The sequence below is a fragment of the Pollicipes pollicipes genome, unplaced genomic scaffold (genome assembly GCF_011947565.3).
Source record: "Pollicipes pollicipes isolate AB1234 unplaced genomic scaffold, Ppol_2.1 Scaffold_3087;HRSCAF=3621_pilon_pilon_pilon, whole genome shotgun sequence".
In the NCBI taxonomy this organism is placed as follows: Eukaryota; Metazoa; Arthropoda; class Thecostraca; order Pollicipedomorpha; family Pollicipedidae; genus Pollicipes; species Pollicipes pollicipes.
In genome coordinates, this window is record NW_023596225.1 from 7045645 (window position 1) to 7111791 (window position 66147).

At 56.2% G+C, this 66147-nt stretch overlaps 6 protein-coding genes and 1 long non-coding RNA gene across 7 annotated transcripts in view; 3 read left to right on the forward strand and 4 right to left on the reverse strand.

Annotated features, from left to right (window-relative positions):
• The window catches only part of LOC119090517 (microtubule-associated protein RP/EB family member 1), a 7156-nt gene extending 707 nt beyond the window's left edge, over positions 1–6449 (forward strand). Inside the window, exons 2-6 of the mRNA XM_037213331.1 lie at positions 1118–1282; positions 2158–2264; positions 2423–2683; positions 3689–3961; positions 5728–6449. Coding sequence (XP_037069226.1) covers positions 1118–1282; positions 2158–2264; positions 2423–2683; positions 3689–3961; positions 5728–5796 — 875 coding nt within the window. The 3' untranslated portion in view covers positions 5797–6449. The remainder of the gene's footprint in view (positions 1–1117; positions 1283–2157; positions 2265–2422; positions 2684–3688; positions 3962–5727) is intronic.
• A 20585-nt stretch (positions 6450–27034) lies between these two features.
• LOC119089305 (splicing factor 1) lies at positions 27035–34679 on the forward strand. The gene is made up of 4 exons (XM_037211970.1): positions 27035–27057; positions 30568–30836; positions 33813–33976; positions 34673–34679. The coding sequence occupies exons 2-4, from the start codon at positions 30591–30593 to the stop codon at positions 34677–34679; spliced, it is 417 nt and encodes a 138-aa protein (XP_037067865.1). The 5' UTR covers positions 27035–27057; positions 30568–30590.
• On the forward strand, positions 34096–37714 carry LOC119089636 (phosphatase and actin regulator 2). Its single transcript, XM_037212423.1, has 5 exons — positions 34096–34111; positions 34705–34740; positions 35655–36028; positions 36563–36666; positions 37080–37714. The coding sequence occupies exons 2-5, from the start codon at positions 34712–34714 to the stop codon at positions 37266–37268; spliced, it is 696 nt and encodes a 231-aa protein (XP_037068318.1). The 5' UTR covers positions 34096–34111; positions 34705–34711; the 3' UTR covers positions 37269–37714.
• Positions 37715–38394: 680 nt separating this feature from the next.
• Positions 38395–41579, reverse strand: LOC119090540 (uncharacterized). The gene is made up of 5 exons (XM_037213357.1): positions 41549–41579; positions 40983–41197; positions 39988–40134; positions 39316–39445; positions 38395–39011 (listed from the first exon to the last, which is right to left on the reverse strand). The coding sequence occupies exons 3-5, from the start codon at positions 40042–40044 to the stop codon at positions 38740–38742; spliced, it is 459 nt and encodes a 152-aa protein (XP_037069252.1). The 5' UTR covers positions 40045–40134; positions 40983–41197; positions 41549–41579; the 3' UTR covers positions 38395–38739.
• Positions 41580–42608: 1029 nt separating this feature from the next.
• LOC119089306 (uncharacterized) lies at positions 42609–45303 on the reverse strand. The gene is made up of 5 exons (XM_037211971.1): positions 45274–45303; positions 44304–44420; positions 43466–43578; positions 42926–43037; positions 42609–42614 (listed from the first exon to the last, which is right to left on the reverse strand). Exons 1-5 carry the CDS (start codon positions 45301–45303, stop codon positions 42609–42611), a joined length of 378 nt encoding a protein of 125 aa, XP_037067866.1.
• A 1761-nt stretch (positions 45304–47064) lies between these two features.
• LOC119089307 (uncharacterized) lies at positions 47065–52573 on the reverse strand. Its single transcript, XM_037211973.1, has 7 exons — positions 52463–52573; positions 52065–52200; positions 50823–50999; positions 50071–50132; positions 49871–49959; positions 47941–48041; positions 47065–47069 (listed from the first exon to the last, which is right to left on the reverse strand). The coding sequence occupies exons 1-7, from the start codon at positions 52463–52465 to the stop codon at positions 47065–47067; spliced, it is 573 nt and encodes a 190-aa protein (XP_037067868.1). The 5' UTR covers positions 52466–52573.
• A 3099-nt stretch (positions 52574–55672) lies between these two features.
• On the reverse strand, positions 55673–57296 carry LOC119114795 (uncharacterized). The gene is made up of 3 exons (XR_005096074.1): positions 57178–57296; positions 56527–56673; positions 55673–55744 (listed from the first exon to the last, which is right to left on the reverse strand). It is a non-coding gene; the product is annotated as an uncharacterized LOC119114795 (long non-coding RNA).
• Between the last annotated feature and the right edge of the window lie 8851 nt (positions 57297–66147).

The window sequence follows — 66147 nt, forward strand, 5'->3', positions numbered from 1 at the left end:
GTCTTCTTTGGTACTTAAAACAGTGAAAAAGCATGGAATTTGACTACAATAAAGTGTTGACTACAATGCCTCAGCCATATGATGCAGTTTTATCTCAAAATATATGCCTACCACTGTGCTCAATATGACAGGATAAACTTCTGAGGTATGTAAGGAAAATGACAAAGCTGCAGGGGAATGCCAGCATAAGTGTTTAAGCTGGGAAGCTGCAAATGACAGTCACAGCCATGGGATTTTGAAAGCCAATTGTTAGATTTAGTTCTGAGTCCAGTTGTTGGATGTGGTGATGTAGCCATGCCTGATTGAAGGAAATGACATGATTCATTTTCTGCTCTGGGGATCCATGCATCATGTGTGCATCAGCCAGTGGAGCCAGCCATGAGGAGTGGGCATGGGGAACAGTGTACCCATGGGTGAAAAGGCACTGACCTTGATTGGCTGGCAGGTGTGAGAGTTGCTTCAGTGAAGTTCTTCAATATTTTATGCATTTGTATGCAGCCTTCTTCCAAAAGTATTATTGACTGCACTGAGCTCTGTTAATTAGCACAATTAAGGGTGATATGTGGTGTTGAAAAAATTCAACTAGCATGTCCTTTCTTCACTCTGCTCACAATTTTAGTCATAAGGCACTCTCCAACACATGTCAAGTTTTGGTTCTTGTGAAGTGGTATGTGGGTTTATGTTATGTATTCCTTGTGAGTCCTTAGTCCTTATCCTCATGTAAACCACCTTCTTGACATACCAGTGGACCTTCTAAATTGTTATGTAAGACTTTGTGGTATCAACATTGGCTTAAAGTGTTCCTCCTTCAGTGTGTATCCAATTGTATTCAATCAAAATGTACTCTCCCACTCACAGAAAGTTTTGGTTGCTAAAAAATGGTATGTAGGCTTGGCTTAGGCAGTTCTTATTAATCCTTAGTCCTTATTCTTGTGCAGATCATCCCACCAGGAAATCAGTTGATATTCTGATCATTTTATAGCTGAGTGTTTCTCTAGTTTCTTCCATTCCAGCTTTTGCTGCATTGTTGACTGCATATATGACATAGGCAGTGATTTGTGAGCCATGGTGCAGCATGATGGTCACCATCACACCAGCCATCTTCATATGCTGGCAGGTAACATGGCAGTGAATGTATACTCGACTGGCGGTAGCGCAGACAACCTGAGCAGGCATGATATGCTGGCCTGGCTAAATGACTGCCTGCAGGCCTCCTTTGGCAAGATCGAGGAGCTCTGCACTGGCGCCGCCTACTGCCAGTTCATGGACATGCTGTTCCCGGGTAAGCTCCGGTGTCACCATAGCCGGCTCCATAGTGTGCCGACAGCACGGGACGTCCGCGGATTGCCGGCTGGCCTGTGGCATGCGTGTTGTGGCGCTGGAGACGAGAGGAGGGATGAGAGATGCTCTCTTTATGCTCTCCTGCCTCCTGAAGTGCTTTGCCGTGCCCCCCCCCCCCCCTCCCCCCATTTGCCTCTGGTGCTGTGTTGATCTGAGGCCTGCCTTTTCCAGAAATTAAGCAGAAGGGAATATAACTAAATGGACATGGTTCATTCTCGGACTGAACATGGGAACGGGCATGGAGGGGGTGGGGGTGCCAGGTTCCCTTGCCTTTGTAATCCAGTGCTATGCTACTGGGCATTGCATTGGGAGAAACTTTGAAATTCTTGTTGTCTTCTCCACATTTTTGTCCTTTGCCCCTGTTTTAGCTTCTTTTGTAATTTAGCAGCCCCAAAATATGTTTGAGGGGAGACAGTGTTTTTGTTTTGCACCTGCAATAGGAGGGAGCTACGCATCCCATTCAGCTCCAAATTCAGAGATGTGTGTGCATTCTGTGTACATGATGATAGCCATCATGTAGTGTGATGTGGTTTCACGGATTCAAAAAGGATATAGTTATTATGTAGACATTTTGTAGTCTTATGTAAAGTGGCATTTAGCGCACAAACTTACTGCAGGCAAACATTTATAGCTGTTTGAAGCATGCGATTTAGATCTAGGATTGATTTTAGCAGTTCTATCATGTAGCGCCCTGTCAGCGGAAGAGCCGAGAGCCTTTTATGCTGGAAAAGTGTTCGCATGGACATCAGACTGTGTTGTTCCTACGTCTTTTGGGGCGTGGTGGGTTGTTGAGGTCTGGTGACCGTTTTCTTCTAGGTTCTGTCGCCTTGAAAAAGGTGAAATTCCAGACGAATTTGGAGCACGAATATATACAGAACTTCAAGACGCTCCAGGCATCTTTCAAGAAAATGAGCGTTGACAAGGTACACGACTGATTCTTATATGATCGCATATTGCATTGCTATACATTTCGCGACATTTAGAGTTTCTCATAGTAAGAAATGCATATTACCGTCACAGTATGCCCGAAATCAGCACGCCAACCAGGCGCGCTATAATACAGCCGTGCATTTCTCTCCAGATAATCCCCGTCGACAAGCTGGTCAAGGGCAAATTCCAGGACAACTTTGAGTTTCTGCAGTGGTTCAAGCGCTTCTTCGACTCCAACTACGACGGCTCGGAGTATGATGCGGCGGCGGCACGGGGCGGCGAGCCGCTAGGGGGCGCCGCGGCGGCGGGCCGCCACGGCGGCGGCGTTCGGCGCAGCCAGATGGCTCGGCCGGCGCCTCGCGCCGCCCCGCACAAGCCCGGTAATCGCGCGACGGGGCCGGCCACGCGGCAGGTCTCGGCCCGGGAAACGGCGGACAGCATGTACATGGGAATTGCGGCTGGGGCACACTAGGAAAGCAGGGTCTGTCAGGTAGCGGCCATCTTTCGGGAAAGACGGTGCGAGATATACCAGAAGGGTGCGGCGGGGATATATCCGGCGACGAGGAGGCTCATACCTACAGGAGAGACGGTAACGGAGACCCACTGGCGAACGAGGGTGGCTGCCACAAGGACGGGTAGCGGGACCCTTTAAACAATGGTAACCTGGGGGGAAACGTTGGCAAAGCGTGTTGGTCCAGAAGAAGCGCGCGGAAATCGTTTAAAGACCATTCCCACGGACGATATAAAGGTCAGCTGGGCGGCGCTCAGTCTGGTCTGCGGTGTGGGTAATCGAGACTGCGCGACCGACCACATCGTACTCGGGCTTCACACGGCCCCCGTTCTCGCGGACATTGTTCGTTGTTGGTCCATTGGAATGCGCGATGTTGACGCACCACCTGTGCTGCGGCTGACCCCCGTGCCGGGTCCCGTGCAGCGGCCCCGCGGGCGACTCCCGCGGCGAGACCAGCGCCCCGAGCGGCGGCCACCGGAAGGGCAGCTGCCGGCGACGGCCGCCAGGCGGAGGTGCGTGGCTCGCTGAGTCTGAAAAACCAGACGCTGACAAAGTCGTCGGCCTTGTGTGGTGTGCACGGTGACATGTTCAGATGACCTGCCGGGCGCAGGTCACGGCAGGTCACAGGTCGCGTTCTCGGTACTGGCTCTCGGGGATACGCTCCACTAGAAGGGTTTGGACGTGAAGTCTGTGGCGCCGATGGCGTTCTCGTAGACCTGCCTCCTTATCGCCTCGGGATGCGTATGAGGAGGTCATCATCACGTGATGTTACCGCGTCCAGGGAACCACCGAGTCTTCGGGACAAGACCTATAATGTACTGATTACCCTCAAAAACCAGGTGGCCTCATCACACCAGCTATCGTTCGTCGCCTTGTCCCAGCGGCAGATGGCCGCCGTCATGGCAGACCCCTGATGTCCGGCGTCTGGTGATGCTGTGGCCGAACGCCTGGCGGGGCCGGCGTGCGCATCCCAATCCACTGATCACGCTCCGCCACCACTCCCAGGTAGAGGAGCTGTCGCTGCAGCTGCAGGATATGCGACTTAACGTGGAGGGGCTGGAGAAAGAGCGCGACTTCTACTTCGGCAAGCTGCGTGACATCGAGGTCATTTGTCAGGAGGAGGAGGGAGTCGACAGTGACCTCATCCAACGCATACTCAGCATCCTGTACGCCACCGAGGTGCGCATAGCGGCGGTCGGAGGTGGAGGGGGGGGGGGGGGGGGGGGAGGAGGGAGGGAGGGGGAGCGGCGCCTCTCCAGAGACGTCCCACTCGGGTCCACCTCTCTGGAGACGACCCACTCGGGCCCGCCTCGACGTCCAAATCGGGTCCGCCTCAATTTACCACTCGGGCCCGCCCCTCCGGAGACGTCCCACTCGGGCCCGCCTCGACGTCCCACTCGCGGCCCACCTCTCCGGAGACGTCCCACTCGGGCCCGCCCCTCCGGAGACGTCTCAGTAAGCAGCACACGAAAATCCACACCACAGCTTTCGTACCGGCTATCCGTCCGTCGTACCCAGGTACAGTCTTGACTCTGAAAGGACGCCATCTGGCCGCGTCAACATTGGCGTGCGGCTGCATCAGCAGCGTTGCCTCACTGTCAGACTTGGTGCCGGATCCGATCAGCCGCTGCCGTCGGCGCGTCCAGGCGTAACCCCGTCGTGAACAGACGAGGCTCGCACTTTGTTAAAAGTCTCCGAAACGCGCTTTTAAAAACGGACTCGTGGCGCAGCAGCAGGGGCTCGGCGGAACGGGATGAGCATGCGTCGACTCGGGAAAAAACAACAATCGCATAGGCAAGTATAAGCTTGCATCGCTTCTCCTGGCCACGCACGTATCACGGTGCCGCACTTACAACAGATTCGACAGTTTTAGAGCGTTTTTCTCAGGATGAGTGTCAGATCCCGGTGACCCGAGCAGGCAGCAGCGTGAAGCCGACTACGCCACGTTGGTCATATGATGTAGGTGAATGTAACGCTCATAAATCATCCAGTCAGCCCAACACCTAGGCGCATGCCAGCAATCGACTGGGATGTGACCAGTGCTGCATTTTTCAACAATCTCGAATACAACACCTTGTCGCCTAAATCAAGCAAGCTGTGACCATGAAAGTGACTCATATGTAAAGCTCTGCTCACGGTGATCAAAGTCCTCTCTAAAATTGTACATTTCAAAAGAATTTGGGTTCCAACATCCCAAAATTTCTGTCGCTGCCCCTTTTGTCGGCGCAAAACGCATCACTTCTTTGTCGACCTGCCGCCGACTACGCATTGGCATTGAAGTTACGAGTTTGCTTTGTTGGTCCGCCGTACGGTCGCTGTCAGCGTGCCACCGGGCATCTGGCACCCGAGGGTCGTAGCTAAACGGGTTAGGCATCCAGTTCGGCTGGCGCTGATGCCTGTCCGGTGTGTGACTGACCGCCCGCGCAGAAGCAGTACATGGTGAGTAGCACAAGGGCCGGTGGAGCTAGCTCGGGTCGTAGTGACTTCCAGAACTTCGAAGACGGAAGATGACATATAGCTCGGTCGGCTAGACGTTAAATGAGTATAGATATACTGTATGAAGTTCCCAACAAAATTTACCTCAACTGATCCGAGCTCAGAGCTCTTAGGAGTTCAGGCCATGTAATCATATCAAGTGGTAGCTGATACCCTCAAACAACGTGCGCATCGTGCAATGCCGACCCTCTATTGTGCATGCGTTTCGCCCATGTTGCATGCAGACGCTAGGCCGAAACGCACTGAGTGATTGAGCGCCCGGTCCACACGCCCCGACAACGCCTAGGGGACGGTGGCATAAGTTGGTGCAAGAGGCGGCCGGATTGCTACGCCTTGCTCTGCCAGTGGAGTGTGTGAGCACCTCCGCGAGCTGTGGGAAGCAGGGGCCTGTATCGCTAACCCCCGCCCCTCCTCCCTGTCCCGCCGTTGACCGCTGCCACCGCCCGCAGGACGGGTTCGCCGTGCCAGACGACGAGGACGGGGTGCCGCCGCCGCCTGGCGAGCAGGACGAGTACTAGAACCGCCCATTCCAGCCGCCAGGTGGCCGGAGCGCGCCGGTCGCCGACGGAGCGCACCTCACCCAGATCCAGGCCCGGCCCGGTGGCGGGAGCGCACTAACCAGTGCCGGGCGAGAGTCCGGCGCGGCTTTAACCTGCGCGAGCGGCCGGGGCCAGTCAGCGCGCGCGTGTCACTGTTTTACCTACCGTCTCGAGCCGCGACGGTGGGATGTTGTTTGCGTCTGCTGCTGCTCTGCTGAGCTCACGCTTTGAGCCTTCTAATGCAGGTGCGGAACGGGTTGATGTGTCGACCGACAGTCCAAGCGGGAATATCGGGTCGTTAGGACTGTAACTATGTTTTGCACGTGGTTTGACGTTTGAATTGAACTCTCATGACGTTGAATGGTGACAATAAGGATGCACATCACCTCTCTGTTCAAAGCACTTGTTGTGCGGGATATTAACTGATCATGACGTAGCGTTGTGTGAGATATGCGCGCAGCTTTTGCGAAATTTGCTTGCAGCATTGCTACATTTTTAGAAGTGCCTTCCCGGTTTGTCGTAATCGTGCAAGAGCGTTATTGGCCATCTATTGACATTCCGGCGGCCCATGTGCAATGTTGCAAACAATGTGCAATGTGTACATAATACATGATGCTTCTGCCGCAACCGCTTCCATCCGTAATTGGACGCCGGCGCTCTGGACCCGTGAGCTTGCGATTAGTCAGGGTCCACGGATCCATCGTGTAGGGTCCAGTTCGATTAGTCAGGGTCCACGGGTCCGTCGTGTAGGGTCCAGTGCGTCTGGACCCGTGAGCTTGCGATTAGTCAGGGTCCGCGGGTCCATCGTGTAGGGTCCAGTGTGATTAGTCAGGGTCCACGGGTTCATCGTGTAGGGTCCAGTGCGATTAGTCACGGGTCCACGGGTCCATCGTGTAGGGTCCAGTGCGTCGGGACCCGTGAGCTTGCGATTAGTCAGGGTCCACGAGTCCATCGTGTAGGGTCCAGTGCGATTAGTCAGAGTCCGCGGGTCCATCGTGTAGGGTCCAGTGCGATTAGTCAAAGTCCACGGGTCCGTCGTGTGGGGTCCAGTGCGATCAGTCAGGGCCCACGGGTCCGTCGTGTAGGGTCCACGGGTCCATCGTGTAGGGTCCAGTGCGATTAGTCAGGGTCCACGGGTCCGTCGTGTAGGGTCCAGTGCGATTAGTCGGGGTCCGTCGTGTAGGGTCCAGTGCGATTAGTCGGGGTCCGTCGTGTAGGGTCCAGTGCGATTAGTCGGGGTCCGTCGTGTAGGGTCCAGTGCGATTAGTCAGGGTCCAAGGGTCCGTCGTGGGTCCAGTGTGCGTCGGGGTCTAGGGTCCAGTGCGCGTCCACCGTCCCTTCAAAGCTGCGTGTGATTATATTGTAGTGTAGTGTAGTGTATTGATTGGGTGTAGAGACACCCTCAAGCCTCCGCTTGCGACGAAGCACGCGCCGATTAAAAGGTTCATTTGAGTATCGACGGAGCTCTGGAATAAGCCACTGGATTACCTTGTCTCATTCTATTCCCGTTTATGTCACCATCAGTCGTCACAAGGAGTGGACTTTTAAAAACAGATAATGCTAGAATGACTGTGGCTCGATGTCCCCTCCCTCAGGATTTCTCAAACTAATAAAGATAGAGCTCGCAAGAAAATGCCAGTGAACTGGTCTCCATGAGATCTTGCGATCGGTACTAGTTTGTATGTTGTTGGGTCAATAATTGACGCCAGTCTGCCGAGTCAGAGGCCATGAAAATTCCACCTTCAGCTTTATATCATGCATACGAGACTACGACTCGTGGCTACACGAAACATAAACAGACTTGTTTATTGTTCATTTCTGAGTTCAATGGTGTTTTTTGTGCTTTGAGCGTGCATTTAGAACATTGGACATAGCTTTGTCAATACAACAGCGCCGGCCCGCCGCGTGCGTTCCGCGGCACCGTCGGTTGTGTGGCCCGCCGCGTGCGTTCCGTGGCACCGTCGGTTGTGGCCCGCCGCGTGCGTTCCGTGGCACCGTCGGTTGTCGCCCGCCGCGTGCGTTCCGCGGCACCGTCGGTTGTGGCCCGCCGCGTGCGTTCCGCGGCACCGTCGGTTGTCGCCCGCCGCGTGCGTTCCGCGGCACCGTCGGTTGTCGCCCGCCGCGTGCGTTCCGCGGCACCGTCGGTTGTCGCCCGCCGCGTGCGTTCCGTGGCACCGTCGGTTGTCGCCCGCCGCGTGCGTTCCGCGGCACCGTCGGTTGTGGCCCGCCGCGTGCGTTCCGTGGCACCGTCGGTTGTCGCCCGCCGCGTGCGTTCCGTGGCACCGTCGGTTGTCGCCCGCCGCGTGCGTTCCGTGGCACCGTCGGTTGTCGCCCGCCGCCTGTGGCGGCCGTAGATTTCCGCGCAGTACTCTTCAAAAACCTCCAACCTCCTGAACCAGACAAGCTAGGGCGCCGAAACGTGCGCAGTGAATGTCGCATACTACTAAGCCGCTGAAAATTTGGGCGCAGTTGCACAATAAGCCGGACGGGTACCTACAAAAACCGTGAGTCGCATCGAGCTTCCCTGATCAGAGCGGAGGTTAAACCTCGGTTCTTCTGTATAGCTTGAACGACGTCGTGGTGCTCAAGGCCATGTAACTTTAAACAACGCTGAAGTTATCAACTTATTAGCGTACAGCATCGCGCGGGAATTATGTATGCAGCAGTTCTTACCCCTTGTCATAGATGAAGATATGGTAGTTGCCCAGTTTATTGCCGTTTCTTCATGGCTTCATGCTGTAGAAATGTTACGACTTCTAGCTGATTTTTAAGTCGTGTCAGGCCAGGTAATCATCAAATTCAGTTACAATATAAGCGAGTCGTACGCTGAGGTTAACTGTAAAAGCTGAGTTGAAGTTACCAAGTAACTATGTTGAAACATGCAAGGGTTCTTTTCTTTACCTTTACCTTTACCTAAGGCTTTACCACAAAATGAATAATCACCTTACTGCCTTCACATACCACTTTTCTCACGATGGTCGCAGCATTACTCCACAACTGACATCCATTTAAGTTCCTAAAGCGGTGAAATGGTCATTGCTGGCTTATATGACTGTAACACAACACGAAACTATGATATGTAATCGAATTTGTCCCATTTACGCATTGATTTATAGGGAGTAAAGGCATGCTGCAGAGCATCAATCCAGTCATGTGCCTAATCACGGGCTGAAAGCAAACACCCGGTGAACATGTGGCAATGCACATCCGCGGAATACACCGGGGCGGTCGTCGGACCCACGTCCGACAACAGCGACCTGAAGGCTTGCGAGGTTCGAGAATCCGGACATGCCGCCAGAGTTGATGCCATGGCATGGCTACTGCCGCGGTGAGGCCACCTTTGACCAGACGGCCTCCGACGGCCCTCCTAGCATCCGGCTTGTGAGCAGATCATGACTGCAAATATTCGCTGATGGCAGACGTCATGCAGCGCGCTCAATTCAAGACAGACTGAGAGAAAGCCAACCGTGAACAACATTGCAGTTAAGGAATGAGATGGCCAACGTCTAGTTAAGGAGTGCTGACGCGCAGTGGTGTGATGACTTGCCCCAAGCTCCAGCCGATGTGCACCTCCGGCATGAGTACTGGCATGAGGCTGTTGAATCTCCGCACGCAGGTCTTCAGCACAACTCTCACCGGCAGCATGGCAGGCGAGGTGCGCTGGCAACTGTGCTTGTCGCCCTGATATCCGGCCCCGAGAGCTGCTGTGCTCCGCTGGCGCGTGTCCGGCGTATACACATCATGCGGATTATCGTCTATATTATTTAACTATGCCAATTTCAATTTACTTGGCATACTACAGTCAACGTCTACTGCACCGATTGTCGTGGATAGTCGGCAGCACTCTGGCGTACTGTATACCCTGATGCAGTGCACGGTGCAGTGGCATGGTGCAGCACACGGGGCAGTGACATGGTGCAGTACACGGGACAATGCCTGGTATAGTGCACGGTGTGCGTGTGCGTGTCAGTGACGGTGGGAATAAAGTATTCAGCTTTACCGCATAAATTGCAAGCGGTAATGCGTAAGATCTTGTGAGTAAGTGACCCAGCTGTCTCCGCCACCGTGGCCTCTGGAGCCTGGGCGGACACGTCCGCAGCTAGACGGCGCTCCGACATATGTGCCCGGCGAGTTCGTTTGGGAACAACTTCCGCCGCTGAAGATTTAGCATCATGGTGATGTCTGTCATGTAATTGGCTGCTGCTGGAATTTAAGAGACCGGTTCTATGGAAGCGGCTGTAACATACCACGAGTTTGAAAGACACGGATCATGTGGGAATGTCGAGTCTGTCTAAATCAAAAGTGACGAGCCGGCAACGTGCGCCTAATTGGTCTTCATCGTATTTGTGCTTTTGGCTGTGTTGTTGACCGCTTATTGTTTATCCTTCCCTCTTCACACCCGCTATCCACATCTGTCGAGCGGTCGGGGCAATGGCCGCCTGTTGGCTGACGGACTCCTGATTGTCAGCCCTTCCTTACGTTACCTGTGACTCCAGCCTAGACTCTGCATTATTTCATCCCATCCTGCATCCTCACAAGCTATCCTTGTGTCAACGTTACCATAAAAGCCAGCATAGGCTTTTGTATGTAATTTTAGCCTTTCCATAACATGTCCTGCGGCTGTCATATGAAACAACCGACCAGAAGGCTGGCCACATATGGATAGGTTCGAACGTTGGGTATTGCTTGATCATATTCAGGGGTGTCAATCTTTAAAAATTAATGGGGCGCCGAACCGAAGGCCCGATAACCTACTCCCCCCCCCCCCCCTCCTTTTCTCACAGGACTTATCCCACTTTAGTCTCATTAAGCGCAGCATACGTTTTTAATCTTTGTATAATTTACAGAAGTCTTTAATCTAAGCAGTATGGAAGTCATGCAGTGTTGGATACAGGAAGTGCGCACGCGTTTCCTCTGACGAGCACGTGAAGGCGCCCCTTCAGAGGCCACCTTGGGTTGCCGATGGCGCTCTGCTATGGCGGTCATGGGAGGCTGCAAGCATTTTGGTTGCGAGAGACAGGACGGGGTTGGCCACGAAGGACTTAAGTCATCCCCATTTTCCAGGGCTTTTCGCTTTAACCTCACAAACCACTGCATGTCTTATGGCGCTAGGCATGTGAAGTTTCTTGCATCGTTTATCCGCTCAGCTGTTGCGATTTTTATCTTGTGGCGAGGGCAGCCATGACTTTTTGTTGTGAGGGTGGTAATAGACGCCACTACGCAGGAAGATCAAAGAAGATAATATTGGAGTTTTGATCATCTTTTACCCACGCTTTTTTGTAGTATTCAAACCAAAAACATGGGGGGCCAAGCCCACTTGGGGGAGGGGGCCCAACTCAACATTGGGGAAGGGGCAGGGGCTTCACAAAAGAATGCAAATCGACACTCGTAATAATACTCCTTTAGAGCTATGAAATGCGCGAGGTCTGGCTCCCGTACTCGGTCATAAATTATTTTGAGATCAAACCATGATTTAGCCAAACTGATTTTAAGGTGTTATTGACGCCACCAGTGGCCTTAACAGCCTTATAAAATTTCAAAATAATGTATAACTACCCTAGATAAATGCCTCTCAGCATGTCCAGAGAAACGAGGTTCGATTCCAAACGGTGCCCGCTTCTCCCGCTAGGGTGAGACGTAAGTGGCGCCACACATCCTCAGCAATAGTGTGCGTCATTAAGCCTGAATGACTCACTCACACCGCGGATGCCTTGGCGGGTGACAAATGCAGGTGCAGGCGCAATATACCGGGACGCATTATCATTCAATTGTCTTTAAGAAGAGAGCGCCCTCCTGCTCCTCAGTAAGATGCCCTTTGAGGGTCGTATCTGTCAAATGACCGACAAAAAGGCCACCGGCCGACGTCTGTGGTGTTGGAGTTTCGTTCGATGGCCAACGGCCGACGGCTCTGGTGTTAGAGTTTCGTTCGATGGCCTTACGCTAAGTGCCAACAAACGTGTGAGGTCTGCTCCTCTACCTATATCGACCATACAACATGTTAAGACGGTCATGCAGTTTCGCCCATTATTTTTCCAGTTAGAGGAAGTGTCCCACCTTTCGGGCATATTTTGGAGACACACTTTAGTGACTAGTTTTGTGTCATGAAAGTACTGGGTAGGTGCCACTGCAGCATCTTCAAGGCATAGTAAGGGGATCCATTTAAACTATTTTCGAGTCCAAATTGCGCTGTCAACGCATTGTAACATAACTATGCTTCTTCCCTGTGGTCGTGACCACCGTTGTCATAACAACCGCCGCGCGCACCTTCGCTGATGCGAATAAAAGAATGCTTGTGGTTGGCCAGAGGACAAGGGTCTGTTACCGAGCAGCACATCGGTTGAGGTCCGAGCCAGTGCGTCACACGGATCACGTGATATTCCATTCCCAAAGCTGAAGTGCGCCTTGAAAGAACCACTGTGGAAATATCCCAGGGGGAGAAATAAATGCCATAGTATAACGTTTCGTTTAATTCGCTTTTATGTCTAAACAAAGTGTTGCAAGTTCTTGCGGTATTTATCACACAAACATATTGACACATTGATGTGATGCAGATATTACAGAACACAAATGTTAAAAAAGCAAGGCAAATGAAAGGTGTTAATTTCACAGTGGTGAGCCGGGGGTCAGTCGAGATTTCTTCCGCAGAGTCGGCCACTCCAAATCAAAATTCCGAGCTCTTCAAAAGGATTTCGAGAAAAGTGTTTTGTGGATCAGATCGTACGCGTCTGATAGCAATCAGCGAAAAGAAAAAAGGTCAGATGCTCCCTTTAAACTACATCATTTTTGACTTCCACAGATTGTCTAAAAAATATAGCTCACCCCGGCAGGTGCCTTAGCAGGTGTCGAATACGGATGCAACATGTCGACACGCTGTCAACAGTGGTTCTTTTCGGCACGAGTAAGGCGCCTTTCCACCTTTCAGTGACGTATCTTGTGTACGTTATATAAAAATAGGCTAGAAAGCTATCGCAAACGGGTCCCATGCTTGCCTGCTTAATCAAGTTACATAGTGCTGTGTTACTGTTGTGAAACACACACAGCCTCACTTGCCTCGCTCGATTTTATTTTAAAACGGAGCTTAATTTTCGCCAGCAGGCAGTCCGCGTGATGCGTAGCGTCATCTCTTCATGCCTACACACATTTTCAAAAATATGTCCCTTTTACAACGGGGTTCTTGGTGCTCGCAGTCTCTTTTGCGATGTGTGGACTCGTTAGCGTAGCATAGCGCCTTGACTACTGCGAACACACCAAACAGCACCCAAAGGAAGCGGCTGACTAATGATCGCCGTACACGGCGGCACCGGCGCCCTTTGAGCTCCCGCCTCACGTGCCCGGCGGGTCACCGATCCAACGAAGCGGCTATGTGGCTCCAGCAGCGCTCGCCCACCGCCGGCCGACTGGGTCAGCTGATCGGTGGCGGCCGAGAGGGCGGGGGCAGGGGGAGGGGAGGGGCGTCTCCCGTCGGCGGGCGATCAATGGCCGTCGGTGCCGACACCGAGCCCGCACCGCCGCCGCTCCGCCGCCGCTGTCGGCTCACGTGTCGCCCATCTGTTTGCCGGAGCAGATACCGCGGCCGTCGGGTGGGCGTGCTTGCCCTGCGGCCGGCCGCCGCGGGTGCGCGGCCGCCGCGGAGGGCGCCACTCCAGGCCGCGCCGCTGGCTCGGGCAGCGGCCGGCGCGGGGGCGCCTGCGTGCCGCGTCGCGTCGCGTCGCCCGGCCGCCGGCGCCCAGTGGCGAGCGGGCGGCGTCAGGGTGCGGGCCGCGGAGCACGCGGCGCCCCGGGCCAGTGTCATCGGGTCGTGGCCAGCCGTCGGTCGGGCCGTCGGGCCGCCTGGCCGCCACCGGCCACGCCCGTGCCATTGATTTTGCGGCGGCGGGGCGGACGGCGCGTGCGGACCGGACCCGCCGCAGCGGCTGTGACCGGCGCGTGACGTCATGTGCGACCGGGTGAGCAAAGCGGGCCTGATTTCGGCCGTCAAGACGCTGACCCGCCGGCCGGGCTCGAGGAAGCGAGACGCGGGATCCCCCGACGGCGGCGCCGAGAAACAGCCGGAGCTGGAGCAGCGGCCAGGTGTGTGGGCGAGACCCGCGCGTGGCCCGAGTCTTGGCCAGAGGTCAGCGGTCCACACCTCCGCCGCTGTCTGGTCCTGGTCTGCGGCCTGTCCCGGTCTGTCAGCGGTCCACACCTCCGCCGCTGCCTGGTCCTGGTCTGTGACCTAGTCCCCGGTCTGTCAGCGGTCCACACCCCCGCCGCTGCCTGGTCCTGGTCTGCGGCCTGTCCCGGTCTGTCAGCGGTCCACACCTCCGCCGCTGCCTGGTCCTGGTCTGTGACCTAGTCCCGGTCTGTCAGCGGTCCACACCTCCGCCGCTGCCTGGTCCAGGTCTGTGACCTAGTCCCGGTCTTGCAGCGGCCCAAGCCTCTGCCGCTGCCTGGTTCTGGTCTGTGACCTAGTCCCGGTCTTGCAGCGGCCCAAGCCTCTGCCGCTGCCTGGTTCTGGTCTGTGACCTAGTCCCGGTCTTGCAGCGGCCCAAGCCTCTGCCGCTGCCTGGTCCTGATCTTTGACCTGTCCCGGTCTTGCAGCGGCCCAAGCCTCTCCCGCTGCCTGGTCCTGATCTTGCAGCGGTCCATGCTTTCGCCGCTGCGTGGCATGACTGCCGGCGGTGTCTCGAGCCGCTCTCTTCAGTGATGTTTCGTCAGATCGGGGCGTGCCGCCATTTCTTGCCGCGATTTGTCTGTGCGAGACACCCTTCACTATCCCTTGCTTGGAAAAGTGACTGGCAGATGAGTGGGTAGGTCATGTCAGCATTCCGTGTCTCTTGTTTTAGCATTTGAGCCCCCAGGTTACCGCATTTTGACGACCTCCGTGAATTTTTGCAGTTTGTTTTCTGGTCTGTCTTATTTCCATGGTCAATGTCTGAGACTCAGGCTTCTGTGCTGAGCCGGTCAAGCCTCAGATTACGCTCATGAAACGGGATTATTCGGCAAGAACGGGACCGGACCAAGTGGAAGCATCTGGGCATCATGCAGCGCAACTCACGGGTCGCTGGTGGTGGGTGCAGGCGGCCAGGTGAATCTAATTGAAGGAAGCCTCTCAGCAAACTTGGAAGATGCCTGTGGAAAGACGGCTATTTGTCTTGTTACGCGGTCCCTTGCAGTTCCAACAGCAGGGGTTAGCCAGTGGTGCCCGGGCTTTACAGCCAACTGAAGCGTCCAGAATGTAAACAATTTATGAACAACCGATCCCAGAAGAAGTACTTTACTTGGTTTACCTTCTTACTTTATTTAGATTATTTAGGTCAAAGAGATAAATGAGCTTCTGGACAACTCCAGAGCCAGGGGTTGCATGCTATCCCAAGAATCCTATAAAAATTTAAGCTCAAACGCAGGGAATCCCAATGCGCATTTGAGTGCGCGTGCGGATGTCTAGTGGGCAACTGAACCATGCCGTTCAGTCATTCGTTTTTGTCAAATGTCAAATCACGTTTACCATATACCTTTCAACCCTGGTATTTAAAAAAACATTCATCGCTCGCACGGCTATTTAAAACGTGCGCATATTTTAACGTGGCACCTCCTGGAATATTCCACCCCCCCCCCCCCCCCACGCCGCCCCCGCAATCGCCGAAGAGAGGAAGTTAACGTGACACCCAAGGCATCTCATGAGCTAATGGTCGATCGGAAAGAGATCCAACCGCAATCGATGGCCCCAGACAGCTTCACCCAGAATCCGTTGCTGTGACAGCTGTCATGTTATTGATTGCATCACAGATACCGAAAATTTCCCAAAAGATCGCAAAAATATGTGGACGACCTCAGGACAATTCAGTTTCTGCAATCGACAGTTTGTCGTGCACTTTCTCATCCAGCCCCAAACGAATGTACTCGAGTGTAGATTGTAATCAAGGGTGCGTAATCTTGGTACGAACCTCTATCGCGCCTCTGGGTCCTGTATGGCATGTCACGACATGTCAACAAAGATGAAAGGTCAAACTTAGATCAAAGTCATGCGAAGGCGAAATCAAGAGTACGTCAATTAATTCATTTTTCCTGATGCTCTGGTTCACCATGTCATATAAATCACTGTTGTGGATATGTATCCGTTACACCTCATTATTCGTTACAAAGGGCCATAGCTAACCACTTTGGTTCATGGCTACAAGTTGACCTTACACCACCTCTGAGCATGAGCGGGTGTGGCTTCGTATGGTATAACTCACGCTGAATGGCAGACAGTCAAACCAAGTGGACAAGGCATTGTAAATTAGTGCACACATAGACAACACCACCTCACAGGCCCTCACTGATGACGTTATGGCGCCATGACCTGACCTCACATGGAACACTTCGGTCAGCTCTGAATGTGCCACACTGATCACTAGTCAAGCACGGGAAATGTGGTGAACCTACGTGGCGCGATTCGTGAATCATTTCGAAAGCTCAGATGAGGTGCATTTAATTCTTATACGGTCCTTGGACAAAGCGTGATGGCAGCTCGGGACTTGTTTTGCGCTCGGATCTATAACTGCGTGGCCTTTCATCTACGCATTGCGGTGCCTTAAAAGGCTTTTGAACTTAGTCACGTCACGCACACAGCTCACTCACGCCCAGAACAAGTGCGCATGCATTTAGTCCGTTTGCGCTGATCGTTAACTTTTCACACGTGACTTGACGATGCACGGTCACCGGCACATTTGCTGAAGTCGTGATAGTTTGAAACAATTAAACAAGGGAGCTGTTCCCTGCTGCCTCGGTTCGTATACACGGAAGTCTCAGCTGACCTGCACGACTGACGTCACGGTCATGACCAGCCCCGCTCGCCCGCTCCGATAGACATGTGGTGGCTCTTGTGCCAGTCAAAATGCGCCGCAAAGACGTACCTTGTGATATATAGCCAAGTTGTAGGTGGTCAGCCACTTTTAAGGTGTACAGAGATAACGCTTCAGCTATTTTATTTGTATTGAGCGGGAGTTTCCGGGATGATCACTATCTCTTTTTCAGCACTGGTCGGACAATGCGTGAAAACAGATTACGGCACGCATCAATAAGGACCTAAAAGGCTTAAAAGTCAAATTCAAGAAACGTAAACGTCCCCCTAAGTGAACGAAAGTAGAATAACTAACCGGCTTTAAAAAATCATTCAATGCATTTGCGGTTCAACGCGATTTTAATGCACTTCTTCCCAATTTTGACATGGCACAAGGTAACTACCTGTCATTGTGCATATCTGTTGTTATTTTATGTTTTTTATTCGGTTTTGACGGTTTTTTTTAAATAATCTAGCTTGGAATTCAATTACCACTTATCACAAAGTGTTAGTGGCTAGATCATTCGTGCAAAGAGCGCATATATTTTCATCCAGCCCTAACAAAAATAAGAGAGGGGATAGGCCCCTGATCAAGTATTGGAATTTGATAACTACTCAAAGCGTTTTTTTTAAGTACGCCAAAAACCTTATCATCAAAAACACAAAACGCATCAGAGGGCAATCGACCCTTCGTGACTGAAGCTTATGTAATAGAAGAATCTGAGGGGATCAGGCGGCTTTTAAAACCACATGCTCGTGCAGCCACCAGACCGTGCGCACATGTTAGAAGTTACCTAGCTTGGCCGGTTCAGCCCAAAGACAAATTACAAACGGACCAAGAGAAACATGATAATTTACCGATGCACGTGTGGGTACGGAAAGGTTTATGTGCAGAGTGCGTGTCGAGCAGAACAGAAGGGGTGATCACCAGGAAGCAATAGAAACGTGGATATCCACCATTCGGGCCTGTCGAAGCACATTCTGGGCACAGAAACTTGCATCATGTGGGAGGAGGGGAAAATCTTAGATTATAAAACAAACTGGAAAAAACAGATTAAGGGGGGTATTGTCATTTCTAGAACGACTAGTGACAAACTTTTCAATACATAAACCGATAGCCAATTTACAGCAAATTTGAAAATGATTGGACTAGGACAAAAAAGGATAGTCGGCTTGGGGCAATATGTAATACAGGGCGCGATAGTGTGCTACAGCTCCGGTCAATTTCTACACGTGTTTGTTATCTTGTTCAAGTGTAACAATAAGTCGCAGGCGTCGATATAGCATGGATGCTGAAACGTGGAATGATTATGTAAATGTTGGAGAGGTGTGTGTGCGGTGGCAGTTAGTTGTCATGTAGCACAGTGAAATTAAAAAGAAGTGCAAGAATGATGAATGCAATGAAAAACGGAAAAATGCAATAAAGCAAAGAAATGCAAAGTAGCGCCGCAAAGATTACCGTAATCGTAATCGTAATCGTGGACGATGCCTGACACCAAGCAAAACTCGAAGCGCAGGAAGGGGTGATGGCAGCGGTGCTGCGGCCAACAGTGAATCCGGAAAATTGTTGAGGAGTTGCCATTCAAAGTCATCTGGGATCTGTTCCGATAAGGACCATATTGCCTGCCCCGGAATATACTTAACTCTAGCTGGGCTACAAAATCAGTAAAGCTTGTGAGTTAGCCCGCTTCGTTTTGAGAACGCTCCTTATTGCGATTTTCTGCGACATATAATGTTTCTGAATAGCTGGAAGCGTCACGTAATTTATATCCAAATGATGCGATAAAAACCAGGCGATATCACCGCGGGCTGCCTGATATTTTGTCTGAAAACTACTTAAAAGCCGACGAGTGCTTGCGATAAGCAGCGTTCCCTTCCATACTTGTGCAGTTGAAACTGAATGTTTATTCAAGCTTTGAGAACACGGTAAAATAGGAACGAAGTGGAATGTACCCCGGACTATTTGTTAATCAGACAGTCTGTGAAATTTCGGTTCAGTCTGTGGGACAACACCTTGCAAACAGAAACATCAGGAGTTTACGGAATTCCCGTCCGTAAGGCCTGTGTGTTTTATCAGTACATTACTGTCGGCTGACGCGGCCGGCTTGATGCCTGCTGAACAGTATCCTTAGCACTCCCACCGGCTCCCACTAGCCGTCACCGTCTTGGCGGCGCTATACAAAAATGAAATGAAATTAGTGCCGTTGGCTGAAGACCATGCTAGTTGATAGCCGTTGCACCGTGTAGGTAACGCTGCATGCAACGTCATATCAACCAGGGAGCTAGAATTGCTTTTGAACCAGCGTGGGAGTGAAAAATTCCATCGCAAAAAGGTCGTGCAGGAGTGAAAAAATCAATTAAAAAAAATCAAAATCAAGAGTTCGTGACTGATGCTTCAGCAAACAAAGACATCTATTTCAAGTAGGCATGGACGTAATATCATATAGCTGACAGAACTTTTTGGTTTTTAACATCTTAAGCCGTTAAAGTGAAACAGAACACATAAAAGCATAGTAATTTCATGACAGTGCAATAAACATAAACAATTATTAACACCAATGATTTCATGCCGGACTTTGTACTTCCCTTCCACAGCGCTTTAACACAAAACAAAGCAAAGGAATTTGAAAACAAAGTAGCAGAAAATTCAACAAGCATAAAACACTCAAAGAAAAAAATTGGACTCGTACACATCAGCCCATCACCAAGTCAAACACAATAGACATACCTCTGGCTTTTCTTAAGATGGGGTCAGGGAAAACAAACATTTTGTCACTGTTTCTTACAAAATACCAATGCTTATTTCCATGAAAGTAGCGTATGCCTAACCTAAAGAGGCCTTACATCATCTCATCCTGTATAACCTGCTTGTATCACAGCAGCAGTTGTGAGCTACTGATTCTTGCACAATTCCTATTGCCACTTTCCATGCACTCGACCAACTTAACCTAACTTAGAGTAGCCCTTGTGATGAACAACAGCTCAACTCACCTATCTGTTGACAGCAGAACTTTGATAAAAACAGGATACCTAAGGCTAGTTTTTGCCTGGCTTCAACTTGCATTTCTATTCAGTTGATTTGTGTATGCTTGTTGACATCAGACAAAGTTAAGAACACACAAATAAAAACACTTTAAATCACTTTGAACAACTTATTTTGATTGTCATGGTTAACCTATGTCAGGGGCAATGATGGGTATGCTCCACAAAACAATCTCTCTTCTCCAAAAGTCACAGAACTTTTAGATGGCCATGCCAGTATTGCTGCTTGCCTTTTCAGCTGCAGCAAATGCATCCATTGGGCTTGCTTATCCATATTTAATGACAAAGTTTGAGATATTGGCTTTACATTTTCAATGGGATGGTCTGACTATTTATTACATACTAATCTTTAACTCATATTATAGTTGCTATGCAGCTTAGAGTATCCCTGTGTTAAAAACATAGTGCATATATACAGTAGTCATTTGCCGGTCAGCAAAACATGGCAACTATAGAAAGCATCTGGTTAAAGCAGCCATGAGGGACCACTTCAAGAAATTTGGGGCAAATAACCAGGAATGTGGAACAAAATAAGCCCATTGCATGCCTTGTAGCATCATAATTTGTCTTATGACAAAACTCGATTGATTGAAACAGAAAATGGCTGACTCTGGCTACCAGTCATGTGTTGAAAGCAGGCAAGGTAAGCAATTATTTGGTTCACAGGAGGCTTATTGGATTCTTCCTGCCCCCCCCCCCCCCCCCCCCAAGACAAAAAGCCAGTACCTCCTGCATGGTCTGTTGGCAGACAGAGTCATCCCACTCACCCCCCAAGTATAAATATCAATCATGCCCACCAACCTACGAGATTAAAATGCGAAACAAGTAACAGGTGTGCATGATGAACATCTCCAGAAGGCAGAAATTCGCCACCAAACACTTCTGTATTAGCTGCGTCAGGTCTATCCCAAAGCTCTGTATGGCAGCATTACGATGGCCTTGTCAGGCAGCCTGGTGAGTTAGACTGTGGAAAGGCTTAAATTTTGCATTTTTGAGCACCGCCATGAACCAAGAAAACGGTTAAACGGGGGTTTGACAAGGCAAAAATGGCGGTAAAAATAAGTTCCGTGTTTCAAATTGCCTTCTTCGTTGCCTGTGCATTGTTCATGCTTGGGTGCACATCAAGCATGTTTGGGAGGCTGGCAAATTAATCCAAATGATGTATAAAATACGTACAAGTTTGCAAATGGAGCATCTTGCAGAGAAATTGGTCAACATTTTAAGCAACAGATGGTACCTCTAAAGGCAATCCAAAAGAAGGGAAGAATAAAGTGGTATCACACTCGTATGATACCAAGAAAAATAAAAGAAATTAAATCAATATAAAGACTGATGCTTTTCTGGCAAAATTTTGTAATCAGCTGATTCGACTTAAAATCTGTTAAAATGGGTGGTCAAATAGTGATATTGATCTTGTAACTTAATTTGGAAGACATTTCTTAAATCTCTCACTCCTGCATTTCGGGAGTGGTGCAATTTAGCGGTTAAGTTTCCTCGGGGAAAAAGAAGTACGTGGAGTAAAATTCTCTACCAGGCCTTGCTGGTGTTTGCACCAGGCTCTGCTTTCGTGGTGTGGTGGCGAGACGAAACAATAGGGGATGCGTGAAAACCTTGCATTTGGTACGCAGCTGCCAATTGTAATGCATTTTGCAAACAAACCAAACTTAACGCGTGCAAGCGGCTCGAGTCACTGGGGTTCTTGGGCTTGGAGGTACCTGGCGCCCTTGCTCTGTGCATACATAGACATGATTCAGATGTAGGTGAGGCAGGACATAGCCATGTGTCCAGGTTCTGTGGAGCCTCGTTTATGCTTGGTGGTTTCAAGTGAGCCCGGTTTTGGATGACATCTGAAAACCTCAGAAAGGGAAATAGGGGTTTGGCATGTGCAATTAGACAATGTCAGGCGGGAGTGAAAAATTCACATAAAATATGGGGAAAAGGAGTGAAAAAATCCTTCTCATAAAGTGTTGCTTTGCACCCAAATTCGGCAATTCTAGGACACTGATATCAATGGTATGAATACTCGTTCACACTGCCTTGGTCATCCGACTCCAACTCGCAACCGAATGCATTCGCATGAAAATATTGGGAACTCGGAATCCCAGCATTCATGTTGTCGCATGACCAAGCATCGAACGCGTTATACAGTTGGCGTTGACCTCAGTGCTCAGTGACACCATAATTGAGAAACGTCACGTCGTGTAACACGTGACAGGCACCTGCTTAACCCTGGTCTGACGACTTGGATTTTGGACAAAGGTACGCCGCCGATCTGGGCACGCCTTATGGACATATCTGCGTTCAGGAGCTATGTAACTAGGAGTTGGATAGGTCATGACCCGCTTACTAGGAGTTGGATAAGTCATGACCCGCTTACTGTTCATAAAATGTGTCACTAGCTACGGTGATGCTTGGAAAGAAAATGATTGGCTTCAGCAAGATCAACACCCACCAGTTCCTGAGGTGTTCCGTTCGCCTCAACGGACAGCTCTTAAAGCAGCTCCGCATCTGTCTGAAGCTATGGACAATGCTGCATGCGGATATCGATGGATGATAGAATCCGATATGGTTGTAAACGTTAGAGCGGTTGGTAGCTGTCAGTGGCTGCTATCAACAACTACCGACAGCCGTACCCAGCTGCCAATGGCTGTCGACGGCCGTCGGTATTTATTGTGAGCTATCGGAGTGACACGACGGGTGTCTAGCCACCAGATATCCCGGACCCGGCCGTACCTAGCCACCAGATACCCCGGACCCGGCCGTACCTAGCCACCGGAGACCCCGAACCTGGGCCGTACCTAGCCACCGAAGACCCCGGACCCGGCCGTACCTAGCCACCGGAGACCCCGGACCCGGCCGTACCTAGTCACTCGAGACCCCGGGATCCCGGCTGTACTTCATCACCGGGAATCACGGTGTCCGGCCATGCCTAGTCACTGGAGACCCCGGGATCCCGGCCGTACTTTGTCGCCGGGAACCATGGGGTCCGGCCATACCTGGTACCTACCTAGTACCTAGTAATAGTACCTGCCTCATACCTAGTCACTGGAGACCTCAGGACTCAGCCGTACTTCGTCACCGGAACCACGGGGTCTGGCCGTTCCTAGTCATTGGAGATCCCGGGACCTGGCTATGCTTCGCCACCGGGAACCACGGGTCCGACCGCACTTAATCACCGGAGACCCCGGGACCCGGCTGTACCCGGCCACCGGAGACCGCGGGGTTCGGCTGTACCTAACCACCGGGGACCCCGGACCCGGCTGTACCCGGCCACTGGAGACCGCGGGGTTCGGCTGTACCTAGCCACCGGGGACCCCGGGCCCGGCTGTACCCGGCCACCGGAGACCGCGGGGTTCGGCTGTACCTAGCCACCGGGGACCCCGGGCCCGGCTGTACCCGGCCACCGGAGACCCCGGACCCGGCCGTTCCTGGCCACCGGAGTTCCCGGGGTTCGACCGTACCTAGCCGGACGTGTTCGTCGTTCTGAGTGGTTGCCGGAGCGTTTGCTGGTCACGTGACCAGACACGGGATCAAAATTGTCAGGATTGGGCGTTGTACCTGCCCTGATCTTGTACACTTGCTGCTGAAGACGCATGTGAGGTTCACGGCCTGACTTCTCGTTATTCATTCGTCATTACTCATTTCAAAATGGGGGAAAAACTAGTCAGGTGACGAGCATGTCGGAAACACGCTCAGTTTCGTATCACTACGGCAGCACGTCACTGCTTTTCGACTTTGACACAACACCGGAACCCACGCTGTCATTTCCAGAGCGGGCTGTTCGCAACACCGGAACAAGCCCATCTCACTTAAACAGCGCGACCCCCACTGGCTCCGCTCAGGGCCGTGCAGACAGCACAGCGCCTTATTCTGCCACTTAGCCGTCTGGTGTCGAGTCGCCACCTCCGCCGAGCGGCTCGGAGCGGCTGGTGGCGCTCCTGCCGAGCCGGCGGGGCGGTGACGTCGGGCTGCCATGTGTATCCCGGTCCCTGCACGCGCCAGGCGCGGAGGCATGCTTCCGGACAGGTGGTGCTATGTGATCTAGAGTCATGAATGTAAGCCACCATAGCAGCGTGACAGTAGTGGCGCGATCTGTGTCAATGATTCAGCCCTCCCCGTCTGTACAAACGTGCGTATGCTGCGACATCCACGGAATAGCCGCGCACAGAAAATTGCTGTTTGGCACACAGATCCATTGCGACCACAGAAATATTATCAATATCGATGTCGCTGCGAGCGGCACTGCTTGACCTTGGTGACTGGCGGAGTGCACCGCTTCCACCTCTTCGCACCGTCCGGTCTTCACGCCACGTTTGAGCCGCTGAGTCTAGCTGCGGGGATTGTCGCCGGTCACAGCTAGCGTGCAAGGATTGTGGTTGGCGACAGATGACTGTGGGGATTGTGGCCGGTCACAGCTAGCGTGCAGGGATTGTGGTCGGCGACGGCTGACTGTGAGAACTGTGGCCAGCGACAGTAAGCGTGCGGAGCGCACAGTCACACAAACTGCACCAGATAGCTGGTGCTCACAAAAGATCGCCGCAAACTGGTGGCCTGCGGCTTACACTTACGAAGCCAAAAATTGTTTTTTTGCGGTGTATTCAATGTGAGGAGGACATACTTTGCTATGACAGCACGCTGGGCAGCAAGCGGCATGGCAGGCCATCATTCGCTTTGCAGTTCGGAGCCAGGCAGGAGCAAACCAGTCGAAGGCCGGCGATTCCGGCCAATGTTTTGTGTAAAATGAAGCTACTTGTGTTTCTTAAGTAACTATGGCAATGCCAATATTCTGTAAGTGTAGGCCATGAAGGCCTAGGCAAGGCGAAGGGTCATCCTTACTTCGGTCCACTCTGTACATTAATGTATTAATGGTATGTAATTGTTTGGCAATAGTGTAGCACCCTCCTGCTTCGCAGGTATGCCTAAAACACTTCACCCATCTATTATCAATTTCTCGCATGCCTTTCTTTCTTGGTACGATATTCTCGTCGTATAGCATGAAAAGGCGCATCACAAATCTGATGAGCGTTACATTTCAATTTTTCACATATAATGTTTGAAATGAGCCTAGGGTGGATGCGTCGTCGGTCTGTTAGCTTTGCTTGGATGGCGCATGTTCTTTTATGATAGGGTTTCCTGGCCTCTGCCATTTGTCTGTTTTATCCTGCTCCTATGTCCACCTAAAGCAAAAGTTGTCAAGAACAGTTGATGGAATACATTAGCAGCAGTCCAGTTCTTACACTAGACGGGGACCAATATGAGCATGGGATTAGTTATCTGTACTGGTAGGGAATAAAACAGAAAATGGTATGGCATAAATTGCAATGTCCCACTTCCTGCGTGTCACGCGTGTACGAACCAGTAAAATGGATTTTCCTACCTTCCACAGCCTCACACGTTTTGTACCGTATCTCTGCACCCAGGATACGGACCCACTCGGCAGCGGCATGCACTGATTGGGAATCGAGTGGGCAATCACGTGATAAAAATTGTCATGTGGCACGTACTGTGTGTCACGTATGCACGAGCCAGCAACGTGAATTTGTCCATTTCTGACCATTTTTTCACGTTTTACGCCACATGTTGACATTCAGGGTAGTAGTCAGTAGTAGTCAACTGTAAGTCAAACTGCAGAATACACACACACACACACACACACACACACACACACACACACACACACACACACCACACACACACACACACACACACACACACACACACACACACACACACACACACACACACACACACACACACACACACACACACACACACACACACACACACACACACACACACACACACACACACACACACACACACACACACACACACACACACACACACACACACACACACACACACACACACACACACACACACACACACACACACACACACACACACACACACACACACACACACACACACACACACACACACACACACACACACACACACACACACACACACACACACACACACACACACACACACACACACACACACACACACACACACACACACACACACACACACACACACACACACACACACACACACACACACACACACACACACACACACACACCACACACACACACACACACACACACACACACACACACACACACACACACACACACACACACACACACACACACACACACACACACACACACACACACACACACACACACACACACACACACACACACACACACACACACACACACACACACACACACACACACACACACACACACACACACAGAAATATGTATATATATATATATATATATAATTCAAAATTCTACGTTTTCTACTTGGTGCAGTGAAGCAGGGGTGTAAGTGCTGGTATATTATCAACGGTCCAGTACCTGCACCAGGTGCGGGCCGATGTGGGTATGGAATTAGTTAGATCTGACGCCCAATCCGTGCTTCTTGACGCAACCATTACAAATCGAGCTGCTTCTGAGGTAACAGGTTGACATCACAGACCACAAAATCTCGCTTGTGACATCTTCTTAAACCATACCATCTGAAATGTTGAGACCTAAGCTGTGTGCACAAGTCCAGGCACCCAGGGCATCGCGGGAGTAGTGACAACATGGCGATGTAGAATGCCATGTTGGCTGGGTGAGGATGCGTCACAGTTGTTATATTGTTCGGGAGCAGGAGTTGTACTGAAGCCCTTTCCCCAGCCGCAGCCATAGGGTAACCCATGACGTATATGCCGTGGACGGCTGTGAAAACACCTTGACTGAATACTGTTTCAACATTCAATGATTTTGAATGACTGGAGTTACCTTGAACTATTGGTCTTTCCATTGCCAGAATACTTATCAAACGCGCTATAAATGCATTATTAAACCGTTTCAGCCATTCGCTGTGTACATCTGGGAAAACGGCACTCTGAAGAGTCTCCGCCCGTCGACGAGAGCCGCCCAGGGGCAGGGAGTGGAGCGTCGGCCGTCGGTGGGGTGCTGACAAGGCCCGTGATGCCTCCCCTCGTCTGCTGCCGGTAGACCTGCTGCAAGAGCGAGAGCCCCTGAATGGCGCGCCGGGCTCGCCGCCGCCGGTGCCGCGGTCCGCGGCCCGCAGCCCCCCGCCCGACCACCGACCGCCGGCTGCGGGGGCGGCGGCGGCGGCGGCGGCGGAGGTGGCGGCGGTGGCGGCGGCGGCGCGGCCGGAGCGGCCCGCCTCGCTGTCGGCCGGCCGCCACTCGCGCTGGCTGCTCTGCTACCAGTCGAGCAGCGCACCGTGTCCGGGTAGCAGCGCCGGCCACTCGCCGTCGCCGCCGATGGCGCCGGCCTCCCGGACGGGTCGCCTGACGCCGCCGGCGCCCAGCCGGCCCGCCAGCCTGCCGGCGCCGCTGCACCGGCCTAGCTACGGTTAGTAGGCGGCGCCGGGCGCAGCTGGCCTCGCCACTCGCATGTTCTCCGCACGAGTGTTGCGTCGTGTGCCCGCCCTATTCTTCATTCACCGCTTCATGCCCTGTCTTCACCACATGTCGTCTCACTAGAAGCGCGAGGACTGTCAGGCGTGAGAGTGCTGCTAAACGGCCCCGGGTTGGAGTTCCGCTGACGCCCACGCGCACTCTGATGGCGCTGCGTGCGGGATCATCTCAGTAGTGATGATCACCTAAGCTGACCAAAGAGTTGTCACAGTTGTAACCCTTCCCTTGAATGCGTAGCTTTCAAATGTTCAGTGATGTGTGATGGAGCCAGATAAATCAAATGGTCATGGTGAAGAGTCAAAAACTTAAAACCTAAAACTAAAACCTAAAACACCTAAACACCTTAACACCTAAAACCAAATGCGTCACGAGCTGCAGTCGTTCCCCCCCCTCCCCCCCCCCCAGCACCACTAGAGCACGTGCGCCGGTCCTGTTTCAGTAGGCCGTGGAGCGACAGCGGGCGCTTCGCTCAAAAGCGAGCTCCTCTCTCCAGCCAATCGTCCCTTGCCCCAGCTATTCCCCCGGAGTTAGAGCTGTCGCGACAAGCCCTCCTCCCATTCCGTCTCCACCTCACGGGTCCTGACTGCTCCCGGAGGCGCCTGTTGCTGCTGTTTCCACCTCACGTGGAGTGTCGTTCCGGTCGCGCTGGCCTGCAGACCGCCCACCCTTGAACGGCCAACTGCTTACAAGCGACACGGGCTTACGACGCCTTTTATCTTTTGTTTTTGTCGGATATTACGAGGGTCGCGATATAGAGACAGAAGTTTGCGTACGTTTCGCTTGTTTTTGCCTCTGACAGTGCACGTGCACGGTCCCAGGGCATGCGTATGTGCGCTCTTGGGTTGGCGGCCTATCGCACTTAATGCCGTTTTTCTGCTCCGCTTAAACGCTTCAAATACACACTTTCCGCTTAAGTGAAGAGAGACCTGGAGAGGTAATTACGGATCGGGTTGATGCATTTTTCGTGAATTTAGGTGCGTCGAACACGGTACCGACTTCGCATATGTCCATCATGCAGACAGACCGAAACTGGAAATATTTAAGAGCCAGACCCGTGCTGGGATATCATGAGACCTAGTCCACCGCGAGACATGTCCCGAGAATTTGACGATGCTATTGAGTCCGCTTGAGAACTAGACTACCAACGGAGCGCGAAGAGTTAGAACACCACTGAGTCATCCAGACAGCCAGTGCACTACGGGGTCTGTGAGAGAGGTAGACCATCACCGGACCGGCTAGAGGGCCAGAATACGACTGGAGCTGTCAGAAAGTTGCACCAGTATTGGGTCTTTTAGAAAACTAAACCCCCCTGGGTCTGCTTGAAAACTAATCCACCCCTGGGTCTGCTGGAAAACTAAACCACCCCTGGGTCTGTCAGAACCAAGCCAGCGATGAATCTCACAGAGACAGACCACCAGCCACAATCTGTCAGAGAGACAGACCACCAGCCACAGGGTCTGTCTGAGCCAGGCCATCGCTGAGCCAGTCAAAGATACCGACCGCGACCGCGGCTCCGTCGGACGGCCGCGCCTCCGATTGCCGTTATCAGTAAGTGGTTGTCCGGTGATGGACGTTTCCAGTGAATGAGAAGCAACAGTGCCTGTGGGGTCAGCCGGCTGCTTTCCATCACGGTGGAACACTCAGCCGGCCCAGCCGCTCAGCTGAGCACGGCGCCTGGCCGAGCGGGCCGTGAGGCCGCGGCTGACTTCCACCGGTCACGTGATCGGGGTCAAGTCCGGTCAGCTCCGCTGGGGTGTTCCAAACTCCTGGAATCTCCCGGCCCGGCGCGAGCGCCCGAGCGGCTGCGCCGTCGACGCGGCTGATGCCGGCAAGCGTCGGCTGTCCCGCCTGATCTGTGACAGCACCAGCTCTCATGGGACTGATGGGGGCTGTCTGTGACGTGTCCGGCGCTGTCCCACCTGATCTGTGACAGCGCCGGCTCTTATGGGACTGACGGTGGCTGTCCATGGCATGTCCGGCACTGTCCCGCCTGATCTGTGACAGCACCAGCTCTCATGGGACTGACGGTGGCTGTCCGTGGCATGTCCGGCGCTGTCCTGCCTGATCTGTGACAGCACCAGCTCCCATGGGACTGACGGTGGCTGTCCGTGGCATGTCCGGCGCTGTCCCGCCTGATCTGTGACAGCGCCAGCTCCCATGGGACTGACGGTGGCTGTCCGTGGCATGTCCGGCGCTGTCCTGCCTGATCTGTGACAGCGCCAGCTGTCATGGGACTGACGGTGGCTGTCCGTGGCATGTCCGGCGCTGTCCTGCCTGATCTGTGACAGCGCCGGCTCTCATGGGACTAACGGTGTCTGTCCGGCGCTGTCCTGCCCTACGCAGGGATGTGCCAGATTCCGGATGGGGTTAGAATCGAATTGGTAATCAGACAATTTCTTGCTGAGTCAGGACGAAATGTACTCCTTTAATTTTTGCTATGACACGAACGAATAGTTAGGTTAAAGGAGAAACAATGGCGAGTCGACTGAATTTCAAAAGCAGCAGCATATCGCAATAGCATGCGAGCTTTCATATGAACAAAATAAGATGTAGAAGTATACATCTGCTTTGTTATTGAGGAAAATGGCCTATGTATGCCTTTAAGAACCCAATAGCCCCCTCATGTCTTATTCCCTTGCTTTGGAAATTCTGCCGGAAGAGAGCTGTTGTGCCGTGAGCGTTCATTACTGCCGGAAGAGAGCTGTTGTCCCGTGAGCTTTTATGACTGCCGGAAGAGAGCTGTTGTGCCGTGAGCTTTATAACTGCCGGATGAGAGCTGTTGTGCCGTGAGTTTTTATTACTGCCGGAAGAGAGCTGTTGTGCCGTGAGCTTTTATAACTGCCGGATGAGAGCTGTTGTGCCGTGAGTTTTTATTACTGCCGGATGAGAGCTGTCGTGCCGTGAGCTTTTTTCGGAAACTAAGTCCGAACCTTTTGAAGCGATGAGTTTCTGGGATGCCCACGCTAAGCAATGCCTGCCGCGTGAGCGCTCATCCCACCATACCATCGTAGAATTCCAGGTCAACGGCAGAATTTTGCGGCGAAAGCCTCACGTGTCGCGGTGCTCGGCACGGTCCATACCGCCCATTGACGTCACCTGACCTTTGGCGTGATGGCTGCCACTGACCACAGGCCATTTCTGTCAATGGCGAGTAGCGAGCGTCTCCAGTGACTTGAATCCACCGTACCAATAGTGGTTCAAACGGAAAACAGAGGTTCTTACCAACTGAGCTATCGGAACAGACTATGAACATGAATCGAAGTCGACTTGACAACTCAACCCCGAGCCGTGCCTGCCCGAAATCGCAAAGTGGAGTCATTCATAAGTTTGCTCCTATATGCTATGCCGTCGTGTCCCAAGCCCTACATTGTTTGAACCTGCGTCCAAAGCCGCCCTGTCCAAAATCCTGCGCCGACGGCTGACGTGGCGCGACGCTGCCCGACAGCGCCGCTGCCGACGCCACCAGGGATGGGGCTGCGGCCGTCGTCGTCGGAGCGGGGGCTCAGGCTGGCAGAGCTGCCCGAGCCGCCGCTCTCCGTCTCCGAGATCGGGCCCATTCCGCCGCCGCCCATGTTCTCCAACGGGGACTGGCAGGATGAAACGGTCGCCTCCCCGCCGCCGCCGCCGACGACGACGACCACCACCACGACTACGACGACGACGTCGACGATGGGTGGAGACGACCCGAGCTGCGGAGAATTTTGTGGGGAAGAGGTGAGCTCTGCTGATTACAGATATTTATAAGGGATGCATAAGCGCATGCGGATGTAGTAGCATTAGCGTTGCGATGATCTCTTGGGGCATTTCGCTGCAGGGAGACGTGAGGAATTGCTGGGATTGGGGACTTCTTCGCCATAATTGTCTTTACTTTCCTGTTGAAATCCTAACGGAAGCTTCATGCGTGGAGACTTAATAGAACCATATTTTCATCCTGTGTTTTAAGCGTTCGTGACTTTTCGCCTGGTGGGCGCCCTTCTCCGAACAATTTGTAGCTGACCTTTAACGTGTCAATTTTTTATTAAAGTACTCTACCAGCCGAGATGAACGGCCCCTCCCGATCACCGCCGCGTACGGTTCGATGAAATGTTCACCACGCAAGGGTCACAGCCGGCACATTCAGTAACGATCCATCTTCCAAACATGCGCCTCTGACGTCCAGGGAAGCCACGCTCCGTCGGCACATTGGTGGGAAGAGGTCGTGCGATGGGGCACTGGGAGGCCCGTTCAAAAACGCATTGCTTGTGGTACTTCTGTTGTCCGAAGAGAGCTGACGTCATGCAGGAGATGAGGGCGCAATTCGATGGAGCGCGGTTGCGCCTGCGCGGGGTCTGCACACTTGCGAAGTTTTCCTTCCGTCGGATGCCTCGTCGGTACGTGTCGCGTGCTGCTTGGGTGGGTGAGTGGGTGTTCACGTGCCCGGCGGCGGCCCTGTTTCTCCGAGCGGCGGCGCGGCAGCGGGACACGAGAATTCCATCAGGGGCGGGGCCCGGCCGGCCGGCGGCGGTGCGGCTGGCGGCGCGCGCGCGCTCTGCCCTCCTCCTTCTCTGGCCTCGGCGGCCGCTCTGCCGACCGCGTCAATACGGCAATACAGCCGCCGACGTTGCTAGATGTGGGGGAGAAAACGGCTCCGACCGTTGTCAACACGCGCACCTGGCGCCCGGCGAGACGGCACACGTAATGAAACGGGAGCCTGTGTTCACTGTTATTGCATTCCGAGCTAGATGTAAAGCCGCAGTGTTTACACTGCTACTACGTCAACTTCCTGGAAATTCTCAAGGATCCGACGCCCCGACATGAGCAATAGAGCAGCGGCTAGATCGACGGCCACTGGCGCGAGCGTCAGAAAATTGGCGTGCTTAGGATGATCTGACAAAGCTGAACCTATATGCTTACAATAATTTCTCTAAATTATTTGTGTTTCTTAATTACCAGCTTGCATTGTTCGCCCCCTAATGAAGCAGCCAACCAATGTTGCGAACCAAATCAAGTTGGCTGACGCCGTGAACGTGAACGGAGCACAATAGTAACGCATAAGAAGCCTGTGCAAACAATGCGGCAAACAAAACCGCGTCATGAACCGCCGTCCACCAGAGCTGCCAAACGTGTACCCTGGCGAGGAAGCGATATTACAAAGGACATTACGCTGTGTTTAGGACGGGATCAAGCGCGTGCAAGAACACGTCTCCGTATATTTAAAACGGAGCATGATCCAGGCGACGTGTTCAGTTCCTGCTGCGCTCGCGTGGTGTCAACGGAGAACACGACGGTAGCAATACTTTGCAGTAGTTTCCGGAGCACTAACCAGGCCGACCACAGCACTGACATGCCTGCCTCCTTAAACTGGAAACGAACAGAATCTGAAGACCTGCAGTGGAACGCATGTCTGTAGCAGTCCCAGCAGACGCGACTCTGGTGACCTGAGAAACCCCTCTCCTAGCGATTGCAGTAGTCTGTCTGGTAACTACAGTAATCTGTCTTTGACGACGTACGAACCCTCCTTTTGTCAGATGATCTTAGTAGAGATCTCCTCTCGTGGTCTCAGTGGTCTCTTTCCTCATTTTTTTTTTAAATAACCCCTCTCCTGATGAGCCATATAGCATCTCGCTGTGGCATCGGTAATACCTTTGCTGAGAAGTCAGTTATCCATCTGGAGATGCCGGTGGCCAATCTCTGACGAACTTACTGTACTTATCTTCTAATGACCTCAGTTACTCCTGTCTTAGTTACCAGTGTCAGGGCCGTTCACTACTCCAATTCTTTCGCGTAGTGGCCCCATTTAATCGACTCGATGTGTTCAGTGGCCTCTTTCTAGTAATCTTAGCAACTTTCTCCCACTGACCCAAACATCCCCACTCATGAGTACATCAGTAAGCCCTCTCTTGATGAGCTTGGTAACCTCACGCCCAGTGACTTCAGCAGCCCATCTGCTGGCTGATCAGTAACGTCTCTCCTGGTGATCTCAGCATCCCCTTTCCTGGTGACTTCAGCAGACCATCTGCTGGCTGATCAGTAACATCTCTCCTGGTGATCTCAGCATCCCCTTTCCTGGTGACTTCAGCAGCCCATCTGCTGGCTGATCAGTAACATTTCTTCTGGTGATCTCAACATCTCCTTTCCTGGTGACTCAGTAATCTTTCCTCTTACGGTAATTCACGAAACCTTAAACTTAAATAATGCCTTTCTCCTCGCCACTTCAGAACTCTCTCTCTCTCTCTCTCTCTCTCTCTCTCTCTCTCTCTCTCTCTCTCTCTCTCTCTCTCTCTCTCTCTCTCTCTCTCTCCTCTCTCTCTCTCTCTCTCTCCTCTCTCTCTCTCTCTCTCTCTCTCTCTCTCTCTCTCTCTCTCTCTCTCTCTCTCTCTCTCTCTCTCTCTCTCTCTCTCTCCTCTCTCTCTCTCTCTCTCTCTCTCTCTCTCTCTCTCTCTCTCTCTCTCTCTCTCTCTCTCTCTCTCTCTCTCTCTCTCTCTCTCTCTCTCTCTCTCTCTCTCTCTCTCTCTCTCTCTCTCTCTCTCTCTCTCTCTCTCGCTCTCTCTCTCTGGCATGGTGACGTCAGCGCCCTTGCCCTGGTGACCTCAGTAACGCCTGTTCTGGTGATTGTGACGGAGCCTTGTGACGCTTGTGCCGTGTGCTCCATGATCACTTGCGTACCTCCAGTTCCGGAGGCCGATCGGTCACCATGGTCCGGCTACGCAGGTGACCTGCGTGGAGTACGATGACGACGACGATGAGTACTACCCGATGGCCGCGGCTGAGGAGGTACCCGCGCGCCAGCCACGCTTCGACCTCAAGCCGCTCAAGTCGGCGCTCAAGAAGATGCGACCGCCGACCGGAGATACGACGCCGCCGCCCCACCCGCCCTCCGCTGCAGCCGCTGCTGCTACGGCTGCTGCCGCCGCCGCCGCCGCTGCCGCTGCTGCTGCTGCTGCTGCTGCCGCCGCTGCCGCTGACCACAGCCCAGCCCGACCGGCGGCCACGCGCCGCGACACCAGCACGTGAGACGGGGGTCCGCGATCAGACCGGAGGGCGGAGTGGTCCTGTGGCCGGTGTTAGGCAGTGATGGGGGTGATGGATGCTGTGTCGACCCTGATGTTTGCCCTGCTGACCGACTTGAAACGGCGCCTCGTGGCTCCAGGAATATGTGCCAGGGAAGAGATGAGAGACGTGCTTACTGGAGTGGATTGCTGGATGAGAGATCATCACGACAAAGTCGTGATGCCAAATGGCAGAGTTAACGTTGCATAGCTAGCAAGTCAGAATGACGCGTGTCGTATTACAATAGCCCTGTGACAGGATGATCAGTGATCCAAGGCCCCTGGATTACGTCGTGGACCATATAAAAGCACCATAAGTGAATGAGACACGCAAAGTTCAGAAGCCTGCGCGGCAGGTTATACCGCACCCCGCAGGGCACGGTCCGCGACGGACTGTGTGAGGCGGGACAGTCCGCGGCAGAGTGCCGCGGACTGCGCCGTCTCACGACCTCCCGTGTCCTGATGCCGCCTGCCGTGCCGTCGTCCGTGCTGGGCGTTCGCTGCCGTCGACACCGGGCGCAGTCACTGACGCCTGTTGTGTGCCTCTGCCGCAGCCGTCGGATGCCCAGCCTGCCTCGGATCCGGTTCAGGTGGGACAGAGCGGCGGCCGGTGGCGGCAGCCACACGCCAGTGCCCCGCTGGCCGCAGCCGTAGTCCTCTGCCGGTTCCGGCGCGCCTGCAGAACCCCTCTGTGTGGCACTCAGGATCACATCGGATCGGCGTGGCGCACTGCTTCGGCCGGCAAATGGAATGAAATCACTGTGGGGGATTAGGTGGATCTGTTGGGATTTCGGCTGGGTGGCTATGGCAAATGGATTTAAATGTGTCCTACCACGCTTTGTCTGTGTCTGCTTCATGAAATCTGACAGTAATCCGTCGCCTGTCAATGTCACGGGGAATGGTTGGTCGGGTAGGTGGTGCGTGATACCGATACCAGCAGGAAGTCTCGAGACGCTTGTAATGTTTTCCACACTAGCTTGTGCTCTTTTGTGTGCTTCTTGCGAGTACGGCCGTCACGATTCATGTCCGATCCCAAATCAACTGGTAACGTAGCGTTCGACGTGCTTATAACTCAATCTTGTTCAGTGTACCGGAAGCACGCCTCACCATCATCACTGGACGGGCAGACATGCCTTAGCATCACTTCATGCCGCACCAGCATGTTTGGGTTCTGACCGCGTTTCGTCCTAGAAGCAATCCATGAGCCTTAGCATCTATCAGCATCGCAGTCCGTCCCTCGGTATTGTCTGAGTACCGCCGCGCTCCAGCCATGTCTCAGCCCTACAGCCTGGCCCTCGACCTTGTCTGAGCACCGCCGCGCTCCAGCCATGTCCCAGCCCCACAGCCTGGCCTTCGACCTTGTCTGCGCACCGCCGCGCTCCAGCCATGTCTCAGCCCTACAGCCTGGCCCTCGACCTTGTCTGAGCACCGCCGCGCTCCAGCCATGTCTCAGCCCTACACCCTGGCCCTCGACCTTGTCTGAGCGCCGCCGCGCTCCCCACAGGCCGCTGCGCTTCGGCGGCGGTGCAGACCGCCACGACACCAAGGACCGACCGTCGTCGTCACTGTCGGCGACGGTGGCGGCGGTCGACGAGCCCGACGACAGCGACGGTGCCTCGTCGCACCGGGACGAGTCCGGGGACGACGACGAGACCGGCGTGCTGACGCGGCTCGCCTCGCGCGTGCAGCGCACCGACAGCCTGGAGCTGAAGCTGGCGCTGCGGCCCGACCGGCAGCAACTGATTGACCGCAACATCCTGCAGCTGCAGACGGAGCAGGACCGCACCGACTGGCGCTGCGAGCTGAGCGCCCGGCTCAACCGGCGCCTCAGCCTGCGGCCCACCGCCGAGGAGCTCGAGGAACGCAACATCCTCAGGAGTGAGTGCCGCGGCGGCCGCGGCGGCCAGTGAGGCAGGCGGGCGCCAAGGGCGCGTGGTGGCAGGGACAGTAAAGCCCCCATCTTCACTTTTCAGAGGTTCTTATGACTCGGCCTGTAATATGACCTGTAGTAGCGTGCGTGCCGAACTGCTATCGATAAGCGGGGAAAGTGGTGTGGGAAGGCAGGCTTCCGAGGGCTATGCTGCCAGAGCGCCACGACTGGTGCTGCTGTCAGTCTGGCCGTGGAAGGCGGCCAGCTCGAGGCACGGCTCGTGACTGGGGCTTTCTTGAGAGGAACAGCGGCGATTGGCGAACAGCCGGCCTGCTAGCCATGCCCAGCTTGAGCAGTATGCTGCGATCAAAGTGGATTGGGCCCACCGTGATATCAAAGTTGAATGGCGTGTGCAGAACGTACCGGCACCTTACTTTGGTTTATGCGGTGTCTGTTTAAGACGGCCAAGGTTTAGATGTTTTTTTGAAACAGGTGGTGTGACAGCGCGCTGTTGCACGTCAGTGACCGATTGCCGTTTGCAGCCATGTCGCTCGAGGACTCCATTCGTGACATGGAGAACCGCAAGGTGACCCTGCTGCGCAAGCTCAGCTTCCGGCCGACCATCGACGAGCTGAGACAACGCAAGGTGACCAGGGTCGCGATGGGAGCCCTCACCCTCTCCCTCGCAGCCAAATAAACCCATGGGCACCCGAGGGCGTCGGCTGTTAGAGAGTGCTGTGCTGAGTACGCACCGCGGTCCGATGTGCGGCACAAGACGCGGTGCCCGTCAGTGCAAGCCTTTGAACCGTAGCGTTTTGTGGCGTATGGTAATGTTTTGTGCCGACCGGTGCATGCCGGCCCTGTTCGAATACTACGCCGGTCATCCGGAGGGCACGTGTGGTAATCCGGTACTTTGACTTTGACTTCACACGTCGCATGACAGGGTAGCTGGGCACTTGGAACGGATGAGTATCCGTAGATGCGCCGGTTGAGCTGATCTGATGCGAAGTGGCTGTCCAGCCCGGCTGACGCTTGTGTGACGCAAGCGATCTGCGACAGGTGATCCACTTCAACGAATACGTGGAGGTGACGCAGGCGCACCAGTACGACAGACGCGCCGACAAGCCCTGGACTCGCCTCACACCACGCGACAAGGCCATGATTCGCAAGGAGCTGAACGACTTCAAGTCGGCAGAGATGGACGTGCACCAGGAGTCGCGCCATCTGACGCGCTTCCACCGACCCTGAGCGCGGCGCGCTGTGATAGCAGAGCCATCTGTCGCACAACTAACGAACTAGCGGTACATGCAACGGCCGCATGAGCGCTGGCGGCGGGTATGGAGTTCTTCACGTTCCGTAGTTGTGTGATGGATGCCTGATGCACCACATCATCACCTCTTTGAATGTGCGTTGTTGAATCGGCGACGGCGGCTTATTGCTAATGTGTGATGTAAGCCTGTGTACCGTACTCAGTCGTAGTCCATCGCGCATGTAGGATATAGTTTAGTTTTCTTACACTTCACATCGATGCACTCTTTCCTGGGAACATGCTGGTCGGTGATCGTCAAGTAATGCAACCGTATCTACACGTTGCATATTTATAGCGAAATTGACAAAACTACAAAGAGTGAAGTTTCGTTCGCGTGTCGGTGCTTTGTACATACTCTTGTGAACATGTCTATAACCGTTTTAATAAAGGCATTGTCTTCCACATATTCAGTCGCTTCCTCTAGAATGTATTTGGATGTTAGGAAAACTACGCCATTGAACAAGTTATAATACCGATAACCCACAGCACACAGCATGAAACCAAGTTCTTGTCACCTTGGCTTTCTTACAAAACGTGTGTGTCGGCCAGGGTAACCGCCGCAGCCCATCCTGTGCCGGACTGAGTGTAGGCTCGGACACATGTGGGCTCGGGAGACGCCAACGGCCAGAAGTTAAGGCCAGTGTCGCGGGTAGAGCCGCGGAGCCTGGCCGGCTCCCGGCGACCCCAGCTGACACGCGGGTGTGCTAACCAGACGCCCTGCTCTCATCCGGTCCTTCCCTCACTGACCGTCCTCTCCAAGACTTCCAAGAGATCAGGCGTGGCAGACGAGAGACGTCGACAAGCCTCGTTGAAGACGGGGCTCGCATGCCAGTTGGACAAAAGGATCATTATCATCACTTGATCGCGCCGAAGGGTCCTCGATAGAGGTGTGCAAGAAGATTCAGAGAGCTACAAAACCGTTTACTGCACCTCAGCTCGGTGAACAACTGCATTGCTGAAATTTTGGATTTGTAGTAAGTGCTAAGAGGACAGCAGCACGTGTTTGACAAGGCGACGAGAGTACTGTCAGATGACAAAAAAATGTGGCACATGGAGTATAGATTGTGACGAAGCCATATCGCCGTTCACTCCAACAACACAAACGGCAAGCGACAGCCGAACCATCAATTGAAACACGTGGCAAAATATATTTTGGGAACATGACCACCGTGAGAAAACCTACACACGCACACGAACACGCACGCGCACACGCACACGCACACACACGCATCAACTTACGCCACAGCCATTATCGCGGTAACGACGGGGAACAGACGACGTGAAAGCCATAGGTGGGAGTCAAAGTGGATCTCCTGACCAAACGCCCGCGCCATCACATGGCGCGCGCGCCATAAAGCGAGCTGCAAACATCCGGCGCTTACGTTCGATAACGGTGCGGGCGCGAACGCGCTAGAAATGTGTCGGCAGCCGACTGAAGCCCTGTGCACAGTCCTGCTTCAACAGCTCCTTGACGCGAGCCAAAACGTCGGCTGTCTCCTCGTCCGAGACGCCGTCTAACGAGTAGACGGCGGACTTGAGCGTCTCCAAGTGCTCGCCAGATGTCAGGACCGACTTGGCCTTGCGGCTGTTGGTGAGCAGCTGCCAGCAGAGGGCCACGGCGGCGCAGCAGGCCACCGGATGACCGGAGCGTAGCGCCGAGGCCACGCCCGCCACGAACCCCTCTGCGGTGGCAGAAACAGGGCGCGAGCGGTCAAGCACACGGCGCGGGGCTGGCGCCGGCCGCACCGCAGAAACGCTCCAGCCAAGGTGAGCCACTGGGACCACGACTGCCCGTTCGCACCTCTCCACCGGCATTGTTTCGGCCGCCCCGCCACAACGACGTGATATGTCACGACTCTACCATCATGACACCCGTGTGAGTCAAAAGCACTGAAAGCGTCCGCACCACTGGCAGCATTATGAAGGCCGCCCTTTGGGCATCAGCCGCCGGGCCATGATTCCCCGGCCGGCGGTGGCCGTCCGTACCGGTGTTGATGAGGGCGGTCTGCATAGTGGTAAGGTAACTGAGGTTCCGCAGCACCAGCACGGCTGACGAGCGCAGGCTGAGGTCGTCCTGCGACAGCAGCGCCACCAGGGAGCCCGTCACCTCGGGGATCTGCCGGTCAGGTTATGTCGAGGCGGCTCAGAGCACGTTCCTTACACTGCACACTGGCAACAGGGGTGGACTGAAGTGCGTGTGCGTGTGCGTGTGCGTGTGCGTGTGCGTGTGCGTGTGCGTGCGCGTGTGCGTGTGTGTGTGCCATTGGGGATTTACGACGCACTCAGCTGCTGAGGCTATATGGCGTCGCCTGCCTTTCACCCTGGCGGAAGCGCGGGCACCGCGGGGAATCGAACCCCGTACCTCTGGTTTCCCAGACGTGCAGTGGTTAACGCAGACGCGTTAACCACTACACTACCGGCACCTCCTATGATCGACGTCAGACCCCGAAGTCGCAAACCAGCGGCATTGTGTTCACACTCATCAGTTACCACGCTCGTTGGTGGACCGTGCGCGCGAGAGGCTGCGATGCGATGCGATGCGAGACCCCGCCGGAGTGATGCGCTGAAGCGCTCCATGTCAATCAGCCCGACGCCGGCGTCAGCCAGTCCAGGAGTGCAGCGCCGTCTGAGACGAGCACCGCCGCATAGCCCACTCACGCGCGCCACCACCTTCTGGCCCTCGTCGAAGAAGGTGACGTTCTTGATGAGCAGCATCCAGAGCCGGGTGACGGCCAGACGGCGGCGCTGGTCGCCGTCAGGCACGCGCTCGCCGCGGCAGAACCGGAACCCGCTCAGGAACGGACTCTGTCGACAAACGGAAACACGCTCAGATGGGAGTTCCGCGGGGAACGGCAGCACGCTCAGAAGAAGTCTCCGCGGAGAACGGCAGCAGCACGCTCAGGAGATAGCTCCGCGGGGAACCGCAGCACACTCAGGAGCTTCGCGGGGAACGGCGGCAGCACGCTCAGAAGAGCTCCGTGGGGAACGGCAGCACGCTCAAGAGAGCTCCGTGGGGAACGGCAGCACGCTCAGGAGAGCTCCGTGGGGAACGGCAGCACGCTCAGAAGGGAGCTATGCGGGGAGATGAAAGAGCCACGCTATGGCGGTGCTAATCGTATCATGGAGCGCATCGGCTGATTACGCCATTTAGTGCTCTCGTCAGTTTCTTGACACGGCGCGGCTATGGTGCCGTTGAAGCGAGTATACAACGTGAGGTCCAACAGCGGTCAAAAGCAGTACAACGTCACTTAGGTCAATCTCTGGATATTCACCTGTAAGTGAAGTCAGAGTGATTTTGCGTCTAAAGTATACTGCCTCTCGGCAACCAGAAGTACGCATTCCGCCAGTGCATGCCTGACAATGAGAGACGTCCAGGAATAACCCATGGGGGAGGCATAAAAATATGTCCAAGAAAAGGTCTGAGCAAATGAAGCGCAGCCCACGCAGAAAGGCAATTATAATAGAGCTCCCCGCATCACTGGCGCACATCGCCGCCGCTGCGCCGCAGTGCGAACGGAGGGTGCAGGGAGGCAGCAGAGGAGAGCGGGGCGGGGAACGAAGCCGGGAGACGGTGCGGGCGGGGGGAGGAAGCTGCCTGACGCGGAGAATTATGTGGCAGCCCTGTTCACCGCCAAAGAGAGAGTCACACTGACCCGACAGATGATGGAGCGGCCTTCTTGTACGAGGGCGGCGGCCGCCAGCAGGCTGAAGCTGACCGCCAGCCGCTGCACGGCGCCACCGTCGGCGCGGCGGCGCTCCAGGTGGCGCTGGCAGTCGTCCAGCACCACGTGCACCAGCGAGCTACTGGAGGGCGATGCCGACGGGCCCTGGTGCAGCGCCGCACTCGTGTAGGCCAGGCAGCGGGCACCTGCGCCAGAGAGCAGATGACGTCACGGGTGAGGAGGTGGCGCTGCGGGGCCGTGAGATCATCACGTAGCCGCCGTCAGGATGTGGAGGTCGCGCCGCAGGCCGTGAGGTCATCACACCGCCGCCGTCAGGGTGTACAGGTGGCGCCGCGGGCCGTGAGGTCATCATATAGCCGCCGTCAGGATGTGGAGGTCGCGCCGCAGGCCGTGAGGTCATCACACCGCCGCCGTCAGGGTGTACAGGTGGCGCCGCGGGCCGTGAGGTCATCACATAGCCACCGTCAGGGGTGAGGAGGCGGCGCCGCGGGTGAGGTCATCACACCCCCGCCGCCGCCGCCGCCGCCGCTGCTCACCGTCCGTACAGCCGGCCGCCAGCGTGTTGAGCGTGCAGAGCACGGCCACCGTCAGCTGGCGCGACGAAACACACCACGGCCACAGCTTGTGCAGCAGGTTGGGCAGGCCGTCGGCGGCCAGCGCCTGCTTCACGTCGGCGGCGCCGCTCATCAGATTCCGCAGCAGATCCAGGTCGGACAGCAGGTCCGTCAGCAGGGCGCGCTCCTGTCGGCCAGCGGGAGGTACGTCAGCAGGTCAGGCAGCTGGACACGCTCCGGACAGAGAGCGAGGGTCGGCCAGAAGGGCTCGCTCCTGTCCCACGCCGTCAGATGGAGCAGAGCTGGTACCATCCCATCCACACGTCGCTGTCGCGCGCTGGGTGCTGGAGCGCTCACGAGACGCTTCGGCCAATAGGGCGGCACGTCTCACTTCCAGTGAAAATCCAACGCAATTTATAAGGCAATTCCAGGGCGCTGCAGTGAGTGACACAATGTCTGATACTCAGTCCTTTACCACGGCATCCCAAGCCGTGGTGAGCCTCGTCCGCTCCCTCAGTGGCCGAGCTAGATCGCCACCCTCTGGCGAGCCCGCACGCCCCCACCCGTCGCACCTTCTCCTTGGCCCTGGCCGCTCGTACGCTGAGAGAGCCGGTGACCAGCCGGGCGATGTTCTCCCTCAGCTGGTCGCGCAGCCGGCAGTGCAGACGGCCCTCGAGCGCCGCCCGTTTGGCAGCCGGGCTGACCAGCAGCAGGGCGGCGAGCGGCTCGCGGCCGCCGGGCGCGGCCAGCAGCGCGGCGCAGAGCTCGGCGCCGGCCGCCTCCAGGCCGGCCAGCCGCGGCCGGCCGGGCACCAGCTGCAGCAGCCGGCCGGCCTCCAGCGCCAGCAGCGGCCGCAGCAGCTCCGGCGCCGCCGGCAGCGCGCGCCACAGTTCCGGCCACGCCGCCAGTAGGTCGGCCGCCGCGCTAAACGCCGACTCCTGGTCGGCAGCCAGCAGCGACAGCAGCAGCTCGAACAGGCGCTCACGTAGCTCCGTGTCTGTCGGGCAAGGGTGCTGGAGTATCGCTCCCAGTAGTACTGCACTCAGCACTGCGCGGGGGTAATCAAGGGCACACCAGCATCTTTCTAGAGATATGGCTCCATCCTGTTCGCTTCAATTTTCCCCGCTGTAGCATCCCACATGCACGCGATTGCTGTAGGAGACCTGTCTGGTTCTCTGATCGCACCGCTCGGGCTGCCACTCTGCCAGAGTGTCTTGCCGCACCCCATCGCGCACGGTCCCAGCAGCCGTGGCAGCCGCCAGCCGTGCCCGTACCGCCGCTGGTGACGACGGTGGCGGCGGCGGCGTCCAGCAGCCTGCGGTCGCACAGCAGCAGGCTGCAGCCGGCGGCGTGCTGAGCCTCCAGCTGCACCAGCGCCGTGCAGAGTCGGAGCGCCTCGGTCCAGCAGGGAACCGTGTCGGCCGGCGGCCAGTCGCGCCAGCCGCGGCCCGGGCTCAGCTCGTCGCTCGACCTGTCCGCATGTGAGCGTCGCCAGGGCTGAGGTCACCGACCGACACTGCCCCGGGGACCGCGGCGCGGCCCGGCAGCGTCAACGGGTGAGGCGAGGCACGGCGCGGCCGGGCAGCGTCGCCGGGGGAGCGAGTCACGGCACGGCACGGCAGCGTCACAGGGCGCGGCGAGGCACGGTGCGGCCGGACAGCGTCACAGGGCGAGGCGAGGCACGGCAGCGTCACACGGCGAGGAGAAGTGAGGCACGGGACGGAGAGCGTCACAGGGCGACGCGAGGCACGGCAGCGTCACAGGGCGAGGCGAGGCGAGGCACGGTACAGAGAGCGTCACTCTCAACTGAACACCTCGGCAGCGTCCACGCCCGCTCGGCTGCTGCACGCGTCGGCGGCCGGCAGCCAGGCCTCAGGCGGCAGCTGCAGCCCCACTCACTGGACCAGCGTATGGACGACGTCCCCCAGACGCGGCACCAGGTCGGCCGGGCTGAGCACGGCCACGTTGTGGGTGAAGCGCAGTGCAGCCGCCGCCAGTCCCGGCGTCGAGCTCTGTGCCGACGGACGGCGAGGGGGTAACGTCACAGGCTTGACAAGCCGCATCGCAGGGCAGTGGACGCTTGTTCACACATTTTGACCCTGACATGATGATGATGATGATGATGTTCTTTGATTCAGGAGCTATGTCGGTACTAACATCGTCCCACACGAGCGGAACATTGGCTCACCAATGGATATTGGCAACGCACGGTGAAACTATCAAACAAAATAAACACCACGTGTAGACAGATTGTTTGGCAATGTTCCTGCCTGTGATCATCGTTTAATGCAAGCACGATAACTAACACGAGTGCACGCAGCCGTTGCGCGTACGCAGCGAATAAAAAAGACTACTAAACGAGCTTTGACAGTCTGCGAGAGCAGGGCCTTTTCACGTACCGGGCAATGAGCCACGATCTAACAGTAATAAAATACTGTCTAGCAAGCTCTTAAAGCACTGAACAGCCAGAGCGCAGAATGGCCGCCATCCACCTCATGCGTCGCAGCAAAATGTGGCACTCAGATCAATGATGATATTCTCATATCGTCCAAACGTTCGTCGATGCTCTGATTCTGCTTCGTCTGCCTTCCCTCCACCAAGTCTTGTCTTTGGGCTGTCGTCGCACCGTCCGTCCGTCCCCGCTCTGTGGTGTTCACCCGCTCGTTTCATGTCCCCTTCGCGGTACCGGGCCGAGCCGGGCGTCAGCAGAGTGGAACAGGACGCGCCCGAGACGAACCTGGCCGGGGTCCGAGGGCGAGCCGCCCTGCAGCTGCACCAGCAGGCTACACAGCTGGTCACACCAGTCGGCGTGCTCCAGCAGCGCGACCAGGGCTGGCACGCCTGTCAGGCACATCTGTCACGGAGAGGATACACCAGTCATAGTGAGAACACACCAGTCACACAGAGCACACCTGCTTTGGAAAGGACACACCAGTCACACCCGCTATGAAAAGGGCACGCCAGTCACACGGAGCACACCTGCTTTGGAAAGGACACACCAGTCACACGGAGCACACCCGCTATGAAAAGGGCACGCCAGTCATACGGAGCACACCTGATATGGAAAGGACACCAGTCACACGGAGCACATCTGTCGTGGAGAGAACACACCAGCCGCACGGAGCACGTCTGTCACGTAGACAGCACACCTGTCACGGAGAGGACTCACCAGTCACACGGAGCACACCTGTCATGGAGAGGACACTCCAGTCACACGGAGCACATCTGTCACGTAGACAGCACACCTGCTATGGAGAGGACACACCAGTCCTACGGAGCACATCTGCCATGGAAAGGGCACACTGATCATATGAAGCACACTTGTCACAGAAAGAACACGCCGGTCACACAAAACACACCTGTCATGGAGAGGACACACCAGTCACACGGAGCCCATCTGCCATGGAGAGGTGACACTAATCTTTCAAAGCACACATATCACGGAAAGAACACACCAGTCACAATGAGCACACCTGTTACGGAAAGGACATACCAGTTACACGAAACATACCTGTCACGAAGAGGACGCATCAGCCACACCGAGCAGTAATATCAGCCACAACAGTGACATGGAACACTCCGTCAGGCGCGCCGTCTCGCACCTGGGCGTCGGCGTGGGCCAGCTCTGGACCGGCCAGCTGGCCGGGCTCGTCGGCCAGCAGGTGGGACGTCAGGCTGGCCAGCAGCAGGGCGGCCTGCTCGCGCACAGCCGGCGCCTCGGCCACGTCCTGCAGCATGCTGGAACGGCCCGGGCCGCGTGTGTCGGCAACAGCGGCGTAACACACCACGTCGTGAGGCAATGACAAACTGCTCGGCGTCCGAGGCCCCACGAGATGGCACTAAAGTACAATGGTCAACGAATGCCTACGTAACGGGAAAATCTTAATAAATACATACAATATTCATCCATAAATTGAACAAAACCGACTCCATACCAAACCTCAATTGCAGACTTATGCAAACTGAGAGCGCGACCGAGGCGGGACTGACGTCGGCGGCTACGTGGCCACGACACGCGAGCGACTCGAGAGCGACGGGTGCACCATCTGGTGCAGCCCCGGCCCAGTCTGGCAGGACCGTCACTGGATGACGCCTCACCCGAGCGCGGCTCCCCAGACGCCGCCCGGCACGTGCTGCAGCTGGCAGGTGACGAGCACCGCACCCTCCGGCCACCGGGTCAGACTGAGCGCAGCAGCCAGGCCGCCCCACCTGGCCGGGGGCAGAGGGCGAGGCTATGTCAGCCGGCAGGGACGGCACACACCGGTGGGCAGAGGACAGGGATCTGTCAGCCGGCAGGGACAGCACACACCGGCGAGCAGAGGACGGGGCTCTGTCAGCCGGCAGGGACAGCACACACCGGTGGGCAGAGGACAGGGATCTGTCAGCCGGCAGGGACAGCACACACCGGCGAGCAGAGGACGGGGCTCTGCCAGCCGGCAGGGACAGCACACACCGGTGGGCAGAGGACGGGGCTCTGTCAGCCGGCAGGGACAGCACACACCGGCGAGCAGAGGACGGGGCTCTGTCAGCCGGCAGGGACAGCACACACCGGCGAGCAGAGGACGGGGCTCTGTCAGCCGGCAGGGACAGCACACACCGGCGAGCAGAGGGCGGGGCTCTGTCAGCCGGCAGGGACAACATGCACCGGCGAGCAGAGGGCGGGGCTCTGTCAGCCGGCAGGGACAGCACACACCGGCGAGCAGAGGACGGGGCTCTGTCAGCCGGCAGGGACAGCACACACCGGCGAGCAGAGGATGGGGCTCTGTCAGCCGGCAGGGACAACATGCACCGGCGAGCAGAGGGCGGGGCTCTGTCAGCCGGCAGGGACAACATGCACCGGCGAGCAGAGGGCGGGGCTCTGTCAGCCGGCAGGGACAACATGCACCGGCGAGCAGAGGACGGAGATCTGTCAAAGGGAGCAGATCTGTCATCCGGCAAGAGAGCACTCAACACTCAACAGTCACGCAGTGTCCGGGACTACACTCGCAAACCTGTCCTCGCTGATAACCTTTCGTTAGCAACGGTGCGCACTCAAGCGAAACGTTCACAGCTGGGGTGACTCATTCCGGGTGGCGGACTTCTTCCCGTGAAACATGTATCGTAATTTCAAGCATTTCGGGAAGACAACGCCAAATCGGGGGGTGCCGACTAAATGTCCCAGCGGGCGCGCTGCTTGACCGGACTAGCAAGCGGTTAGCGTGGCTGGGCGCGATGATGCAGACCTTTTACAACACGTAAAGCCCTATGCAGCCCAGCTGTAATCCAAACTAGGGCATGCTTAGGGCGGGCAAAGGTTGTCGCAGCAGGACGTAGGTAGCACATGTCTGAAACAGCCGCCACTGGCTGGCTGAGTATACGGCAGACAGGCCGACGTTGTGAGAGGGCGCCGGTCGCACCTGATCTGGAGAAGCGGGTGTCGCCAGAAGGCGGCCAGCCACAACAACTGACCGCCGTCCGGCACGTCGGCGCGCCAGCAGCCGGCCCACTCCTCCGTCCAGTCATTCTGCCGGAGTCGGGACCCGCTCAGGGTGGTGACCCCGGCCGCCGCCACCAACTGAGGGTGACAACTCTCAACATCAAAAGTAGGCATCAAAGCAACACGTTTCGCTAGGTCTGACCAAAGCATCGCCTGCGTCTGACCGCCGTCGCGCCCACCTCCGCCGCCGCACCCACCTCCGGTGCCATACCCACCCCCCGCCGCCGCACCCAACCCCACCGTCGCCCCCAACTCCGGCGCCGCGCTCAACCCCACCGTCGCGCCTAGCTCCGGCGCCGCGCCCGGAGGCTCACCTGCCGCTCGACCACGGCGTGCAGACAGAAGGCGGCCGAAGCCAGCACGCCGGCGCCCATGCAGCTGTCAGTGGTGCGGCCGGCCGGCAGGAAAGCGCCGCTCAGCTGCCGCAGCAGCCGCACGGCCGGCAGCAGGCAGGCGGCCAGCCGGTGCGACGAGAGCAGCGCCGTGCGCAGCACGGCCGCGCAGCGCTGCACGCTCACCAGGCTGTAGTACTGCGCCGAGCCGGCGCGTGCCGCCGCCTCCATCACGCGCACGGCCAGCGCGTCCAGCAGCGCGCCGGCGCCCGGCCCCGGCCGCTGGCACAGCTCGGCCAGCAGCTGCAGCGCTGCCAGCACCAGGTCAGGCGAGGTCAGGTGAGGTCAGGCGGGGGCAGCCGGCGGCCCGAGCGTCAGAGTCGTGGCAAATACGCTGTCAGACCTGAGATTGTCAGCCCAACGTGAGCCGGAACAAAGCACGAGCCAAGTCCATGCAGAAGTAATGCAATGGATACAACTCCCTAAGGAACACCAAGCGCCGGCGCTGGCTACCCCAGGACACAGAGGGGAGGGGGGGGGGGGGGGCGGGGGAGAGCGTGCCTCACCCCTGAGTGCGGTCTCGTGGTGGCCCAGCTGGTGCTCGCCGGCCGCCCGAGCCAGCGTCTCCGTGAACAGCCGGCTGTGTTCCACCAGCAGCGCCAAGGCTCTGCGCAGACAGCGACCCGGTTAACGACACCCGCTCTCCCGAGCGGCGCTCGCGGCTGTCAGCAGGTCACCTCACTTGACGATTGGCTGGTTCTGGGGCGCCAGACGAAACCCAAACATACGGAAACGGTGTGTTTCTGTTATTGTAAATGCAACTGCAAAACCCACGCAAAATGAATAATGTGATTGAAGGACAGGATTGAACATCTGGTTTGACACATCGCCAGTGTCAGACTATTTCACGGAATACCATCTCCCTCGCACGCTGACGGAAGTGCTCTGTTTCGCAGGACCGTAACCTGCGTCTGGCTGGTCGCCAGCACGACTCCTCTCGGTCGCCGGGGCGCCGCCGGCGCGCAGCACCCGCCGCCCACCTGTCTGGCAGCGTCGCGCCGGCCGGCAGCAGCAGCAGCAGCTGCAGGGCGGCGGCTAGCACGCGCCGGTCAGGCTCGGTGGCGGGCGTGGTCAGCAGGTGGCGCCGAAGCACGGGCAGCCACCGGTCGGCCGCCGCCTCCCCGCCGAACGCGTCCTCCGGGCCGCCCCTGCTGAGGAAGCCAAACGTCACGGGACGACAGCGAGCTGGCGCGCCACGGGCCAATTCTTGACAGCGACCTCTCGACACGTCACGGGACGACAGCGAGCTGGCGCGCCAACACCGGCCTCCACCTCACGGGCCAACTCCTGACAGCGACCTCTCGACACGAGACGGGACGACAGCGAGCTGGCGCGCCAACACCGGCCTCCACCTCACGGGCGAACTCTTGACAGCGACCTCTCGACACGAGACGGGACGACAGCGAGCTGGCGCGCCAACACCGGCCTCCACCTCACGGGCGAACTCTTGACAGCGACCTCTCGACACGAGACGGGACGACAGCGAGCTGGCGCGCCAACACCGGCCTCCACCTCACGGGCGAACTCTTGACAGCGACCTCTCGACACGAGACGGGACGACAGCGAGCTGGCGCGCCAACACCGGCCTCCACCTCACGGGCCAACTCTTGACAGCGACCTCTCGACACGAGACGTCGGATCGGCCTCCCGCGGCCGGACGGCACACACCACACGAGCACCGCCGCAGGCGCACCAAACGAGGGCCCACGGTCCACGCGCCGGCAGACCGAGGTCATCTGAGACCAGCTGTCACTCGGCCCGCGGCAGGGAACCTGGCGGCGGCGGCGGCGGCGGCGGCGGCCGAACCCACCTCTCGCCGGCCGCCAGCTGGCCGTGCAGGCTGGCGTAACAGCTCAGCTGGGCCAGCAGCACGCGCGCCGCCGTGTGCGACGAGACGCCTTCCAGCTGCTGCAGCGCCTCGTCGGCGGCCAGCTGCAGTTGCCCGGCGCCGGCGGCCGCCAGCTGCCACTCCGGCAGACGCAGCTGCTTCGCTGCGGCGGCGAATACGCCACGGCACGGTCACGGCACAGTTAGAGGTGGCGTGTGTGTGTGTGTGCAACGTCTGTGGAAAGGTCTCCATCCAGAACAAACAGTAATAACGGTGCTCATGGGACAACGATAAGGGCGTACGAATAACCGGGTATGCTCCAAAGTTGGCATTACGAGCCAAACACGGAAGGACGCATACCTAAAATGCAATAGCGGAGTGTTGCATTACGATATGATAAGAAAAAATGGCATAGTAAATATAGAGCCTGAGTGAATGTGATTCGCGATGTAAGTGAATGGGTCTCCTCTGTGTTGTATGACTCATGATAATTGTCAAAATGATATGCCGACCAAGCATATCGTCCACACCAGCAACACGACCAACTGGCCACCCGTGGCATCCTTCACTGCTCTGACGCCGCGCCGGCACGCGGCCCGCGCGCGTACCTGTACTCGGCGTGGGCGGGCTGGGCTGCCAGGGCGCCGTGCCAGGCCAGGCCCCAGGCGGTGCGCAGGAGACCGGCGCAGCTGACCCGCTGGCCGCACACGGTGACGGGCTCGGTCAGCACCGACGCCGGCAGCTCCCCGGGCTCGCGGCCCAGCCGGCGGCGCTCTGGCGTCAGGGGCACGGCCGTGTCAGCGGTCACCAGCTGGCGGCGCTCTGGCGCCAGGGGCACGGCCGTGTCAGCGGTCACCAGCCGGCGGCGCTCTGGCGTCAGGGGCACGGCCGTGTCAGCGGTCACCAGCCGCGCTGCCGACGGCGGCGGCAGGCCCCGAGAGCCGGCGCCGTCCGAACGCCCACCGGCACATCGGTGGACCCACCTGCCCAGGACGGCGCCAACGGCTGGCACCTCGCCGGCCCGTAGACTATCACAAACGGTGGTCTGACATGGAGGCGGGCTGACTGAGCGACAGTGCTGCACCAGGCAAAAACCGAGGATCCAAGGGGGACCCACGTCCGCGCTCAGTGACCATAGCCCCGCCCAAACAGCAGAAACCCACATGGCGATCACCGGCATATCGGTCGGAGATTGAGCACTTGAGACACCCGCACTGCGCTGCAATGGACGCGATAGCTTACCATGGACGAATGGCTAGCTATTTGCAGCTTGTGAGGCTCGAGTTATGTAGGACGCAAATTACTTTTCGATTCGCTCGTGAGCAATGGAGCGTGTAAACCACACAAATGCATCCACTCTTATACTGAATGATCGCCTCCCACCGCCTGACAGCCCCCCCCCCCCCCCCCCCTGCCACCGGGACACCGCGCCGGCACGTATGGCGTCCCGCCGCCTGATAGCCCCCCCCCCCCCCCCTGCCGCCGGGACGCCGCGCCGGCAAATATGGCGTCCCGCCGCTTGACAGCCCCCCCCCCCCCTGCCGCCGGGCCGGCACATACCGCGGACGGTTGTAACGAATGGCAGCCGCAGGGCCGTGGCCAGCAGCTCAGGCACGGTCAGCTGCCACAGCTGGCCACGCGCGCGCCGACAGATCAGCTGGCCGTCCAGGCTGATGGCCAGCAGCAGCTGCACGGCGGCAGCGCGCACCTGCGCGTCCAGCCGGAACATCAGCAGTACTGCCGGCGGGGCCAGCGGCGTCACACAGCTGGGCGTGGTCTTGCGGTCTGGCGACCGCCGTTCGAGGACAGACTGGAGCGCCGTAGTTACGCGGCGGCGGCAGTACAGTAACGCACCGCGAAGCAACCACTCAACATGTCGCCTGCCTGCTCGCCAACCGTCGCCTATTCATGTGGTCCTTGTTAGCCGAGATGGACGCGAGGACGAGGGGAACCGGACGCCACTGGTGGGACACGAGTGTCGGTGGCTGGTATTTGAAGGATTTAACCGTGTAAACCTACTGGCGGTATCCGCTTGCAGGTTTCCACCAAACAGAGGCACGGGTATCTCCACGAGGCAATTAGCGTGCATGGCAAATGAACTGCGCAATACAAGACAAAGCTTACTGCACGACTGGTGGCGGCACAAAGACAGGTCAACGCAGACAGCATACACGAAACGAGAGGAACGCGCGTTGGCACGCGCGAACAAACGTTGCTCTTGTTTCGTCAACAATATGCGAGGAGATCGTTTTGTTCAACATTTGAAGCATGACGTCTTGCACCAACAGCTCGCATGTAAAGCCGTAGTCCACAGATGGCCAGCCGTTTTTTTTTTCTCTCTCTATGCATTGTCTTCTGCCGCCAGTATTGCCAGTCTAAGGCCAAGGCAGGCACGCGGGTAACGCGACCCTCTGGTCCATCATTGGGGTTCGGTATTACATCAAAGCCTGGCTGACACCTCCAGGCCGCTCAGAGGATACATCAGCTGGCGGCAGCTTTAGGTGCCCTTATCAGTTTGGAGTTGGCAGCCGTCGGCGAGGGGATTCACTTGCAAGCCAACAGCAGCTGCAACTGTCCGTCGTCGCCCTGGAGGCGATGGCAGCAGGGCTGCTAGCCTGTCGCCCTGACACGTACCGCGGACCAGCAGCAGCTGCAGCTCTGTCGTCGCCCTGGAGGCGATGGCAGCAGGGCTGCTAGCCTGTCGCCCTGACACGTACCGCGGACCAGCAGCAGCTGCAACTGTCCGTCGTCGCCCTGGAGGCGATGGCAGCAGGGCTGCTAGCCTGTCGCCCTGACACGTACCGCGGACCAGCAGCAGCTGCAACTGTCCGTCGTCGCCCAGGTGGTGCCGGCAGCCGGCGGAGAAGAGCGCCAGGTGACGCAGTATGGCCACGCAGTGCGGCAGCAGGCTGACGTCGTGCGTCAGGTCGGGCTCCCGCTGCCGACGGCAGGTCAAGGTCACCGACGGCGGCAGACGGGTGCGCCGGACACTCCGGACACGTCACCACGGCCATCGGAAACTCCGGACACCACACTACTAAAGCATGTTTCCACTCATGCCAGACGCTGTCACCACTCACACCCGGTTATCCACTCCCCTGCTCTCCGCCGCCGGGCCCAGCAGCGGCGTCACGCGGAGGCCGGACGACAAGGCGCCGGGAGCGGCGCGGACCGGCCGGGCGGCGGCGAGGTCGCCGTACCATGATGGCGCGCGTGACGACCCGCAGCAGGTGCGGCAAGCCGTCGTGGTCGAGGAAGGCGCGGTGCAGGCCGGGGTCCTGCAGCAGCACCTCCAGCTGCGCCAGCGTGGCGCGCCGCACATCCAGCGAGGCCGAGCCGCACCAGGCCAGCGGCAGCAGCGCCGTCATCGTCAGCACCTGCGCAGGCGGCACCAGCACCGTCAGCGGCGGCAGCAGCGCTGACCAGCGCCGCGCCAACGTGGCAGATAAACGCCCGCAGGCGCGGTGGCGAGGTGAAGGCAGACTGACACAGCACAAGCGGGGCGAGTGTAGGCTTTAGCTCACCACGGGACGGTCACGCAGCCAACCGGCCTGACCTGGAAATGATGCTTTGGAATAAAGAAAAAAATGGGACGGGGTGACCGCCGTTGGCCCCGGGGCAGCGCGAGACGGCGGCCTCGCAGGGGGGGGGGGGGACGACCTCCCACTCACGTCGTTAACCTCTCCCAGCCGACTAGTGACCGGCGGAGGCTCCTCCACCAGCATCAGCTGGCTGAGGTCCAGGTCGCCCAGCTGGCCGAGGTCGGGCAGCAGGGCGGCGCCTGTGGACACGAGCCCAGAGGCGGCGGTCACTGGGCTGGACCGGGGATGGACGCCGCATGAGTCGCCGGCGGCAGACCTGGGCACAGTCACCGAACGAGACAGCCTCGACAGGCTTGGAGTGCAGCGTCGCGTGTCGCTTTGGGCCGCAGCAGGGTGACATCCTGGTGGTACAAAATGACCTGACGAAAACAGTTTAATGATGGCATTAAAAGCGGCCAGGAGGTAGCATTCACAGTGCATACACCCTGCATCAGCGAGACAACATCAGACAGTGGTCGGCAGGCTCTGGGGGCCGCGCACCGGCCATGGCCGGGCGGCACTCACGGCAATTCTGGGCACTCAGCCGGTTCACAATCCGAGACCAGGCGTCCTCCCGACAGACCCGGTTGCCGTGCGAGGTCAGGATCAGGTCACTGCGCAGGTGCTGCCGCGCACGGGACGGGGTCAGTGTACCGCCCCTGACCTTGGTCTGAGAGGCATGCGACGCAAGCACATTCTCGAAGCCCACGTGCAATGCAGATGAGACACATACCTGTAGAACATACTCAGCTTTTGGTTATGAATAAGGCACAACACAAACCCGTACCAGCTGGCAACGCAAATATCTCTGGAGCACTGTTTTAAGGCCCTCTCCTTGTAACGGCGACCGTGCCCACGTTGGACGGTCAGGATCACACTCCATTCCGACCGAGTGTTCAGTGATCCGATCACGTGACCCGGCTAGCGCCGGCGATCTCCGGACACGTGACTCGGCGCCGGCCCACCTCGCTGCTGCAGAGGCCGACCACGTGATTCAGCGGCCGCGTCAGCTGAGGCCGGGTCACGTGGCAGAGGAAGAGCGGCATGGCGGCGACCAGATGGGGCCGCAGCTCGGGCTCCCAGGCCTCGGCCGTCACCAGGTACAGCACCAGGTCAGTGGCGTCCGCCTCCGTCTGCCGACAGGCGCTCGGGCTGAGACATTCAGAGCGGCCGACTCCCGGCACTGACGCACCGACCGCGCGGATCCCTCCAGCTGCGGGCAGAGATCCACTCGGGCGGCCGACAGCCTCTGGCCGCTGCTGAAGAACGCCAGACAGCTCACGCATGCGACTCATCTCACTTGCTTCTACAGGCCAGCTCAGCAGCAGCCGGCTATACACAGGCCGAGTGCGTAAGAGGATTCAGGTTTCGCTAAAAAGCTCGCACCTCCCCCACCCCCGATCCAACCCCTGCGCGCATGCGGCGCCCTTATCTGTGTTATATTTTGGACAAAAGAAAAAAGACAGGCTTTTTCAGTAGGCCTGGTCCCGTAGTCAATATAGTCGATATTAGCATCACTTGTGGCTTATGCCTGCCAACGCTCAGGTAAAAGCTGCTATTGACTCTGCTACTAACTCTGCCCGCTTCCGCCAGCCAATTACTCCATCCCTCCCCCTCCAGAGCACCCCTCACCTGCGGCTCGAGCAGACCCTCTGCGAGTGCCAGCTCCAGCAGAGCCGGCTGCAGAAGCGCCGGCGTGCGGCGGCGGCCGGCGTCACGCAGAGCGGCGCGCGCCGCCGCCGCCGCGCGCCGGTAAGCGGCCACGCGGACGGCGGCTGGGCGCGCCGTCAGCAGGCGCAGCAGGAGGCGGCCGGCGGCCGGTGCCGCCTCCGGCTCCGCCGCGCAGGCAGCAGCCACGGCGCGCTCCGTCAGCGGCGCGCTCTCATGGAGCTCGACGCTCTCGGCGGCGGCAAGCGCCACCGCCAGGCCGGGGTCGTTCACCTGGTGGCGCGCCGCCTCCATGGCGCGCCGAAGCCGCGTCAGCCGCTGCCACAGCGCCGCGCAGCTGCCGCCGCCGGCCAGCGCCAGCAGCCGGCCGTGCAGCGACGGCTGCTGCGCGAACAGCAGCTCGTCGAAGAGCACGCTCAGCGGCGCAGCCAGCAGACGAGGGCGCGGCGCCCAGCCGCGCCGACCCGGAGGCCGGAAGGCGGACCAGGCGTCGGCCAGCAGGCTGGCGGCCATCAGCCAGGCGCAGCGGTGCAGCCGCACGCTGTCGCCGGCCTCGTAACACTTGCGGTGCCACTGTAGCACCTCGTGGAACACCTGCCGACGGCCGGGGGGAGCCGCTTCATCGGGGATACAAATGGGTGTGTAAAACCGTCGTTTGTTTTGCTTGAGGTCATACACAGCTTTTGACGTTGGTGAAATGTTAGGTAATGGTTTTTCCTCTAAAACTTCTCACCTTCCCTTGCGCGAAATTAAGTTTAAGATTTCCGACAAGTTTCATACGGTCATCAACAGTTCATCAATCCGCTGTGAGGATAATAAACAGTGAAGATCCGGGGAAACTAAGCGGCCCAGCGGCAAACACTTCCCGTCGGCCCGGCGGGAGCACCACAGGGTTCACTTCATTCCGTCGCTGCTTCCCCATGCGTGGTCAGCGACAGACGGGCTCTGACGGACGCCGACCCGGCCTGGGGTCGCGCCGGCCGGGCGGCTCACCTGGAGCGCCTTAAGGAGGGCGGCGCGCGCCGGCGCGTCCTCGGACCGGGTCCAGCTGCGCGCCGCCGGCAGCCGCGCGGCCAGCCGACAGACGGCGCGGCCCAGCCGGCCGGCCGCCTGCAGCGCCGCCCAGTGGCGCACGTACAGGCAGCTGAGCGCCTGGCTCAGCAGCTGACCACAGGCCGTCGGCAGCGACAGCGCGCCGGCTGACAAGGCGTCCTCGTCCCCGCCACAGTCCGGCTGGAGTCAATGAGAGGCCGGTCCGGGCTGGGTCAGCTATTGACATGTCTTAGGCACAGTTGATATCCATTGGGTCGAATGAGGCACAGCTGACTCCAGCAAACTTAATGCCTAACAAGAACTATAAAAAACTTATGCAACAGCACGCTTCTTAACAAGATCGGAGCATTGTCTCAATGTCTTGAGGCACTTCTCGCAACGAAAAAAAATGTCGATGGATATCGACTCAGTAATTAGCAAAAGCAATTCATTGGTACAGTTGAGGTAAGGGCTCACTCGGCAGAAATTAAAGAGGGCTAAAACCGAACACAAAACAGGTTACGATAACGGTCCCATCAGCTTAGGTCACCACACCGGGTTGTAGTTACCTTTTCAGGTGCGGGGGGTGGGCTCCAGCGCATCGCTCCCCAACTTTGGCTTCAAGCCCCCCTCCTGAACTTTGAGTTAGTAGGCCAAACTCGGGGAGGAAGCCATCTGTTGGTGTACTTTGGCAGACTTCTTCATTTTTACTGTATTCAGCTGGCACCACAACCTCATTTTGCAAAATTACACCCCTAGTCTCATCCATCAGGAATGGTCACAGGCCGACGTCAGCTTGACCGGGTCAGGTCGTGTCGTGTCAGGTCAGGTCAGGTCAGGTCAGGTCAGGTCGGGTCGGGTCGGGTCGGGTCGGGTCGGGTCGGGTCGGGTCGGGTCGGGTCGGGTCGGGTCGGGCCAGGCTGGGTCGGGTCAGACCGGGTCGAGAGCCGGGACCAGGTCCGGTCAGCTGGGAGCCCACTGACCGTGGTGTCGGGCTGGCGCGCGTCGGCCAAGCCGGCCAGCCGGCAGCGCTGCTCCAGCCGCTCTGTCAGCGAGCACAGACATTCTAGACAGGAGAGGATCACGTCCGTGTCGGACTCCTCCGTCGAGACCAGCACGTGGAACAGCGCCTGCCGGACGGGACAGGGGTCACCACACGGCCGAGAGCGGCCACTGACCGGACCACCGACAGCACTCGTCACCACCAGAGGGCTGATCGCCGGACTGACGACCGGGCAGAACAGCCCGACGCCCCGAGCGGGACGGGCCATCGGCGTCAGTCACACACAACCATCCGTGCATCCGTGCATCACTTGGTCAACAGTGCGTGCCGATCGTGACGAAAACACAACTTCGCATGCCTCCGCCCTCTGCAATGCTGCAATGAGCAATGCAGTGGCTACCAAGGACAGGCTAACGGCGGAGGAGTTGGAGGCAGTGGACTCATCCTTCAAACCCGAATGTTACTGATGCTTTCCGGAACACGTGTGAAACGCATCCACAACTTGAACGCGTCCACCACGCAAACGTGTTCACACACACGCGCACACTGTGCATCCGGCAGCCGTCTGCAACCACCCAGTGGCGGCCTCCGCCGCAGCACCCCACCCCGCCGTGACGTCCCGCCCACCCACCTGCAGCAGGGCCGGCCGCTGGACCAGCACCTCGGCCGGGAAGTCCCGCAGCGTGACGTCACAGAGAAACTGGAGCGCTTGGCGGACGGCTCGGCCGCCGCCGGAGCTGAGAGAGCCGGCCGTCGAGCTCAGCACGTGCAGGTCGGCCGCCGCCAGCCGCTGGAGGAGAGGTCACCGCTGGTACCACAACCAACGGGCAGACGGGAGGGCGACAGTCACCCAAGGACTGCCGCACTGGACGAACGCGATGGTCTTGCTGTTTGGAGGTTTATTTATGAGGTATACACATACCCGAAAGGAGGGAACGGCTGTGTTAGGAAACCATCGATTCAAGCCGGGGGCGGGGCGGGGCGGTGGCAGTGGCGGTGGAGGTAGAGGTGATAGTGGCGGTGGCGGTGGCGGTGGCGGTGGCGGTGGCGGCGGCGGTGGCAGTGGCAGTGGCGGTGGCGGTGGCAGAGGCAGTGGCAGTGGCAGTGGCGGTGGCAGTGGCAGTGGCAGTGGCAGTGGCAGTGGCGGTAGCGGTGGCGGTTATGATAATGATAATAATGACAACGATAACGACGATGCTGATAATGATGAGTGGAGCCCTCGGGTGCCATCAGCCCTTTGCAAAATAATGCACATATCGAACGAGTTCGGCACATCAGGTGAAAACGTCGCCAGACGTGGTGGCGGAGGCCAGATGGGCGGCGTCACCTTCCAGGGCAGGTGCCGGACGGCGTCTGACTCCTCCTCGAATCGGTTCTGGTCCGGGTCCGGGTCAGGGTCCTCCGGCGCAGACTCGGATGAGCTGGGCAGGTCCAGCAGTCTGCGCGACCACCACGCCAATCAGACCACGAGACCATACCCACACACGCACACACACACAGGTGCCACGCCGAAGTGCATCGAACGCACAAAAAGACAACCTGGCACGCTTATATACAATATATATATATATATATATATATATATATATATATATATATACATCCGCCGTATATATATATAGATATATAGATATATAGATATAGATATATATATATATATATATATATATATATATATATATATATATCACAGAAATAAGCAGATAATGCGGAAAGCTGTCAGGCTCCACATGCGCAGAAAACACGTTGTCATATCACTGTGCGCACACGGAGAACAAGCCCTCCCCTTCCCATAACTTCCAGTGCATCTCACTGACTGACAACGGAATGATTACCGACATACTGCACGCTTCAAACTGCTGTTTCCAACAGCGTATGTGACGGCAGGCAGGGCTTACCAGCCCTGCTTTAGCCCCGCTACACAGCCGGCAACAGCCTCAGCCTCACCTGACTTCCATCATTGTGTCGTCCTCGTTACCGCCGGCTGGGCGGCTAGCGCGACACGTGAAGTCTCCGGCGCCGCTCTGCTCGGCGCCCGTCTGAGGTGGGAGGGGGGCGGGGGGGACCTGTCACGGCTGACCGCCACACCTGGCTACTGCCGCCGTCACAGGCTGCTGGCTGTGACGGCGACGTTACTGGGCCGCCGACGCCAGTCACAGCTCGCGCTGTGATGTCAAAGCAACTGCACGGCTGCTTCGCTCACGCATTGATCTGCCAATAGTGCCAACTTGCGTACTGGCCTGCCCAACACGAGCGTCGGTGCCGATGCTGTCTTCGGATGAGCGCAGCCCAACTCGCCACAACGTGCGGCGCGACTGCAGACTGCCTTCCGAGGCACAGGTCTCAGCTGCAAGCCGGCTCAAAGAGCAGCGAAGCCCGGATGCCCTCCGATCATTGTGTAACGACCGAGCCTCCAAACCAGTGTGGATCCCTCCATCGGCGCCCACCAGCCACCGGGAGCTGACCTGGGCCGAGTACAGACCTGCACTGCCTGGTCGGTTGGATCGGCACCGCCCGTCTCGCCGCCGGCTCGCGTGGGGCTGGCGGGCGGTGTCGCAGGGAGGGACGGCCGCCCCTCCCTCTCCTCCCCCGGCACGTCCTGGTCATAGAGGGCAGCGTTAGAGCGGAGGCTGGGGGTCCAGGCAAAGCGACATTGGTTAACACGGGCCACTGGTAAGCACGCGCGCCAGCTGAATTCGAAGCACGCAAAGTTGCTGAGACTGAGCATCGGCCATGGACACATCGGTTGCACTCCCATGAAGCAATGAAATATCCACTGGAGAATGGTTTACGATAAAGCTTTCATAAAAACAAAGCAACGGGCTGTATGCCTCCCAGCCGTTGCCACTTAACACAGTCACTTCGTCTCGCCCCGGAAATTACGGTATCACCTGATGCAAATTTACGGTACTAAAAAATTCACAATATTTTACATTGGTAGCCTTCATGGCCAGCTTCCGTGAGGCCCGCACCATGTGAAGCTGTCGGAGCAGCTGGAGCGCCTGCGGGCGGCCGGGCCAGTCGGGCAGCTGCAGCTGGCGGCGCAGGCGGTCGACCAGCTGCTGGGGCGGCAGAAGGCCGAGCGCGACGGCGCTGGCCAGCGAGCCGGCGGCGCGCTCCCTGATCTCGGGCAGCCGGTGCTCTGTCGACACAGGCTGCTGGCGGACCGTCCTCGCACCCCGCTCACCACACCCGCCTACAAACACGGCTCTGTCGACACAGGCTGCTGGCGGACCGTCCTCGCAACCCGCTCACCACACCCGCCTACAAACACGGCTACCACCATGTACGATCGCTCACTGGCACAGGCGCAGGCAAAAGACGTGTGACAGGCAGAGAAGAGAATTTCCACATTCATTTCAGCAGTGAATATCACCTGTTTATGTGAGTGTGTGATGTTACTGAGTGCCTCACTTCTGACTTACCTGACTGATGCGAGTCACGCTCCAGGACAGCCCTGATGACCTATGTGGTCAGACATTCCATACAGGTAACCTAACCTAACCTAACCCAAGACAGCCCTGATGACCTATGTGGTCAGGCATTCCATACAGGTAACCTAACCTAACCTAACCCAAGGACAGCCCTGATGACCTATGTGGTCAGGCATTCCATACAGGTAACCTAAATAACCTAAACCAGGAAACAGCCATGATGACTATTGTTGGTTAGGTGTTCCATACAGTAACTAACCTAACCTAACCAGGGACAGCCTGAGGACTATGTGGCTAGACATTCCAACAGGTAACTAACCTAACCTAACCCAAGACAGCCCTGATGACCTATGTGGTCAGGCATTCCATACAGGTAACCTAACCTAACCTAACCCAGGACAGCCCTGATAACCTATGTGGTCAGGTGTTCCATACAGGTTGGCTCATACAGTGCATGCAAAATCTACACAAACTCTCCCTGTAGAGCTGTAGTATTACATTGTTGCAACAATACAACACCATACATGGATGTGATGTACCCATATGGATGGCATGCTCATTTTAAGACCCACAGTTTGTTACATACTTGATGCTTCACATGATTTTAATCAAAACCATATTTTGAAACTGCAACAACATGCAAGTTATCAGATCAATGTTTGGTGGTACACAAACATAATGGTCAGAAACAGTTAAAAGATATGATCACCATCTTAGTCATCTGCAGTTTGTGGTTTAAGTGTGCTGTTTGCAGAAATCCCTCACCTTTAAGTCAGGTCTGGATTACAGCCATATCCATGTGAGTTATAATTAGAGGACCTGTATGCACTCACCCAGTTTCGACATGAAGAGGTCAACTGAGCTGGCTGTTCTGATGGTATGACTCTCAGATGATGATTCCCCAGTCATGACACCTTTTATCTGAGGGAAGGCAAGGAAACAAATGCTCATAATTTCCTTCCAGGGAACACAGTATTATATGGCCAGGAAGGTTCTGTCATCAATTTTTATACTAAGGGGATAACAAAATGCTGGCTACCTAGGTGATAATCAAGCAGGTGCAGCAAATCTAGTCAAGGATGTAATGAGGCAGCTGGTAGCGAATGACACAACCTGTTTCTGATCAGTGTATTCTATGAGGCAAAACACTTGTAATATGTTTTTATTGTTTTGCCAGACTTTCTGGATTGATTCATGGATGCCATCCCAACAGTTGAAACTGGGTTGAATCTACTGAAACATGTTAGTTAGTCATCTGAGCATCCATATTAAGTATACATAATAGTACACCTAGCAATATGTACATGAACTTGGTACAGAAAAAGGTTATATAAGCTTACCCTGACCTGCTCTGAAGTGATGGGCATGTCCTGAATATTCTGGGTCCTGAATATTACTGGGGAGAACCTCCCATTTTGTTTCACAGCAACTCCTGCAACAAACCCAAAATAATAGGTAAAAAATTGAACTATGTAAAAGGTAAAATTGGTGTAATATCTCTTTTCCTTATCCCCAGCTTCCCCAGGCTACAACACACCTTTACTAGTTCACACAGATGCTTATATAGCCTCACCTCCAAAATTAGGGAAATAGTGATAAGTGGGCATGGAACCCAAACATCAACAGATTGTGATTCTATCATAAAGATGACTTTGGTGTTTTGTGCTACATACCAAACTAGACATCACAACAAAAAGAGGTAATCTCCAAGTAGAAGTCACTTTACAGGTATAAAATACAATAGGTTTCAGTTGTATGAATCACTTCGAAAACTAGACGACAATGTTCAACTACTGACCGCCCACCACCTTGTGGTAGACACGGCGAAGGGGGTCCCTTAGTGGACCTAGTCTGTGATGTATGCTTGGGGAGTACCAGAAACTGTTCATTTTTGGCAACAAATACTCCATATGCTTACCTGTGCAGAACTGGAGGGTGACACCATCTTATCAAATCTGTACAAGTGTTTGTATATTATTCACCAAAGAGATAACCTCTGTGGAGATGGGAAAGGCTGCCAAACATTGTGATTTACCTCATTTCTCCACATGCAATGTCATAGGGAAAATGCTAAATGTTACTCGGCGGTGCAGCAGCAGCCCCTCCCCCCAGCTTCCTCCTTTGAAGTCCCTGTGCAGCAAACATGGCAACTCAACAGCAAGCAGAGAAAAATTGCATGGAAAGTACGAATTACTCATGCCATCACAAGTATGAAGCAAAAACAATTGAGCGAGAACAAACTGGAGCACCCAGCACGTGGGACCCGCCTTCCAACCAGATGTAAAGCCTCCCAGGTATTTGCTAGTACATGCAAGCATCGCACTGATTTTGCACCGCGCGCTGTTCAAGGTCAGGTCTTTAAAATACTGCATAAAATTAAATATGTATCTATATATCGATATATCTATATCTATATCTATACACATATATATATATATATATATATATATATATATATATAATCAATCTATACATATCGAATGAATGCTAAATCGACATCAAATTGATGCGTTTGTAACATCTCGATACAATATTACAGAATAATTGCCAAAACGTCCAAAATCACAGCATCTAGTGTTCATAAGATAAAAAATTGTGCAATGTCACTGGTCAGGGAAGAACCACAACGTTCAAGCTGGCAGCATCCAAAATCGCAACACTTTAAGTTCATAACATCCGGCGTTCATGACCTCCAAACATTGGAGAACTTTGCTTCCTCCCAGTCAATGCTCAAGACCCTAGAACAGAGGCCCAAGGCCAAGACCTTAGGTAAATTGTCAATAATTGGTTCTGGTATTACCGAACCGAACTCAGCCTTAGGCGCGCCCTCACTCGGGGTCAGGAACGACTGAAGCAGGACAGCGCAACGCCGCACACCGCTGCAGGTGTCAATTGGTTGGCTGCATGCCGATTTCTCGAGCCGCCACATGAGCCCCCTGACGAACATTCCGTGGGCCCCGACGCACTAGGCTTCAGTCCTGTCGATTTTGTCATGTGAGGTCGCCTCAAGGATCGGGCATTATTAACAAACCACGCATAACGGAGGACATTAAGGTCACGGCCGTCCGTGACGAGGGCTGTGCCACGGCCCCGGTGTTCCCGGTGAGGGCTGTACCACGGCCTCGGTGCTTAATGACATCGGCCAAAGGTACAGTCACGGTGACACGTCATGTCTAATAAGAAATTCAGTAAGGAAGTTCTAGGTCCAGTGGTGGACACCCATTATTTTATTATTGTGTTGCATAATGCACATGAAGGTTTGCCAAAAGATATCTGCTAAATGTAGAAAATGTATTTTATGGTCAGAAACAGCAAAAGTTAAGGAAATAAATTTGGCCCTAACTCTCCGACATGAGAACCAAGTGCGTTTTACAATTTTGTTTGTGCATCAAATGCTGGCCTCTACTCAATTAAGCTAACCAGAATTGCTCGGAGGTCTTAGTTTTATTAGTTATATTCTGTTGTAGGCAAGACCTCTGTCAGAACTCTTTAGGATCTGTGTGTGGAAAGGCACTGGTTTCTGGCAAAAGTCATTGGTAAAGTTCTGGTCCTAACTGGTTCTCCTGGTGATAATCTCTACGGAATCTTACATCATGATGGATTCCATGATGATTACACACTGAGTCTTGCTTCCCATTGGTCTCTTCTGCGTGTCATCGGCTGGATCTCAGTTCTTGACGAATCTCTCGGTCCTGTGTCAGGCTGGATTTTGGCTCATGCCGGTTACTTCGGCACAGCCGAGTGCTGGATGGGAATTTTTCTAGATGATCAGTCTGATTTCCTGCATCCACTGCTCGCGAAGGGTCCGTGTATAAAAGCAGTCTGTGCTCAAGGAGATCTCGCCCACCAGGGAACGCTATCATTAGGGGCATACCCATCGCGGGAGTCCCGCATCGAACTCGTCTGCGAAGATAATCTATTTGCTCATACAGTCTACGCGTGAAGGCTCCGTGAGTAGCGAAGAGCGCTCGCGATGGGTGCTCGTCGCTGATGAGTCTGCGTTACTTTACAAAGTGTTTCATTTCTAAGATCGTAGGCATCGAAAGATTCAATCATTGGTCGGCATGGAAGTACAAGCAGAGCAGCAACTTATCTCGATCACGGGGTGTCGTCGTCTAACGACGCCTCATCCCAGCTGTCTCGCTGCCGAGTCCTTGAGCCACGCTGCCCATCAGAGACAACATGGGGCATACCGAGGTTGCGGCTTCGGCGCCGCCATACGCGGAGCGTGAAGGACGCCCCCATTTTCTCACGCTCTCACGCACGCAGGGGCCCTGACCGACGAGGGTACAGCCAAATATGTGTGAATGAAAACTACGAACACTCGCAAACGCTCACAAACGCCACCTAACACGAATAACAATCCCTGTGAGATGGCAGGAGACTGAAGGAGCCTCAGCGGGTGTATGCGTAAATTCCTATCCAGCTGATTACTCCAGCCCCACGCCGAACTTTGTGAAGAGAGTGGGTCCAATCCGTTGAAACACGCGCCTTTTGCATATATTTGAGATAGGTTGAGCCGTTTTCCCTGCTCAGCGTCCCTTCTCGTCTTTATCTATTTTGCGCCACTACAACCCTCCCCCTTCCCCTAGCCAGGGAGTGTCATCTTGTCGGTGATTTCGGGCAACGGTAGCGGTCTCAAGATGCCGGAGGACGTCCCAAACCACACGCAAACGGTGATGGTGTCTCTAAGAGACTTCCCGATTTTCGACGGTTCAACGTCACCAGACACGTTCATCCGGCAATATCGGCGCTTGGCGGCTCTGGGAGGCATTCCTGCTGACAAGCTCGCCGGCATCATTGTAACGAGATGCTGCGGGCTCGCGGTGCAGGCTGTGGACAGCGCTGGCGAGCCGAATAACGTGGTGTTACCTTTCACTGAAGCTTTCGGGTCCGCGAGGCTCGAAACGGCAGCCGCACAGCTGAGCGCCGTGCAAAAAGGGGCAATGCCATTGTTATACTTTTCCCTTATCATCAAAAGACTGCTAAATCTAGCTTGCCCGGAATTTTTTTGGTGCTGCGGGAGGTGTAACGAAAAGACGTACGTGCCGGTATACCAATCAGCGCTCTATCGTCATTTTTTCGTCGGTCTCTCACGACGAGAAATGCCTGCCCTCACGCCAAGGCGTGACATCGCACGAGGCAGCAGTCCGTGAGCTGTCGCGAGAGGAGCGCTTCGTCCAGTCCTGCGGTCGGGTGTTGAACCTCCCGATAGCTCAAGTAGCCATTGGCGAGTTCATGGTGAGTAACGGCCGAATTGACTCTGGCAGTCAAGTGTCTTTTATAGACAGCCGTGTTTTCGGCTTGATTTCTCCAAGCTCACCTTCTTACAGCCAACGCCACCAGAAGATTGCTCAGTGGGCGGAGTTTGGCGTGGTAACCACTGGCTCTTCGCGACCGTTTCAGGCATCTGCGTCCCGCTTCTGCGGGGTGCAAGACTGGGATGAAGCGGACTCCTATCAAGGCGGGCGTAGCTCGTACTCTCCGGAGCGTCCGGCAGGAGGAGCACCCGGTCATCGCGCCAGCTGGTCGCCGAGGCGACCGAACGCTGACCGGACACGGCAGCGAGGGCGGATCGCCGGCTCCATCAGCGAACCGCACTGTGGACTGCGCTCGCCGACCCAGGCCGCAAGTCGCTGGACAGCAGCAAGGTCGCCACGCTGGCCGACACGAGCCGCGCACAGCTGTAGACCGGCGAGTCCGGTGCCCGGGCCGGAGCGGCGGTTCTCCCGGCGGCGGGCGATCGTGGCGCCTTGGTTCGGTCATCTCAAAAGGCATTGTCCGAAGGAACTGGCGGGCGGGCTGGCGGTCGGGTGTTGGACCTCCCGACAGCTCCAGTAGCCATTGGCGGGCTCATCGTGAGTAACACCTTAATTGACTCTAACAGTCAAGTGTCTTTTATAGTGAGCCGTGTTTTCGGCTTCATTTCTGTAAGCTCGCTTTTGACGCCGGCTGCCCGTCTCGTTTCAGCCTCTGGGTACGCTCTGAACGCATTAGGTACTTGTAAGCTCCCAGCGCAAATGAAAAGGGCTGATGCAGGGGCCTGCGAAACGGAGTTTGTGGTATTTGGTAATTTGATGCATGATGCAGTCTTGGGCTGGGACTTTCTGTCGTCAAATAAAGCCTTGCTTAACTGCTCGCCAGACCGTGAAATCAAATTAAAACTC

Coding starts and splice junctions, on each gene's coding strand:
- LOC119089305 (XM_037211970.1), top strand. CDS start 30,591: ATGGGGCTGCGGCCGTCGTCGTCGGAGCGGGGGCTCAGGCTGGCAGAG. Junction 30,837..33,812: donor GAGAATTTTGTGGGGAAGAG/GTGAGCTCTGCT, acceptor CCGGCTACGCAG/GTGACCTGCGTGGAGTACGA.
- LOC119089636 (XM_037212423.1), top strand. CDS start 34,712: ATGCCCAGCCTGCCTCGGATCCGGTTCAG. Junction 34,741..35,654: donor CTGCCTCGGATCCGGTTCAG/GTGGGACAGAGC, acceptor CGCTCCCCACAG/GCCGCTGCGCTTCGGCGGCG. Junction 36,029..36,562: donor GGAACGCAACATCCTCAGGA/GTGAGTGCCGCG, acceptor TGCCGTTTGCAG/CCATGTCGCTCGAGGACTCC.
- LOC119090540 (XM_037213357.1), bottom strand. CDS start 40,044: ATGCTGCTCATCAAGAACGTCACCTTCTTCGACGAGGGCCAGAAGGTG. Junction 39,446..39,987: donor GCCAGAAGGTGGTGGCGCGC/GTGAGTGGGCTA, acceptor CCTGACCGGCAG/ATCCCCGAGGTGACGGGCTC. Junction 39,012..39,315: donor GACCGCCCTCATCAACACCG/GTACGGACGGCC, acceptor CTGCCACCGCAG/AGGGGTTCGTGGCGGGCGTG.
- LOC119089306 (XM_037211971.1), bottom strand. CDS start 45,303: ATGCTGCAGGACGTGGCCGAGGCGCCGGCT. Junction 44,421..45,273: donor ACGTGGCCGAGGCGCCGGCT/GTGCGCGAGCAG, acceptor TCTCCGTGACAG/ATGTGCCTGACAGGCGTGCC. Junction 43,579..44,303: donor CGCCCTCGGACCCCGGCCAG/GTTCGTCTCGGG, acceptor CCGTCGGCACAG/AGCTCGACGCCGGGACTGGC.
- LOC119089307 (XM_037211973.1), bottom strand. Junction 50,133..50,822: donor ATTCGTTACAACCGTCCGCG/GTATGTGCCGGC, acceptor CCCTGACGCCAG/AGCGCCGCCGGCTGGTGACC. Junction 48,042..49,870: donor CCCGCCCACGCCGAGTACAG/GTACGCGCGCGG, acceptor CTGTCTGCGCAG/AGCCTTGGCGCTGCTGGTGG.